This window comes from Equus przewalskii, chromosome 15 (genome assembly GCF_037783145.1).
Source record: "Equus przewalskii isolate Varuska chromosome 15, EquPr2, whole genome shotgun sequence".
Taxonomy (NCBI): Eukaryota; Metazoa; Chordata; class Mammalia; order Perissodactyla; family Equidae; genus Equus; species Equus przewalskii.
This window is the reverse complement of record NC_091845.1, coordinates 13,543,232-13,615,320: the sequence shown is the minus strand read 5'-3', so window position 1 is coordinate 13,615,320 and position 72,089 is coordinate 13,543,232. Positions and strand designations below refer to the sequence as shown.

At 40.4% G+C, this 72,089-nt stretch overlaps 1 protein-coding gene across 10 annotated transcripts; it reads left to right on the top strand.

Annotated features, from left to right (window-relative positions):
• The first annotated feature begins 29,716 nt into the window (after positions 1-29,716).
• LRRN1 (leucine rich repeat neuronal 1) lies at positions 29,717-68,287 on the top strand. 10 transcript variants are annotated; one of them, XM_008519037.2, is made up of 4 exons: positions 30,182-30,662; positions 33,745-33,830; positions 62,893-62,937; positions 65,042-68,287. In XM_008519037.2, the coding sequence occupies exon 4, from the start codon at positions 65,317-65,319 to the stop codon at positions 67,465-67,467; it is 2,151 nt and encodes a 716-aa protein (XP_008517259.2). In that variant the 5' UTR covers positions 30,182-30,662; positions 33,745-33,830; positions 62,893-62,937; positions 65,042-65,316; the 3' UTR covers positions 67,468-68,287. The 10 variants fall into 10 exon arrangements, 7 of the variants coding, with proteins under 7 accessions (XP_070432821.1, XP_008517264.2, XP_008517234.2 ...); XM_008519012.2 differs by lacking the exon at positions 62,893-62,937 and having other exon boundaries at positions 30,141-30,662; XR_011527390.1 differs by lacking the exons at positions 62,893-62,937; positions 65,042-68,287 and adding an exon at positions 55,874-55,989 and having other exon boundaries at positions 30,184-30,662.
• Positions 68,288-72,089: the final 3,802 nt, after the last annotated feature.

Below are 72,089 nucleotides of genomic sequence, written 5' to 3'. Positions count from 1 at the left end.
AATTTATATCTTTCCGAAGAAATTGCATGGCAAAAGCTCACTGTGGGGAGGTGAGAAAAGAGTAAGCAAAAGAGCCTCTGGGAGGCTGAAGGGAATGCCAAAAGGCTGATAACCTTGACTGAGAAAATCCTTTCAGAGTGAGTCATTTCCATATTCAAAGAGGATCACTTTTTATGCAGTTGCATTATGACACAGGGACAAAGCTTTTTCTCCTTATCCACACAGGGAAGATCATCCCCTAGATTAACATTAGAAGCATAAAAATATTTCTTCCCAGATTTCCCTCCAGTGCAAGCTCTTATGGCCTGTCTTAACCCTTCGATACTCACATCTCTGTAAATATTGATTCTTGGGAAATTTTGTAATACAGCTTGAATCCCAATCCTTATGGGGAGCAGCCAAGGCCAGAAAGGCCTCAGGAAACCCTGGAAAATTTTTTTCTCTCTCCTCCAAGGACAACCAAACCTCTCTGAAGCTTGAGTTTCCTCTGCATCGTTCAGAGTTGGGAAATCGGGACCTACTACCGCGAGATAGCACGTACACAGTCTGCCTAAATTTGATGAACATTTGAAAGGTTTTACAAAAAGCCAAAGCAATGCAATAGGACAGGGGTCTTTTTGCTTGTTTGTTCTGTAGGTTTTCTGGGTTTTTTGCCTATTGAGAGGGTGGAGGAGAAAGAAATGTTTTCAAGCACTATGATGTGTGATAATTAGAGCACTATTTCTGAAGTATATTTAATTACAAATTGTCTTAAGCTGTCAAAAGGACAAAGCTTGTAGATAGATGCATCCTGAATATGAAACATTATGGTATTAATCATGTATTAAATCATTTTTTTAAAACAAAAACCCCACTACTTCTAGAGTATGTAAAAAAAAGTGTCCACAGCTTTTCATATATACTTTGTGAAGGAAAGGGGTTTTTGCAAAATTTTAAACATCACTGAGTTCAAGGGAATAAGATCATCTGTCCAAAGCCTTGTGAGGGTCTAGGTTTCATTCATTCATCCCACAAGTATTTTTGGGGGCCCAGTTGGGCCACCCTTCTAGGTTCTGAGGATGCAGCAGTGAATGAAACAAAGTCTCTCTTCTCTTAGGGCAGATCTATTACGGGGAAACATTATAAACAGAGAGCAAATAAAAGTGCAATAAAATGTCAAGGAGGAATACAGTCTCTGAAGATGAATACAGCAGCCAAAGAGGGGGTAAGTGAAAGAAGGGCTTATGAAAACGGTCTGCCAATGTCTTATCTTCTGACGTCATCCCCCAGGAAGCGAATGGTGAAACTAAGAAACAGCTCTGGGTTAGGAGCCAGGACATATGGGCTGTAGTTACACCCTTCTCAGCAAGGGCTCATCTTTGTTAGAGACAGTTATATTCAAGATCTCAGGCAAGTCTGGAAAAATGAGAAGGCCTGAGAAATTAAGAAACAAGAAAGAACTCCCTTGACACTGTTTGTTGAAGGCCAGGTCTGTTGCTTTATTGGGAGGCAGGAAAGAACATGGGCCATGAAGCAGAAAAGCCTAGTTCAATCTCTTCCTAGCTGTGTGACCTCTGGCAAGTTGCTTCATCACTGTAAGCCAGTATCCTCATCCATCATATAGAGTTATATACCTACCTCAGAAGGTTTCCGTGAGAATTAAACGGGAATCGGGCATGCAAAATTAGCTCAATGCTTGGCTCATGGTAACCACTCAATAAATGGGATACCGTGTTATTACAGTAGATAACAAATAACACAATGACTAACACCTTCAAAACAGAGCCAACAAGCCTTTTTTATTTTCTCAAGATGTCCCTTTTTTCCAGGTGAAATAAACTGATCATTGTAAATTGCTTTCTTTAGGCTGGTAAATGGTACCTGTCATGTTATAGATTGGTCCACTAAATATTTTCATTTTTAAAATAATAGAATCCATTTGCAGCTATTCAGATAAGCAGAAGGGGAAAGAATCACTGAAAACTAATGCTAGTCATTTAGATACTGGGTCTGAATCATTTACAGCTGCAGGGGCTGGATTTCCCTAGGTTTGGACTCACATGCAGACATCAGCCATGAAGAGAGGAGCTCTGGTACTAAGTGAGTGTGTTTACATGTGTGAGACTGACTGCATCCAAAATACAAATATAAAAATAAATGGTAACTCTGACTCTTTTGTGGATTATTATTACCCAGAGCTTTCTGCTAAAGCTGACAAAGATATTTGTGTTGACTTGAAATATATTTCTGTCATTTATATACCCTGCTCAGAAACAAAAAAGAAGGAAATAGAGAAACATTTTTAAAACTTTTCAAGAAAACAGCGTGCAGCAAACAGAAGATTAGCCATTTGGCAACAGAAGGCAGACAGAGGAAAGCTTACGGCAGGAATGTAGACAGAATATGACAGAGAGACATGGTGTATTGGGATAGATGGAGTTCCCAAGCAGTATCTCTTACTTTTGATCCCTGAAGCGACAGGTGTTCCTGGAAATAGGATCCCATGTTTGGCTCAGGCCATGTCCTCTGTCAAAAGGGGGACAAAGGATTGGAAAAATCACCACCACATTGACAATTCCCATTAACCTCTCGCATGGAATGACATGCTATTATCTACCAGCAACTGCTGCCTGGTCTGCAACCCACCTCTTATCTTCGTTTGCAGGCTGCGGAATTACCCCAGCCTCTGAAAATGCACCAAGAGCAAATATTGCTGCAACCTGAACTTCTTTGGTGATTAAGACCTCCCTGAGGCCCAGAGAGGAGGGTTGCAGATAAATGTTTATCTTGATGAGCACACATCACACTGTCTGAGCTTTTTTATCCAGGCCAGTAATTGTTCTTTGTTCCAAAAATTCACAGGGATTGAATATCAGTCAAACTAAGAGAGGCAGGGAAAGGAGAGTAGCAGTAAGAAGAGGGTTGTTGTCACATGCCCATGGCCATCCTGCTGTCTCAGTCAGCAAGGCGAGCATTTGGGACAGAAGTGACATCCTTCTTTCACCTGTAAGAAGCCTCTAAAGAAGGAATGGCCAGAGCAGGACATTGCCCAATCACTCACCTAGGACAGACACCCCAAATCAGTGAGGCCTCTTTCACTTGGTCGTACATAAAGAGTCAATCTCAACCCAGTAGTCCAGCAATCACTTCCAACCGATCCAAATGGGCACACGAGAAGAAATGTGCTTCATATGTTTTAGATAAGGACACAGTATAATTACCACGCGCACTTTTCCCTATGGGGGATGAAATCCTAAAACAACCTTAAGCTTAGGAATCTTAAACACCATTCCTGGCTAGATATTGACTCACGTGACATCATTTTAGAAACCACGTGGTCTATAAAGGAAAATGTTATTACAAAGTAGCAGATGTGAAGCCTTGAAATGTCAAGTGGATTTAGAGAAAAACTGTACTCTTAAATGGCAACAGGTGGCCTTTACTTTTCGTACTCATTTTAAGAGAGAAGATGACAAAAGAGAATACATTTTCTCGTCAAGATGATGATGGATAATCAGGCAAGAGGTGAAAATATAATGCTACAAGTCAAAACATGTGAAAAGCTTAAAAAAATTTGTTTTCCATGATCCTGAGTGGTTTTCAATCCTTTTGCGGGAGGAGGGTGCACGAGCGTGCATTGTGTCATTTCAACTGTGATTTCTCCTTTCAGGTAGAAAAAAATGGGTTTCGCAGAGAAGGCTCAACTTGTATTTCACGAGCAAAGCAAACGGAGATGGTAGAGAATGAATGACAATGAAAATACTGCATGTGTCTTCTCTACAGTCTAATCCAACTCTCTGACGAAAGTTGCGTTTATCCACATTTCACTAGATTCACAAGTGGTCTCCTACTTGGCAGAAAATCAAGCCTTGCATTCAGCAAGGGGCTCATTGTGAAGCCAAGTCATTTGGTTTTGTGCACAAGTCATTGTCCTGCAGCTCTTTATTGGCTGTGTTTTCAATTACTCAAATCTAGCCATTTTGCATAAGCAATTTTCTCAGTACACGATATGATGAACTAATGTCTTGTGCTACCAAAATAGAGAACTTCAAGGTGGAGAAACTCTACGGAGGCACTGAACCCATCTTCCTGCCCAAGTGGTAGTCTTGCTTGGCAGGTATTTTCTAGTGCTTTGTTTAGTCTTGTTTTAAATATATCAAGCAAGGAGGCTTCCACCCCCTAAGACCTCTCATTGCTCAAGAGGTTTCCTTTCTTACCTTTAAATGTACACTGGACTATGTTCATCCCATTATTTCCTTTTACTGCTTCTCACCAGCACTCATTTTGTCCCCATCAAAAGTAGGTACAGAGAGATAGAGAAAAAGAGGGACAGAGAATTGATTGTCAGAAGGTTTTGAAAGGAAAAACAGAGTTGAAGAAATAGCTCTTAATTCTGCCAAAGAATGAAAAATACATGAAGTGCTTTATAATCATCAGCTAGTTGATCTCCTGCAGCAGCAGGTGAATTTCCTACCCTGTGCCCCAAATTTTTAATGCCTTTTTCTGCTTTCTTTACTTCCAGATGTAAAGTCTCACCCCACTACATTTTCCAGGTGTTGATTCCCGCAACTGACTTAACCCAAGACAAAAGAGTCACAGAAATTCTGAAAGAATTTCAAAATTATATCCATATGACAATTGTGAATAATTTTTTTCTGCCAAAAATTCCTAAAGGAATATTTTTATCTTCGGTTATTCATTTTAATGACTTTCAACAATTTTTTATTTTATTGTATAATTAAATTCTACACAGTTAATAATCAAAATGACTTCACAAATTAGGTAAAGCAACATTTACGTTTTGATATTTGTTGCATTCTTGCCATGTTTAATTAATGACATTTCAATGAAAATAAATAAATGAATCTTAAATGATAAAATTACAGGGGCTGGCTCTGTGGCCAAGAGGTTAGGTTCATACGCTCTGCTTCATCAGCCCAGGGTTTCACCAGTTCAGATCCTGGGTGCAGACATGGCACCGCTCATCAGGCCATGTTGAGGTGGCATCCCACATGCCACAACCAGAGGGACCCACAACTAAAATATGCAGCTATGTATTGGGGAACTTTGGGGAGAAAAAGCAAAAGAAAAAAAGATTGGCAACAGTTGTTAACTCAGGTGCCAATCTTTAAAAAAAAAAAGATAAAATTACAGATCAGAGTCATATGATATGATGATTTCTAAGCTCCAGAGAGACCACTCAAAATTCTAAGATCTTTTTCTTTAATTTTGCAACAATCTGAATTCAAGAGCAAAGAGGGATGAAAGGACTGACTATCAGAGAGGCCATTTCTTACGGAGAATTTATAATAGCCAAGGCCCCTCCTTTATAAATTATACCTTTGGAAAGACTCAGAATTTTTCATATGTCTCCTTTCCATTTCATGTCCTGTTTCTATCCTGTGTTCCTTTTAAGAATATGTGTATGTGTTTATTGGAGAATACAAAAACACTAAGAATAATAACAAATGACATCTAATGGGAATTTACTCCAATCCAACTACTAGTTTAAGCTCTGTATGTGATAATGCATTTCACTCGATTATTACGCCCATTTTATGAATAAAGAAATTGAGGTACAAAAAATTAAGTAACTTCTCCAATCTCATCCAGCCATGACGGTGGATCCAGAGTCTAAATTCCTAACCACCACATTTCACTGTATTCCTCAAAAGAGCAAGCTAAATTGAAGTCATCTATTATTCCCTTGTTTTTTCCTTTCAGTCTATTCAACATGAAGAAGCAAACACTTGGTAGCAATTATCTGAGTTGTTTGCCTTCAAATGCTGCTGAGGCCAGAAGATAATTCTAAATTGCTCTGCCTAGCTCTACAAGTCCCTACACGTTGAATGTTATTTCACTCCAACTAAAATGTTATACCACCTCAAAATGGTGTGCTTGGAAATAATTGGCACTATCTTGTCCATTTCTGAAACCTAAGTAGAAGTTAGAACTCCTGATTAAGAGTCAAGACAGTATTCCAAAGAATGGTGGGGAGACATCTTGCATCTTGCATTGGAGAGAATTAAAACACCAACAAAATAAAACAAGAATAAAAAGCATTTCTGACATCAACCCTTCACCTTCTCTACTCTCCCTTTTGTTTCGGCTTCATCCAAGAAACCTGTCCCTAACAGTCTGATTCCACAGATCTCTCCTTCTCACAATCTCTGCAGAGTTGATGCGCCATCCTTGCTTTCGCTGTCATCCTATGAAATTTGTGTAGTTACTGAATGGTTCCATGCATGTGCTCTCCCTACAAACTCCCCTGAGGGTTTCTTCTATATGTTTAATGGATTGCTTATGATCATGATATTCTAGAACAAGAAGGAACTCATGGAAAGCATCTGGTAGATCCCATTATTTGCAGAGGAATGAACTAACGCTAAGGCGGCTAGATAGCACATCATAGGTCACATAGCTAGTTAAGGAGCAGATTAACCACCAGTATCTAGATGTTTTTATCCCTGGTCCTGAACTCTTAACCTGAAATCAAGTCTTTCAGCTGAAGAGAAGCCCCATAGAAAAGAAAAGATACAGAAATACCTGGCTGCTTCCATATGTCCATATCTACACATTCAAGAAAATTATATATTAGAAGGTCTGAAAATGAAAAGACCATCAGCAATATTTGAGAATTTAAATAAACAGGAGACTAGCCAAAGATTTGAGTCAGATATATAGGATGACAAATTTCACCCAAGATTAGACTGCAGAAACCCAGGGACAGTATATATATGACATCAAACCCATGCGAACTACAAAAATCAGTGATCAAAAAATGATACACAGGCATTTAGAAACAAATTTCCTCTCCCCTGGGTGCCATTGTGAATTTACTAAGAACAAGTCATCCTAAAATAATCTCATTCTTTTCTTGACAATCTCATTCCTGATAATAATTAAAGCTACCATTTACGGAGAGTTGCTATATATAATGCTGTGTTCTAATTGCTTTAGTAAGCGAGGCACCCTCGATTCACAGCATCCTTACCACCATGATGAGGGGTAGAAAACCACTGTCTTAGAGGAAGTGGCAGACACTGTTTGAACTCAGGTACCTCTGACGCCGAAGATTTCTCCTTTGACCCTGCCATACTCACAGATAGCCTGATGGGAACCAATAAGCTGCTGGATCAGGGGAAGGGCTTAGATACAGTTTGTATCCACTTTAGCAAAGCACTTCACACAGTCTTCCATAATCACCTGTTGGGTTAGCAATCCACCCACAAGGATTAGCAATTATTTGAACCATTCCCAACGAGTGCTGCTTAATAGAGCAATATTGAATTGGAGAGAAGTCTCTAGCATAGTGCCACGAAGCTGTTGGAGGTCCAATTCTCTTGAATATTTTAATCAATACATCAGGTTGAGATGTAGAATGTGTGTCTGCAAAAAAAGTTTTAGAACACACACACAACTCTGGGAAAGACAACAGTAATTTTCAAAGCCGTCTCCACAGACACACTGGGCTGAAACCAATCAAGAAATTTCACAGGCATTAAAGCAGATTCCTATAGTTAAGCTTCAAACAAACAACAGCAAAAAACCAACTACACAAATGTAAGATGAGAGAGGCCGAGCTTGAGACCCCTCCTTTTAAAAACATTAATGACTTTTATCTCTTCACTGTCTAAGCTCCCTTTTCACAAGAGAGTACAAGGGGTGCTGTCATGGACGGAACGTTTGTGTGCTCCCAACCTTCATGGGTTGAAATTTTAACCTCCCAATGTGATAGTATTAAGAGGTGGGGCCTGTGGGAGGTGATTAGGCCATGAGGGTAGAGCATCATGAATGGGATTAGTGCTCTTAAAAAAGAGATCCCAGGGGCCAGCCCGGTAGCCTAGTGGTTAAGTTCCTACACTCCACTTTGGCGGCCTTGGGTTCTCAGGTTCAGATCCTAGGTGCAGACTTAGCATCACTCATCAAGCCACGCTGTGGTGGCATCCCATATAAAATAGAGGAAGATCGGCACAGATGTTAGCTCAGTGACAATCTTCCTCCCTGTCCCCCCCCGCCCCCAAAAAAGAGATCCAGAGAGCTCTCTCGCTCCTTTCCACCATGTGAGGACACAGCAAGAAGATGGCTATCTATAAAGCGGGAAGCAGGCCCTCAACTGACACTGGATGTGCCAGGACCCTGATATTGGACTTCCCAGCCTCTAGAACTGTCAGAAATGTTTATCGTTTAAGCCACCCAGTCACTGGTATTTTTTATAGCAGCCCAAGCTGACTAATAAGACAGATGGCATACTGGGAGATGAGCTGGAGTCAGGGGTGGGTAAGGCTAGATCATGGGCTGGAGAGCTGTCCTGAAAGGAAAAAATTGGGGATTGGGCCATGAAGAGTCCTAGTGGAATATCACACAAAAGGGGCAGGAAGAACAGAGGAAAAGAGATGCAGGGCAACGGGATGTGACAGGAACAAGAGGTCTTAGGGCAGTGCTAGAGAATTCGCAACTGTGAGAAGTAGGCACAACTCCTGAGGTCCTAGACCGGACATGTGGCGTTTATAGGCCATGACCTGCCAGAGATAATATGTAGACAGATGAGTGTGGCTGTGTTCCAATAAAACTCTATTAGGACACTGAAATACGAATTTTATATAATTTTCACATGTCACAAAATATCATTCTTCTTTCATTTTTTTTCCCCTAACCATCTAAAAAATGAAAAAACATTCTTAGCTCACAAGTAGCACAAACACAGGCTGGGGCTTTAGTCTGTCAACTCCAGTGGTAGACTATAGCTGAATGAATGAATGAAAATGACTTATTAGGTGTTTTAGGGAACAGAGAAAGATAACACCGGGACCAATGGAAGCTGGACTTGAAGAAGAGAAAATAATTCTATGATAATCCAGCTACTATAGGAAAATTCTGGGGGAAAATGCTAATTTGTGTAAAATACTAAAAAAAAAAAAAATCACAACTGTGCAGTAGAAACCTAGGCCAAAAATTCACCCGTGGAAATGTGGAGCTGCTTCCTTCAAAAGAAAGGAATTCCATCATTCCGCAGCTTAAGACATTCCTTGAAGCTGAAGTCAGGAGAGACACATGAGAGTTGAACATGTGCAAAGGACAGAGGACAGCAGCTCCTCTAGGACAGGACTGAATTCCTATGACATTACTTCAGACTGGCAACACAACACTTTCTTCTCCAGAAGAAAGCCTTTTTAGAAATAAACACAAATTAAATTCTCTTCCAGAACACTTTGAATTACCATAAGGTTAGTTTCTACCCCAACTCATTTGACTATTTTAATTTCATTCTCCTTGTACTTAGAAGTTGAATGAAACTTAGCAGCAGAAATGGCAGCTGTTCCCTTGCTGAAAGAGAAATATGAGAGCAAAGCTAATGGGCTTCCTTATTAGATGTGTGCTTTACACAGAAAAATGTGCTCCCAAGTTTTAATACCACGGAATTGCTTAGACTTAAAGATTTTCCCATGAATCATGTACTGCAATTAAACACTTGAATGCTATTTTCAACAAATATTGCTTTTATGTCAAATATTATGTTCATAAATATGGTGGGTAGTTTACTAGTTTCTAAATGAACAATGTTAATACAAATTCTAGGGTAAGAGTGACAGTCTGGTTGTATATTACACTGCAGAGTTTGCCATCATCCTTTTTACTTTAAAAAATAATGAATCTGGTCTCATTTGTAGGTTCTTAAAAGCAAGCATTATGTGGCCACGTGACCACGTGAAACCACAGCTCATAAATAGTAAATGCAAACAGGATTTTCTTACCTTTCTGAACAAGAACGACTGAAAGCTTTCTGGTCCTCCAGGGACTCAAACTTCTTTACAAAAAGTTTGGAAGTTAAAGGGGAAAATGAAAAAAAAAGAAACAACCCCAGAAGCCTCTGAGGAGTGTGATAGATCAAGGATTTGTTTTTCCCTCTTTTCCCTGGAAGTCTACCAGTCATTCTACAGCTAAAATAGTTTTTAGGATGGAAAAATCCAGTGACTCTGGAAAACCTCCATTTGCTCATTTTTATGAGTATCACAAAAGTTCTCTTTTTTCTAGAGTAACTTTGAGAAGTCACGGTCATTCAGTTGAGCGTAACACATATCAATTTCTTAGGGCTGCCGTAACAAAGCACCACAAACTGGGTGGCTTAAAATCATTTAGAATGTATTTTCTCGCAGTTCTTGGGGCTAGAAGTTCAAAGTCAAGGCGTCAGCAGGGCCATGCTCCCTCTGAGACTCTGGGTTGCATCCTTTCTTGCCTCTTCCCAGCTTCTGGTGGTGGCCATCAAGCCTTGCTGTTCCTCAGGTTATGGCTGCATTACTCCAGTCTCTGCCACCGTCGTCTCGTGGCGCTCCTCTCTGTGTGTCTCTTTCTCCTCTTCTAATAAGGCATTGGTCATATTAGATTAGGGGCTCACCTTACTCTAGTATGACCTCATCTTCACTAATTACATCTGCAATGAGTCTATTTCCAAAAAGGTCATATTCTGAGGTTCTGGAGGTTAGGACTTCAATAAGTCTCTTTTGGGGACGCAATTCAACCATCACAGTACTTAAAGAAATCTGACTCCAAAAGATTTCAGGACATGTGAATGAAGAATACTGAACAGAGGCCTAGACCATATCAACAGACATTCGTGTTGAACTCCTTCCATGTAACACTAATCCTACCCACCTCTTCCTGAGCATCTTTTCCATCACAGGCACAGTGCAACATGTCCCTCACTCAACACTGTTAATTCTATGACTACACCACATGGTAGATGTTTCATCTCAGGTTTACAGATGAGGAAAATGAGGATCTAAGAGGTAGGTAGACCTGCCCAACGTCAACTCAAGAGAGCAAGAGAAGCAAGCAAGGTTCAAACCCAAGTTTGTCTGATAGGCAAAGCAGTGAGTAAACTTACAGAGCCACGTGGCTAAATAACAATAAAATAAATTGCTAATTGACAGTGAAGTGATCTCATTTGGAAAAGTTGTAAATGTTCAGAGAAATCAGTGTGTGGGCTGACCATTTTATGAGGCTTTCTTCTGAACCCTCTTACAGATTGAATTACATTGAGAATTACCAGTTCTTGAACACTTATTATCTGCCAGGCCTTGCAGCAGACACTGGAGATAGAAGATTGAATAAGACATAGTCTCTTCTTTCAAGGTGCTCATAGCCTAGTAGGTAAGAAAGACAAGTAAATGGACAATTAAAATTTGATGTGGTAAGATAATAATAGGTAAGATTTATGAGGACTTTATTCCATTCTTGGGTCTACTATAAGAGCTTTTCATGCATAAACTCATTAATCCTCACGTGAGCCCTGTGAGGAGGTACTACTTTAAATCTCTGTTTTACAGATGAGGAAACTGCAAAGCAAGGTTAGCTTACCTAGAGCAACATCGCTAGAGAGTGGCAGAGCCAGGTTTAAGCCCAAAATCTGGCTCCAGAATCCACACCCTTAACTTGCTAAATTCTACCGTCTTCCCAATAAAATATGAAAGAATGGAAGTAAGTATATTTGCTGCAGAAGCTCAAAGGAGAGGGGTAGGCCAAGGCTATAGATTAGGTAAGGAGTGCCTCACAGAGCAAACAATAGGTAAGCAAAAACATAGAAGAGAGGGAGTTTAACAGCAAATTCAAAGACTTGGGGCAAAATGTGTATAATAATCTTACCTAGCTCCTGAGATTGTTATATGTATTAAATATGACAAATTAGATAAAGCCCTTAGTTTACTGCTTAACAATTAGTAAGTACTCAGTACATTTGAGCTTCCTTCACCACCACTAACGTTATCCCTAGGCTGACCCCCAAGAGCTGTGCTGTCGGAGGGAGTTCAGGCATCAGGCAGGATGGAAGGAGGTTAATTTGATTAGGATTTCCCAAACCAGAATGGTTAACAAAAACACCTAGGAACTTTTTTTAAAAAAAATATACAGATTCTGGAGTCCCACAGCAAACTAATAAATAAGAACCTCTGAGGGGTGGAATACAAGAATGTTGCATTTTGGAAAAGTGGCCCAGGTATGAGATTTGGGAACCACTGAACTCCATGACCTTTATCTTTGCTTGACATTCTAGGAGTCCAGCCTAACATCTGATCTGGTATCTAGGAAGTAGGAAAGACTGATACAAGTGGAAAAGAGAGAGGAAAGAACATTACAGTTCTTCTCAACAACAACACAGGTGAAGTAAGCAAGATTCTGGCATGGGATTATTTCGATGCTGCTCAAAACAAAATCACTAAATCTTCTTTCAAAAAAATCACACAAGATATCATACGGTCATATTCACCCAATGCTAAATTTCACTCCAGGCCTGATACTCAGTCCACCTGTGAACCTGACTTCACCTCTCACCACATACTTGAATCTCTCATCATCTTTGATTCTCATACTGTCCCTGAACCTCAAACTATTCTTCAGTCTTGTTCACAGTGAGGGTGCAAGAGGGGTTCATGGATAAAGCATGTCTAGGTCTCTCTTAGTAATTACATAAAGTATTTTTACTGTGACAGAGCAAAAGTGATTTAAGTATTACTATTCCTAGCCTTACCTTCCTCAGTTCTCTAATGAGAATTCTGTCTTTGACAGCTTGGTTCCTGGGATTTTGTGATGGAGAATCTGGGCAATGCAACAACTAGAGAGAGGCAGTGTCAAAAAAATTCATGATTTGCTTATGCAAGAAGAGAAACAAGTAGTGGAAGGAAAAGGGATAAGGTATTGAAAACAATACCTTAAGCTTGCTTAAACTATAAAAGGAAGAAAGTTGAAGTATTGACAGTGAAGAGAAAGAGAAAATTTTAAGATCAGCTACTGGTCTGAGAGATATCATGTTTCAGAGAACTAGGAAAAGACAATTTTAATAAAAATTAATAGGAGTTTCAGATTGATTCTGCCTTGATATTATTCAAGAGATTCTGGTAAATATTCAAATCGCCTAAATTACTTTTGATTGCTGGATTGAAATTTTCTTCTAAGGCAACATTGACAAGGACTGGACTATGTAGAGTACCAGGTTTTATTTGGGTTACATGCATTTCGATATAGCCATTTTGATGAGATCAGATCTAAATGGCTTGCCTAAAAGTTCCAGAAGCCTAGTCACCTAGATGAGTGCTTTACTCAAGGCTCGATCTACATCTTCCTAACGTAAGAGCACAGATCCAACTATCACATCTCCATAAGGAAGACAGTAATTTCTACTTGGTTACATCTGTTAACTTGACTAAAGACACATTTGTTGACTGTATTCCTCTTCAGTTTTAAATTTAATGGAAACCTGGGTTTGTGCCATCTCTTTGTCTCAGGTATTAATCAACTCCCCAGTTTAAATGTATTTGATAAAAATATCTGGACTCAAATTAACTATATTCCGGGTAAAAGGAGTTTTTCTGAGACCTAAACAGGCTGTGTGGATATTTCATAGCTGATAACGGAGTTGTTATGAGAATAAGACAGAGCTGGGTTCAAATACTGGCTCTTAAAGTTAATACACAGCAAGATTTCAAGCAAGCTGCTAATTACCCTCAGCCTCCGCTCTTGCAAAGAAAAGCAGCAGAACAATATCTACCTCATGAGATTGTTGGGATGAATAATGGGTTGATATTTGTAAAGTGCTTAGTGCTCAGAAAACACATACACACAAAAGAACTTTGGAAAACATACTTTGCATAAACATCAATAAAAAGGCACAAAAACTTCAACTCCCCGTTAGAAAAAAACTACAAATGTTGAAAATGTGATAGACTTGTCAAAAGTACATTACGTCACTCACAAATAATTGTGAAACATAGCTTACTCTTCTATTTATTACGTAAAAAAATGCAAAAGTCACAATTTTATTTTTGAGGAAGATTAGCCCTAAGCTAACATCCACTGCCAATCCTCCTCTTTTTGCTGAGGAAGACTGGCCCTGAGCTAACATCCATGCCTATCTTCCTCTACTTTATATGTAGGACGCCGGCCACAGCATGGCTTGATAAGCCGTGTGTAGGTCCACGCCCAGGACCCAAACTGGCAAACCCTGGGGTGGCCAAAGCAGAAGACGTGAACTTAACTGCTATGTCACTGGGCTGGCCCCCCAATTTTTTTCATTAAGAAAATAAAAATGAAAATGCAAAGTCCAACAGCTGATAATGCTTCAATTGCTCATTTTGTTGCCAAGTAGAAAATGTGTTCCTTGTTCCTGCAGCCCCTCGCAAAGCATATGAATCATGCTCTACCTATGCTCGTGTGGGACGGCCTGGCTAATAAGGAGACTGCCCAACCCAGGTGAACCATGGGTAACATAGTTAAATGCAGTCTCTGTGTGGGCCACAGGTTCTGCCTGAATTCTAGCTTTCCCCTTATAGAAAAGGTAAATCTGAACAAATTTACCAGCTGAATTTTCACTTCCCGTAACTAGTAAGCAATCATCCTCCATTGAAAATGGCAATCATTACTCCATTTATTTTACTTAAAAAAAAAAAAAGCAACTGAAGCATACATCATCTACCTTCTCTGTTCCACCCTGATGAATAAAGTGGTAATCATTATCAGATTCGGTATTGCAAATTTATTGTGATAAATTAATAACCGAGGAGAAAATGGCCCACTGCCTCTCTTGTTAACCGGGCTAGTTCATGGACCTGGTTTAGTCAGGGCACGTCTATCTCTGGAAAGAGATGGGCGGCAGATAAAGAGGTGGATTTGCTTGTAGCCCATAAGGAACAGAGGTTCCATCCAGGCAATTCCAGAAGTTACTCAAGAGCCACCAAACCAGTAATCGAACTCACGCATTCCTTTTGCCCAGACACAGAGAAGGCAAGCTCCTTTGTAATGGATATGATGCCCCAGACATAAGTTCAAAGCATCAACAGGGAATTTGGCCTGAGGTCACTATAAATCCATACTGAGAAACCTCCAGAGAAATAGCTTTAGTCATCCTCAAATTAGCAAGTGGAGTCCAGGAGAATAAAAATTCCTTACCTGTCCCAATGGAAGTATGAAATGCTTCCAGGTCACAGGCAGCTAAATATGCTAAAATTTTCCACTGTGAGTGGAGAACCAACTGCCTCCATCAAAATCACATGAAATACACATTTGTCCCTCATTTATCTTCACCTACTGGTTGCACTAAACAGAGTCATTCTTATTACAGAGTTCTGGCATTCTATACCGATTGGTTATTTACCTGAAGTTTCAAGTAAAAGAACCTGTCTAAATATTGGCAAATATACCTGGATTGGGTGAACCCTAGTGATTAGAGCACAATTTAGAAACTGGAAGCCCAGGAACAGGATGGGCCCAAAGACATGGAAGATTTCTATAGAGTTCTAAACACTTGAATTAGCTACCATCTTGGCAATATTTTTAAATGAAATATTTCACATAAAATTCTGTATCTCTGCAAAGAAGATATACAGATGGCCAAAAGGCACATGAAAAGATGTTCAACATCACTAATCATTAGGGAAATGCAAATCAAAACTACACTAGGATACCACCTTATACCCGTAAAAATGGCTATAATCGCCAAGACAAAAAATAAGAAGTGCTGGAGGGGATGTGGAGAAAAGGAAAACCTCATACGCTGCTGGTGGGAATGCAAACAAGCACAACCACTATGGAAAACAGAATGGAGAGTCCTCAAAAAACTGCAAATAGAAATACCATATGACCCAGCTATCCCACTACTGGGTATCTACCCAAACAACTTGAAATCAACAATGCAAGGTAACATCTGTACCCGTATATTCATTGCAGCACTATTCACAATAGCCAAGACATGGAAACAACCCAAATGCCCATCATAGATGATTGGATAAAGAAGATGTGGTATATATACACAATGGAATACTACTCAGCCAGAAAACAGACAAAATTGTCCCATTCACAACAACATGGATGGACTTAAAGGGTATGATGTTAAGCAAAATTAGCCAGACAGAGAAAGACAAACACCAGGTGATTTCACTCATATGTGGAAGATAATCATACACATGAATAAAGACAACAGTTCAGTGGTTACCAGGCAAAGGGGTGGGCATCGGGGGTCAAGGGGGGCACTTATTTGCTGACAGACAAGTAATAATGTACAACTGAAAGCTCACAATGTTTTAAACTATTATGAACTCAATAAAAATTTAAAAATTAAAAAAAATTTTTTTAAAGTAAATTCCTTAAAAAAAAAATTCTGGATCTCTAATTTCTCTTGGCAAAACTAGATCCACATTCTCACAAGACGACAATCTAATAGTACTGAATAGCAGCTGCCCACTTTACACACGACCTATTCTTGCCAATTCGTCACAGTCCCACCCAGGCCATTTTACTCACTTATCAGCCAGCCTCCTGTAGACATCCTGGTTTGTGATGGCTGTATGAAAGATTCTGGCAGTCCCATGAGCCAAACCAGAAAATCAGCCTTCCCTTCACAGAACTCTCATTTAATATGGTTTATATCTGTCTTAGTGCACTACTTATTATATTTGTATCTTTCACCGCCCAGTGTCTTTCACAGAATAGGTGTCATACATTTTAGTTGAATAAATCAATAATTTAATTTGAAGACAGCTGCTTACATTCTGCTAAAACTTCTCCTCCCTTGTTTCAAACACAATACTTCTTTTAATACAGCCTGAGGTCACATTAGCTTACATTAGCTCACATTATAATCATTCAGCTGGACCCTCCCCCTGTTTCCTACCCTAAAAATAAAACACTAAGAATGACCTCTTATAATCCGTGGGCACAAACTCAGGAACATCCTTCAAGCATCAGAAAGGAATGGTTCTAGCTATGCGATTTTAGTATCCCTCCAGCCTCGTTTAAGGGATGATCCCAATGACCTGGTGATGAGCCATCTCTCGGAATCTGCAGTGCCTTAAGCCATAAGAGCATCTGGACCAGCTGATTAAATCATCAGGAGAAGAGACCTAATGTGAAGACTAACGTAGCCATCACACAACAACATATGTCAAGATGCTGGATGAACATTTGGCATAAAATCCGTGGCAGAAACTGCCTGATGTGAAAGAGATGGAGAGAGGTTGGAAAAAGAGATAAGGGGAATTATTACAGGAAGAGACAAGTTAGCTACCAATGGTGACATTTTATCTCCTGACTGGTACTTTTAAAGAAAGCTTTTTAGGGTTGCCTAAATTAGCAGATCCGCTAACCTATTACATTACCAGGAAATTAGAAATTACAAATACATTTATCTCCGGTTGGCTAACGTGGGGTTGTATGTGCAGGCTTGTTGCTGCTCATAAACTCCAGGAGCCACACTGCTAGCTTTGACATTTCAGCTGTGCTTTCTCAGGCTCACGGGCACAGAAGGATTTCTGTCTACTTAACACGGCAAGGTATCCATCTGTCCTGTCTCTGCCACCTTCCCCTGCGATTAAATTTGCAAGTGGCGAGGAAATCACACAGATAAAAGGATTAAAATGCAATAATTTAAGTAAGGGCGAGCCTTCAAAAGGATATGATCTGAGCTGTCTCCTTCTCTCTCTATAAAAATAACATTCATAGTAGTAGACTCGCAGTTTAAAATGCAGATAAAAAAATAAATGAAATACTCATTGCATATTTTATCCCCAGGGCAATACAAACCAACCGGATCACTCTGTCTTCCCAAAACTTGACCATGCTAAGCTCTATAAGCTTTTAGGAGATACCCAACATATTAAAAAAAAATCACACTTGCACTTGCGGAGTTTACAGTTTTGCTAGTAACTTGGAACTCACCCAATGAAAACACTTAAAGAGTATTATCGGGCAATACACGAAGATGACGGAAGGCTAAGGCAGACAAGCATAGGTACATGAAATTTCTTATTTTTAAGCCGGTGGAGAATGTTTTCTTATTTGAAAATAGAAAATTAAAAAATTATTACACTCCCTTGCTGTGCCAGGCACTCTTACACGTATTATGTCACTGCACCTGTTCAAACAGGCAGCGGCGATGTGTCCCGGCTTCTCTAGGTGAGGCAACTGAGGTTCAGAGAGGTAATTAATTTGTCAAGGCTCATCACAGTAGCAAGAGCCAGGGCCAGGGGCTCAGCTGCTCTCTTCCATCCTGCTCCAGACCTCTTTGCACCACATCACGACTCCATCCCGGCGCAGTTTCTCATTTTAAATGAAGGGAATTAAACACATCAATGCTAGAGAGGCTGTCCAAAAGGGGATGTGAAACATGTTACTATGACCAATTCACCCCAGTCTAGCCACAACCTTCCTGGTTTTAGCACCAAAATACCACACCCAGGGAAATCATTAGGTCTCAGTTTAAAAAAGGAAAATTTGATGCACCAGGCAACCCGTCAGTTGTAGGTAAACTGGAAGGGTTGGTCACCCTACCTGTGGCTTTCCCACATATATAGGGACAGAGTCAATTCTAATGTCTGCCTCTCTAACATCATTTCCCCGTGTCCCCACCACAGCCCGCATCTGATCCTAGAGGACCTAGCTAAAGCTCAGAAAACTCAGAGCCGAAAACAGCCCCTAGAACATGGTAGAAACTCAACAAATATTTGCTAGATTAGTGTCCATGTTTGTCCAGTCTCCCAGTTCATAGGCCATAGTGCTTTGCAAGTAGTCAATGCTCATTGATATTTAGTGAATCAAATATAGATGAAATTGGTCCATGATAAATGGGAAGAGTGATCTTAAAGAGTTAAAGACAACTCCAAGGAAGCGGAGTGATCCATCTCCATGACCCGGTGATGGCAGAGGCCTTGTGGCTTGATTGCACATTTATGAAGATCACATCTCTCTCCTCTAGAAGACCAACTGGTGGAGCCACATTTCCTCTCCCGGGCAGCAGCCTCCCCAAATCACGGTTCAGCTGCCAACATCAATTGGCTTCCAAAGGACCAAAGGCCAGGGTAGGTGCCCCAATGACTGTACTGGACAACATTCCTTATGTCCCAGGCAATGTGCTAATAATTTAACACACATTATCCCATTTAAAATTTACAAGAACGTGAGGCCATGGTTATCATAATTACCATTTTATGGATAAGTTACCTAAAGCTTCTAAAGGGACTGAATCTAGAGCCCAAGCTCTTAGGCACAATGACATAGTACATCCCAAGGTGTCACACAGTTGATGGACATTCTATGCCTAATAATATGGTACCTCACTGATTTCTGATGTCTTTGGGGCACCTTGATGATAACTAGAATAGTTATTTTCTGGAAATTGAGAGGTGTTAGCAAAAGATTATGTAAACCCATCTCTGTATAATTTAAGGTAGCTCTTTCTTTTGCTTTTTGGAGCTTGGAGTTTGTAGATCTGAACTTGTGCCAAATGCTGTAAGCAGTTTTCCTATAACTGCATCTGCAAGTACTCACAACTTAAAAACACTTCCCTTGGAAGGCCCAAAATACACCCTTCTGAAAAGAAATCCCATATAACATCTTTGTCAAATGTTCCCTTTTTCCCCCTTCCTTTCCCTTTCCTTTCCTTTTGTGTTAACTGGATCTTCTTGTACTAATATACCTAATTGAGCGAATCAACCAAAATGTAAATGTAGATGAAGCCATACTCCTTGGGTACAATATTCTTAACTACTGATAATTACACAGAATATATTGGAATTAGCCAAGCCCTACAGGAAAATACTTCTTTAGACACCCCAACTTTAATTTAACCTTGGAAATGCGTAAAATCAAGGAATTTTAGCACTAGAGAGAACCTTAGAAATAATCTAGTTTGGTGGTTTTCTAACTTTGGTCTGCAGGGCCCTTGGGAGCCTGTTTAGCATGTGACCAGCCAACAGTGTCCCATCATCTTTAAGAAATGGTGATGGTGAGGGTCGAGTAGGGGCTCCTGCTCTGGCCATCTTCAATGAGTGCTGATGGCAGATATTGTGAGTTGGCCCATCCAGCACCCAGTCCAACCCCTTTCTAGCTGGCTTCCCGTTCTGCACAGGGCCTGGGTTCGGTCAAGCAATACATAGGTACTTAGGAACTACGTGAAAAGGCAGCCACAGACTGGGGGCTCAGATCTTCTGGCAAGGACAAGGGCAGCATCATTATGGAGAGCTGTGTAGAGTTTCTGGATTCCAGTCCATAGGGTGGTAGGTATCAAGTGACGGGCAACAGTGACAATGGTGCTTCCACAAGAATAGGTGTGTAGTGGTGGAGTATGTTCTCTAGCTGCTTTGTTCCTGGCTGGGCAACATCCATGCTCAAATCCCCAGCTCTTCCAGAGACCCTATAGACCAACTAGTACCTTTTAGTAAATCTTTTCCTACCTAAACTACCTAGAGTAGATTTGGTTGTTGAAACCTAGAACCCTGACAAATTTGCTTTTATGTCTTGATGTAGTGTGTCCTTATAATTTAATTTAACCAAGGAATTCTGGAGGGAAGAGAATGTGAAAATCACACATTCTATGGGCTGCCTCACTTTACACATAGCGAACTCGGGGTTCAGAGAAATGAAACTATTAGTGCTAAAGCTTCATCTAGAATCCAGTTCTCACTGTAGGCTCACCAAGTGATGTTCCAGGAATGACCAACACTGGTCCTGGGCAAACCTCAGCCCACATGATTGCTCAGCCCTTAAGAATAAACTAGGTGGCCCATGGCTGGCCTTCCCTGCACACCTGTCAAAAAGCTCCAGTGTTTCAAGTCAAAATTTCATTGCCTATCACATTTCAAAACTTGTCAAATCCCCTGCTGTTGACTTTCAAATCTTATTATTTTGTGAATGTCACTGTTATTCTAATAAAATGCGAGTGGTGTTCCTCGTCCTCCTCCTTTCTGCAGGAATTAAGGTATTTGGGAACAGTTTCTGGGACACTTCTTAAATCTGTTTTGTTTTTTTTTATTTTTAAGTTTTTTTCCCAACAGGCACATCTATGTCAATCTGATCAAAATGGTGCAACCTTTCAGATCATGTTATTCGAGCACAGATAGGATCAGTGCCCATAGATTATATCATAGCTAGGAGGGTGAGTTCTGGTATCTGGGGCAAGTTATTGACCCCCGTTAGGATCTCAGTTCTCTCATCTGAAAAACCAAGAGTGAGAATCATACCCATTTATCTCATGGGATTTTTGTAAGAATTAGAGGGAATTCATGCAAAAATTGCACAATGTCTAGTATGTAATACATGCTTAATAAGAGTGAGCTGCTATATTTTATTATTATTATAACAAAATCTTAACTATGATGGGGAAAATTCCACAGAAAATTGCTTCCTGCCTTCCAATCCCAGACTCCCTTCAGGCTTCAAGAGAAACTGTCCTACATGGCATTTAGTCACTTGTCCCAAAGTCTTCTAGTACCACGTTTTCTGCCCAGGAATGAGAACGAAGAGAGCAGGAACAGTCGGCCGGTGCACTCTTCATTAGACACCATCCACGTCACACAGACGGTCACGATCTGTGGGAACCTCATTCTGGAAACTCATCTCTCAGAGAGGCTTCCACTATCCTGGCATCATGAAAAAATAGTCCACATATTCCAAAGTTTGCAAAATGCTTCCTTGATTTGATTAAATCAAAGTCTGATTTGATTCAGAAAACAATCCTATGAGAAGACAGGCTGGACATATGTCTTTACTCTGACTTTTCAAAGGACGCATTAAAGGTGATGGCACGTTGAGAGGTATAGGACTAGTCAATGGCACACTTGTGTCTTCTGACTTTGGTTCAGGTCTCTAGAGATCTGTATGCATGCAATGCATGACTAATATATTTGAATAGCCAATTTTGAATCAATTTATAAATCAGAGGTTGCACATCCAAAACCACACAGGTGGGTAACATAAGTGTGTGACTCAAGCTTGGTGTAAGGCAATAGGCAGGATGGTGACTGAGATCATCTAAAAATTCCTACCTCACTAAAGGTATTCACCTTCCAGAGTTTTCAATGTGCGAGCCAACTGGTACTCTCACCCTGCTGGTGGGAATGAAAAATGCTACCACCACTTAGAAAGACAGTGTGGCAGTTTCTTAAACAGCCAAATTTACACCTACATATGATCCAGTCATTTCATGCTTGGATATTTACCCAAGAGAAATGAAAGCATATATCCAGACAAAGACTTGAACACAAATATCCAAAGCAGTGTTAAATGTGATAGGCAAAAGCTGGAAACAAATGTCTATCAACAGGCAAATGAATAAACGCATTGTGGTATATCCACACAATGGAGTTCTATTCAGCAACAAAAACAAACTATTAATACAAACAACAACATGGAAAAAATCTCAAAATAATTATGCTGCGTGAAAGAAATTCTAAAAAATACAAATTAATCTATAACGACAGAAGGCAGGTAAGTTTACTGAGTGTAGGGATGGGCAGCAAGGAAGAGGCATGGCAGGTAGGAAGGAATCGAATACGAAGAGGCACAAAGAACCCTTTGAGGGTGATGGATCTGTTCATTGTCTTGACTGTGGTGGTGGTTTCAGGGTGTATACAAAGGTCAAAATTGTATAATTTAAACATGCGCAGTTTCTCATATGGCAACTGTATCAGTTTGCTAGGGCTGCTCTAATAACTACTGCAAACTGAGTGACTTAAACAACAGAAATTTATTTTCTCATAGTTTTGAAAACTAGAAGTTGGAAATCAAGGTGTCGGCAGGGTCGGTTCCTTCTGAGGCTGTGAGGGAGAATCTGCTCCAGGCCTCTCCACTAGCTTCTGGGGCTTTGCTGGCAAACTTTGTTTGGTTTGTTCCTTGGTTTGTGGAAGCTTCACCCTGATCTCTGCCTTTGTTTTCACATGGCATTCTCCCTGTGTGTGTGTCTGTGTCCAGATTTTCCCTTTCTATAAAGACATCAGTCAGATTGAATCAGGGGCCCACCCCACTCCAGTACGACTCATCTTAACTAATTATATCTACATTGACGCTATTTCCAAACAAGGTCACATTCTGAGGTACTGGGGGTTAGGACTCCACATCTGGGAGGGACACAATTCACCTCATGCCAGGAATTACACCTAAATAAAACTGTTTAGAAAAAGAACACAAAACTACCAAACTAGTTAAACCCAAATTCAACCATCAATTTTACGTAATAGTTGAACTTTTTCCCTTCCTTTTTCGAAAACGAAGTCACCTCTCGAAGTGTGAATATGGTACTGATGCCCGGTCTCTCTCTCCCTTTTGTTTTTTTGCATGCTTAGACTACTCCATGTTATGAGGTAACTCAGTTCTCTCACCCTTTTTTTCTCCTCCCATCACCTGTAACTCATGAAATTTCTGTGGACCCTTCTTTTTTAGAATGTGCTGGCCTTCATCTGGTGAGAAGACATCCTTTATACATCAAAACCACCCTATTTTTCTCTCATTGGTTCCAAATACTTTCAGTGGTACTGCTTGGCATGGACGTGATCATAAACACAAACATAGCCACTGGCATTAGATTCACCTGTCTGCATTCAATTATAAGAAGATCACTCAGATGATTCAGAATGTGCTTATGTTAATCTTTCAGATTATTGGAATTAGAAAAATAAATTTCTTATAGCAACCTAGTAGACTCTTGAGAGTATATCCACAAACTTCTTGGAGGCCTGAGGATCCCAGTTAAAGTTACACTAATATCAGGGAAAGATCCCTCATGTAAAAATCAGGAGAACTAGATTTTAGACTTAGCACTCCTATTAACCAGTGGGATGACCTTAGGTAAGGGTTTGAATCCACCCAATTTTCCCAGATGCTCTGAAATACATGGAAGTGTCAGTGTTCTTGCGACTTGACTTTGCTCATCTGTGAAATGAAGAGGTTGAGCCAGATTATCTCTAAGGTTCTTTTCAGCCCTCAAATCAAAAAGTACTCGCTGAATTGGATTGCAGTACAGCCTTGCTTCTAGCCACTAGCGTAAGCCACCATTATATATCACATCTCTCTCTGCAGCTTTTCTTTTTCCAAAGTTACAAAACTCAAAAACTAAGTCCCTTTTCTGAAAGACAGGGTGTTGCAGTGCCAGGTTTGGGCAGGGATAGACTCAAGGGTACAATGGGAATCAAATTTAAGGGGATAAGGATTACAACAGATGACTAGTCTAGTAGACAAGTACTTAGTTATCCATGAAAATGGAATACCGGCAATGTTTCACTCAGAAGAGACTGCTAACACTCAGAAAGTGTGAGCGTCTCTACTATAAAAATAAAATGAAGTGTAGCAAAATGCAGACAGACTTGACAAAGGAAGGTGTTCGACAAAACGGAGGGAAATTCTGTGAGTCCATGGTTTCTGCAGAATGTGTATAAACCAGCTGTGTCTACTTGACCTGCCAGACTTTCCTTTATAGCCTGGTAGGCCCCCAGGCCTATGTGGATATGAAATTTATGATAATAGGGGCACTGAATTCCATTGCAGTAGTCTCTAAGCATTTTCTTACGAGGAATGATTGTGAACTTCCTAAAAGTTTTATGGTTACTCAAAGAAAAAGGATGTTACTGAAAGGAAAAGGAGTATAAGCTGCTGACGGGGCAGCTGACGGTCTTCCTCTTCCAGCCTGAGGTCTCTGGGAACTTCAAGAAGGCAATGTGGTGATGGTTATCAGGCTAGTAATCATCCAAGAACAGTTTTAAGAGGAACTGAGAATTGGAAAGCCTGCCTAGCAGCTGTTTCATATATATTTTGTTTGCTCTAATGACAGCCTCTTAGTTGCTGTGTGACCCTGATCCAGTCATTTCCTCCCTCCTACCTCATCAGACTTGTTATGAGGACTAAGTAAGATGAGAACCAAGAGTAGGAGACATTGCTGTATTTCTAATGTATATTGCTTTACTTTTCAGATTGATTGCTAAATGTTGCAAAATTTCTCCCTCTACCTTTTAGGCACACACCTGGTCTACACTCCCCAGCTTCCCTTGCTGTTAACTGTAGCTACGTGTCTGAGTTCGTGGCAAAGGAATGTAGGGGGAGGCACATAAGGCATTTCTCAGTCGGGTCCATAAAATTTTCCCACGGGGTCCTTTCTTCACTCTCTCTTTCCCATCCTCTGTGTAAATGGAAGGACGTCTGCAGAAATAGGGAAGAACCAAAAGAGGGAAGCAGCCTGGGCTCTGAATGACCAGGTGGAGTCTATCCAGCCAGGAACACACTCTGTTACACTAGTGTGAAATAAACGTGTCTTATTTAAGGCACTGGGGTTCTCTGGTTTCTTTGTTCCAGCAGCTAGCATTATATTAACTAGTGTGTTACCACTTAGCGAATGCTTGCTACATGCTGGGCACATAGACATCTCTTTAATCCTCATGAACCCTATGATATAGATACTATTATAAACACAGAGAGTTTAAGTAACTGTTCAAATTCACACAGCTGTGTTGAGCTGGAATATAAAGCTCATGGCATAAATCAAGAACCATAACTCTTAACCATTATACTATACTTCCTCTCTCCATATAGGAAACATTACTAACCGTAGGATCTGACACAGAGTAAGTACCCGATTTATGGTAACTATTATTATACAGGCAAGAGGGAAATCAGAATGGAGAGCAAATAAAAGAAACTTGATTTTAAAACTCTCTTATCAACTAAAATCTTTACAATATAAAAGCAAAAAACCTAAATAACTGTTTATTTTTTAGTAAAGTCTGACTGTGTAAAGGTAAGTAGTAATAAAAAAAAAGTAGAAAAAGTTGAATATGTTAAATTGGTAATCCAAACTGTAGTTTATGTATCTATAGTTCAATAACCAAAATGGGCATTTCTAATAAGTATGTTTATTATAATATATGCTATAGCAAATAATTGTAAAGCCCTTAGATCTCACCAACAGAAGACTGGTGGAATTATACAGGCATTAAGCATTATAGTTTCAAAAATTGTTTAATGATACAAAGAAAATGCTCATGATATAATGTGTTCCAGCCACATAAAGACATTCATTTATTAATTGATTCAATTCATCCACTCAAAAAATGTTTACTGAGTACCTATTACATGCTAGGGGCTGGGCTTCGAGCTGGCCATCTGGTCTTCTCCTTCAAACGGTATATAGTCTCATTTTTTTAGTGCTGGCTTTGTCAATAGACTAGCAGAGTCCTTTTCTAGGGCTTGGTTTCCTTATCTATAAAATAAAGAGTTTGTATTAGATTATTGTCAAGGGCTCAGCAGCAATTAAGTTCTACAAGCAGAAGCAGGATTCTCAACCCAGTCACACACAAAGACATTTTCTGGTGTATCTGCAAGGGTATAACTCAACTAAAATTGCAACAGTACCATAAACTTACTCACGTGAATTCCATCTAGAATAACAAACCATCTTGGTTTGCCTGGGACTGAAGGGTTTCCTGAGATGTGAGACTTTTAGAACTAAAACTCAGAGAGCCCCAGATAAACTGAGATGGTTGGTCACCTTAGTTCCATGTCAAATGATTAGACTTAAACGATAAAATTAATTTTAATCATATAAACCTCAACGAATACCTTTTTTGTGTTGAAATGATTTTGTATGCAGTACAAAACTGGAAGAACAGGAACTATGTATATGTAGCAAACCCTCCCAATTGTCCAAAATTTTTAAAGAAAACGCATTTGGCGGGAAACTTGACAACGGTCACAGCAGTCACACAATTATGAGTTGCGCAGTCACCATCAGCTTGGTGGTGGTTGTTTTAAAACTATAATATTAATTCAAAGACTGAAAGGACACTGACTACCAGCACTGTATTAATACTTCAGTTAGACAGAGACATATTTTCAACTTTCAAAAACTGTGGTTTTAAATGGCATCTTATAATTTTGTTCTCAAAATACAGATGTTCTTTTAAAGATTATCCTAATACGATCACCCTTTAAAGTTTCATTGCTCTTTCCTTCCCTCATTTACCACATAGATCAGTACAATTAGGCTAATACCAATTATAATGTTTCTTCAAACCGAAGCTAAGGAACCTCAAGGGGATGGTGGGGCAATCCAGAGGGATTTGTGGTGCCTCAACACAGCCAGCTCCAGAGGCAAGGACTCCTCCTTACATTGACAGTAAGACCTGGCCCTCTTGGGAATGCTTGGGCTCTTTTATCCATTTCCATTCTCTTCCAAAGCCTCCAAGGTCTTCTACAATGACTTAAATGAATAAATATTAAGACAAAGTCTTTTTATGCTCATAAATTCAGGACCCCAGGACTGGGTGAGCTCACTAAGAGTAATTCAGGTAGACGTAAAGATTCTAAGAAAGAAACAACTGAGTTGAGTTTAGTTATGCTGGTCCACTGGGAGTTTCCTCTTTTTTTTTTTTTTTTTTTGTTTTGCAGGTGGAGATTCTCCCTAAGCTAACATCAGTTGCCAATCTTCCTCCTTTTTTTTTCTTCCTTTTTCCCTTACAAAGCCCCAGTACATAGTTGTGTACAGTTCTTTTTTTTTTCTTTTTTAAGGCTTGGCACCTGGGCTAACAACTGTTGCTAATCTTTTTTTTTTTTTTTTCTGCTTTATCTCCCCAAACCCCCACTGTACACAGTTGTATATCCTAGTTGCATGTCCTTCTAGTTGTGGGATGTGGGATGCCGTCTCAATGTGGCCTGACAAGTGGTGCCATGTCCGCGCCCGGGATTTGAACCCTGGGCCGCCGCAGCGGAGTGCGCGAACTTAACCACTCAGCCACAGAGCTGGCCCCCAGTTTTAAATTTTTCTATGTGAGCCACCACCACAACATGGCTACTGACAGACAAGTGGTGTGGTTCCAAGCCAGGAACCGAACCCGGGCTGCAGAAGCAAGCATGCCGAACTTTAACTGCTAGGCCATCAGGGCTGGCTCAGGAGTTTCCTCTTCCTTCATCCCAATGACAAGGGGCTTTTAAGTGTCAGTTGGTAAAATAATCCTGAAACCCTTTCACAGAGTTACAAAACAGCAGTTCCTAAAATTTGGATGAATTAACCATTTAGGGAATTCATTAATTTTCCACCAACTACCAAATTTCAGACTCCTTTGTAAACGCTACGCCCACATTTGTCCTTTTCTCTCCCACACCAATCTTTCCTACACACACCCCCCCCAAGTCCTCTCCCCATCTCTGACATATACATTTCTTCCTAATGATAATATCCTTCTGTTTAGAGCCAAATAAATGCTGTGATCAAGTAGAAATGGGCAGAGCTTCCTTTCTCATTCTTGCCTTGGGGAAGAGGGAAATTAGTTTAAATAAATGATTTGCTGATCTAAAAAGAAATAAATTAAACAGTGGGGAGATGGTCTGTTGCTCTCATTGGACCTGCTGGTGTCTTTAAGATATCCTGGCACTTGTGTCAATTCTTTCAAATAATCATTCTGCCTGTCTGACCTGATGTCTTGCTTAATCTTCACTACCTGGCCAGTAATGCATAGTGCTTACATTTGTTGTATGCTTCTATGTACCAAGAACTGCTACATGCTTACTCTTACTTAGCCAGCATGACCTTTTGGGATGGGTACTGTTATTAACCCCACTTTATAGCCAAGGAAAGTAAGACTTAAAGAAGGAAAGTGACTTGCCCAGAGAGACATAGCTCATCAATCGCAGCGCTGAGATTTAAAGCAGTGTTGGCCTGGTTTCAAAGCTTATACACTCAGGCTTGACTTGGTTTCTTCTTAGCTGGGCTTCATACCAGCCTCATGAAGTCTCTTCCAAAACTTGGAGGCTGTTAAAGATCTTGCCTCCCAGAAAGAGTAACTCCCCACCAGTACTAATGGCTACAACTGGCCCCCAAGATCTACCTCCGTAAAGCTCCACTCTGCAGGGTACAGCATCATCACCCTTTCACTCTCAGAGAGACAGTCCAGAAAACCCAAAGGAGACTCCTAAGAAACTGTGTTCTCTCTTTCCCCGATCATTCAAATTCTATATTTCCACCAGAGGCTCACCTTTTTTCAGACAAACTCCAAGCTACACATAATCAGCATGAGAAAGGGTGAAAGAGGCAAAAGTACGACTTTTGGGAAAGGTTCTAGACTCGACTTGCTTTGAAAGTTCTTCAACCTTATTCATTTATAGGCACCCCCCCACCTTTTGAACACTAGTTGCAATGAGTCTTTTTGTATAGCTGTCCTTTTACTCTTCATTCTACCTTCTACTCTGAATCCTAATATCTTCATTCTCTAGAACCTTCTAAGGCAAGTAAGTAGATCACCTACTGCTATCTACGTGACAGTGTCAGGATAGTTACCAAGTAGGAGCATCAAACATTTATCAGACATCTATGAAATACACCAAGAAGTGCTATACAGATCAGATAAAAAGATAAAAGATTATTGTTATTAAATTCAGACTATGTCTTCAAGGAATTCAAACGATGATTCTGTAATATTATGTCCTTCCAAATTCCCCAGAAGCTCTCAGCTTGGACATCATGAGGAAATGTCACTACGTTTTCTTGCTCAAAGTCGTTCAGTACTGAGGGGTTAATAATGCCCTAGCTTAAAGCAGATGCTCCAGCACAGGTACCAGGGTCTTCTCCTGAGCCTGGCTCTAAGCCCGCCACTCGGAAGCTGAGGCTCAGATTCATGTGCAGTTTCCAAAGACCCCTTTTCACCCCTTGCTCTGACACCTCCCACTTCGGACTACATTCTCAATCCTCCACTTATTTGAACACAACTTTCACACCTAACAAATCAGAAAGCTGTAATTGCAAAGTTTCAGAAACGTTTTCAGAAAGCCTTCCTAAATTGGAAGTGGCTTCGCCATTCATTTAAGCGTCTGAATACCACTTCCCGCGGCGAGGGCGCGGACCAGTTCCCCAGCCACGCGTGTACGCACACCCAGGCGTGCACATACAGCCCAAGGGATCGCCAGGCATTTCAAGACGAAAGGTCAGATTCCATACTGAAACTTGGCGCTCTCTCGGGTTGAATTTTGTCTGCTTCTCAAGCCCTGAGCCCAAGTTCCACACTGCGGAGAGATCTGGCCCCATTGTGCCCAGCTGACCTCCCAGCACCGGCATTGTTTTTTCGGTATGTCTTTTGCTAAGAAACGGCAGTGTGCTTTGCCTCCCTAACCCAGCCGCAGCCTGTCGTCCCCCAGACAAAAAGCGGCGGCCCGCTGCTCCCTGCAGCGGCCGCGGCGACGGCGCAGGACGGCGGGGCCACCCGAGACCCGCGGCGCTGCGCCTTTGTTGGGCGGGCTACAGATGGTGCCCCAGCACGGGGCTGAGCCGGGGGCGGCGTGGGGGGCGGGAGGCCGGGAGGGGAGGCCGGGAAGGGGGTCGGGCGGGAGGGGAGGAGACCGCAGAGCAGCCAATCGGCGCGCAGCCCATCAGCTGACCGCTTTTGCTTACACCAGGTGCACGCCGGCTGCGGGGAGCACAAAGCCGGGCAGACCGAGGGCGCCGGCAGCGAGCCGGGGAGCTAGGCGAGGCCCGCGCGCCCGCGCCTGCAGCGCCCTTCGGGCGAGGAGAGGAGCCGGCGGCGTCAGCCCGGGCGGTGGCATCCGCGCGGTGGCATCCCTAGGCGCCCCAAGCGCCTTCCTCGGGACCTGGCTGCTCGCTGTCCTTCCCCCTGCACCCCACTTCTCCTACCCTCTTGCCCAGCCCTGCCTGCCTCTGCCCGGCCCCCGAGAGCCGGATTGAGCCCAGGCCCGCCCAGCAGCTGTTGCTCGTGTGTCGCTGCCTTGCCTCCTGTCTTGGTGCTCTGCCGGGGGCCCCCAAAGAGCCAGTGAGCGCTGCGGGTTCGGAGGGAGGCGCCGCTCAGCCGGTGCTCCTCCTCCTCCTCTTCCTCCTGCTGCCGCCACTGGTGCCCAGTCCGTGCGCACCCCGACACCCCCGCCAGCCGGGCCTCGGGGTAAGTGCTCTCGCCCAGCCGGGAGGCGGCGGGAGATGTGGGCGGCAGCAAGGGGAAGTCGAGGCAAACTTGGTGGCGCGGCGGACCGAGAGGGTCTGGGGAATCGCAGGATAAGATCGCGGGCCTTAAGAGGACGAGGGGGCGCGGCTCACGGAGCTGGGGAAAATGACGAAGTCGGAGAAACGGGAATCTAGTAACACCCCCCTCCCCGCCCAAATGACGGGTAGGGGAGAGCGATAGTTCGGAAGGAAGGCCAGACAGAAATGGGCAAAAGGCAGTGACAGGAGGCGAGCCCACTGGATTTCAGGGAACGACGCAGGGGTGGGTGATGCCCGGGAATCCGGAGGAAGGAGGGCTGCTGGGATGTGAACTGGGGAAGGCAGCTCGGGCCAGAGAAGAGCGCGGAAAGGGGACCCGAGGAGTTGGAAAGACGACCAAGAAAAGGTAAAGGAAGGTGGCAGCTTGTGGGAAGAGAAAAGAGGAAGGACGTCTTGGCGGTGGCCTTGTCGGCGAAGAAGGGGGCAAGGGGCGTAATTCACAAAGCACCGAGTGTGTTGAGGTCAGAGCATTCTGAAGAATCTGCTCAACTGTTGGGCGGTCTAAGTGGGGAAAAGACCTCACCCTACACATTTTGAGCCCAGAAGAGGTGGCAGCCTCAGGAGGCTTGCCAGAGATGGTAAAATGTCAGGGAAGCCTCGGTCAGCTCCAGGAACGCAGCCGGTGCTGGGTTCCCCGCGCGGTCGGGGTCGGTAGCGAGGAAAGTTTGCCAGCGAGTGTCTTTTGTGCCGCGTGCAGAGGGGTGTGGGCAGCCGCCGACTCGGCGCTTCCCAGGGCCCAGCCGCGACCGCCTCCCGCGGAGGGAGTCTCTGCTGGCTGGCTGGGGTGAGGTGGAAAGATCCAGCAGCGGGAGGGGTGCCGCGCACTCGGGACAGATGGGAAAACCCGTCCCGGGACGCTGGCGAGGGAGTCGGCGTGGATACGCGGACTGGGAGATTGGGCGGTTGTACCTGCTTTGCGAGAGGGGGTCCTTGCCTGCTGGGTTCACCACTGTAGCCCCAGCGCCAAGAAGAGTGCCTGGTACTGGGTGAGTGAATGCCCGAGGTGCGAATGGTTTTGAGGCATCTGAACCCCACAGGCAAAGGCCAAGAGTCCAGGAAAATGGACCCTTCTCTCAATCTCATGCCACCATTAGCATTCTCATTCTCAGATCTAGATAATAAAGGAAAAGTGAGATTCTGTGTGAGAACAGATATTGCTGACTTGGGCTTTTGCTTGTAGGATTTTCTAAAAGACAATATGTTGTTTTCTTTTGCAATTTGCTGTGCCACGACGGTCTAAATAATTAATATTACTTGAATATGCTTATTACTTCATTTTTCCGAGGTAGGACTAGAGGAGTGGAAAGTTCAGGAAGGTACTTTGATCACTGTTAAGTCTGGAGTAAAAGTGGTGTTGTTGGCTCCCGGGCCATGTGTGTCCCGAAGTCTCTGATTTGCATGCAAATGTGAGCGAATCCTGGCAGATGTCTGGCCTCATCCATTCACATGAAGGAATTTGAAAAGACAAGGAGTCTTTAGTTAACAATAGACCTTAAGAAAATGGAATAAAGGCACAGTGTGAGTTTTTCTGTTTGGAAATTCCATGTCTTGCTGATACCTTTATTCAAGAGCCAAATTCTCTGAGTGCTATTGTATAGAAAGCTCCAAGTACTGCTTGCTCTTTACCTGGCTGTGTGTTTTTGTGCAACACTGATGCTGGACGTTCTGAGCTAGTGAGGAAAATGTTTATCTGAAGCAGACAGTAACTTTAATCCACTTCTGGTCATTGAAGTGATTTCTGGAATTGACCCCTCAACTTTTAGAGTTTCTTTTCTGCTTCCTTTAGTAATTCCACCTCCTGCTCACATTTGCTCTCCACCCTCAGAGATGTACAATGTAGGAGAAGATAGTTGTAGTTGACCGACATGAAGATCTCACTCGAATGTTCACTGTCCAGTCAAAATTATTTTAGTTGTTAAGGCACCAAACTTGTAGAAGTGGAGGTGATGAAATCGTCATGTTCTCAGTCACCTGAGGGGTTTTCGGGTCTCAGGACAGAACAATGAATGGGGACGCCGTCATGCAATAGACTCCAAAACAGGGAAATTTCAGCCTTGTCTAACATTAGCTTTAGACAACAGCACTGCTCACCTCCTGGCGCTGTGCGACGACTGAACAAAAGGCGGGTGGTGTGGCCGCACGTGAGCCCTGGGATTATACCTACTGACAAGCCAGCCCAGTGGCCTCTTCTTTTGTCAGCCTCAGACACTGCTCAAGGGAAAAAGAACCTATTCACTGAGCAGCATTTGCCCCTATATTCTATATATTCACTGAAAGGGGCATTAAAATACAACCGAAAAAAGAAAAAGACAACATTGTTTTGAGAACTCAGTTTTGGGGGAGGAGGGATGGGCAACAGATGTTAGTCTGCTATTTTACTTGTTTCCTTAAGTTATTTTTGCTGGTTCAGTGACTTTTACACATAAGGCAGTATTTTCCCAGGAGCGGAAAAATGAATTGAGTCAAATTTAAGTAAGAGAATTTTATAGCCAAGATTACATTTTCTGTCTTAGAGCTATCTAGAAATCAGAAAGTAACAAATCATTATAATAAACTCTTCTGTGACTTAACCCTGGGATTCTGTCTTCATTATGGACCTGAGGGCTAACTATAAAATACAGTTGACATTTCTAAACTAGGCTATAAACCATTTTATTGTCAAGTTATCATCTAGGTTTTTTTTAAATAAACCTGGTAACTTTAAAATGGCCAAAGCCTCACCTTTGTGAGAACTTCTCTTTGGCTACTGTCCTGCCTGTGTGAAATCTTTATTCTGCAAGTCTAATGAAAGGGAAGATTAGAGTTCATTCGTTGGTAAATAAAAGTAATAAAGCACTTAGCAAAGGATCACTGTGCTAAATAAAATCTTAGACCAGATCCAGCTGCAGACTCCGCTTCTGAATAACACAGGTAGCTCTGGGTAGTGTCTGGAATGCCCCAAAAAGCAAGGGAAAACTCAACCATTGATCTCTCTCTGGTTTTAGACCCTGCTAAGGCTAGCTTCTTGACCTGAACTGCTGGAACAAGTACCACATATTCTAAAGCAGTGACACTCATGGGAACAAACTCGGTAGGTACTGAAGAAAGGCTGCCTCTACAGAGTTGTATTGTTACTTCCCAAGTCAGTTGGGTATGACTATAAATAATCAGAATGGTGGGCTTTTTATGCCACCATAAATAAGCCATAAGCCATAAATAAAATATGGTAAATTATAGGACCTAGATGGCATTTTTTACTAGACTTTCTGAACGCTTTCTTACAATTTATTTTTGTTATAAAATAATAGTTCTTTGAATGATTTCCTTGAGCACTAATGTAAGGTTGCTCAAATATTGTATTTAATTTTTCAAAATTATTATGCTGAGCATTTATTTTCGGCTAAGCCAATCTGGAGATACAGCAGATTCCATTTTAGAATCATATTTTGGTTTCTGGGAGCAATGGAATTATCTTTAACTCATGAATAGAGCTTTGATTAATATTTTATTCAAGATGAAATTATAATTATATAGATGAAGTCAGGAAAACATGTATTCTCTCTTGTTTTGGCTCAAAGTGCAGAATAGAGACAAAAGTTAAACCCTATCTGTAAAAAAAAAAGGGAACCATTCACTTTTATAAGTCTTCTTAAATGAATTTTGTTTTATAAGTTTTCTTGTTTTCGCATATTACCATTCCCTACTTTATGGATATGTTACAGAGTGTAGCCTCTGAGTCTTGAAACATAGGCAAGTGCTTAATAAATGGTTTGTTGACATTGCAACTACAATACGTGATAAAATAATATAGAATATATTTACAGACTTTATGGCCACCCTATAGAACTGTGAAGCATATTACTCAATAATTAGAACATATACCTTTTTATGTTACAATAATTTTTTTTAGAGAAACAATATGCAGGCTTACATATTGTTATATTTTTTACTTTTTGACTATTTTTTCAAAAGGTCTAGAAAGGAAGGATGTTATTAGCAAGTTTATCAGTTATTTGATTGGTAAGCAAGCTATTTTCTAGTCATGGCAAGGTGATCTTGGATCAGTTTCTTAACCCCACTAACCCTCAGTTTCCTCATTTATAACATGACAGGTTGGGCAAATAGGGCTGGAAGGACTGACTGCCACAGTCAGTGAGAGTGCTAAAAGATTTGTAGAGGCTGTGCCTCCACTAGCACAACTAACAAACATTGAACTTGGATGGAGTCATTATACTTAATACACTGAGAATCATCCCTGAGATGCAAAGAAACGAGGTTTAAACTTGCAGTGATACACACTGAAGGTCCGTCAACTCTGACTTGGGAGGACCCTCCAAAGATGCTGTTGTATTTACTTTTGACATTTAATTTTGAAAGCTGTGGAGTGAAAACTGCTTTTACGGTGGCTTATTGCCTTCCATTTACACTCTTTATCGCACAGGGGTTGGAATGTTATTTGAAAGCTCTGATTAATATAAATGAGTCGCAATTTTCTGACCCCAGCCGTCCTAGCTCACATCTATTATCCCACTGGCGGACATGTGGACTCCACAGCTGTCCCCTCATTTGTGTATGAAACAGACACACTGGTGGCATTTTTTGGTTACCATAGTTACATTAACAATATACATGTGGCACGACATCCTTCCACATGAAAGGCTTTTGTGGCAGATATTTTGTAGACCTGGGACTAAAGGACAACTACTTAAAGTTTGGGGAATACGTAAATTAATCTGCCGTGTTTCATGGAGCCACCATTTCAATTATGGGAGGAGAGCCATCCTAGAGTGGTATCCAGCAAAAGCAATTGCAAGTCTCTGGCTAACAAAGATTTCTAAGGGAGGCATTTCCAACAATGTCTAACCTCTACAGGAGGGTGTCTATTAAATATTCATTTCAAAATATTTGCTCCTCCTGTTTATGACTGCCTTTTGTGAGATAATGTATTAGCATAGTCATTTTCAATTCATACAGGAAAACTGGACAGCATCAGTATAAGCATCCATCTCAGTAAGACCGAGGAGACAAAAAATCAGTTTGCACTATTAAGCAGTAAGCACAAAGAGAGAATCTTCATTTAGGAAAACTAAAAAAGCTTTACCAAGAAAGAAAGGTTGCTTAATTGGTTTCATGCCTATAATTTTCCCCTCTAGAAAAAATGTTAGCATGGCAATAAAGAATATCATTAACCTGCATTGTTATTTCACAATAGTAATAAGTCTTAATTTGCATCCATAATAATCACTGTAATCAAGTATTGTACAGGGAGTCAGGAAGGCGCAGGCTCATTTCCCAGCTCTGACATTAATGACTCAATGTGACATTCTAGATGTCCTGCAACCCTCCTGGTGCTTTGTGTCCCTATCTGAGTTGTGTTTTCAAGGATCCAGGAGTGCTGGTAGATGTTTCTAGCATTACTGCTGTAAAGAATTTGATTTCTGCCCCAAAGGCCATGATTAAATGGAGAGCTGAAGGTCTAGGGGACACGGCCACCGTGCTCTTTTTGGCGAGGTGATTCTTCTGCTTCCTAATCCCACAGCTGAGAATTTTTTTTTTTTTACTATAATTGCTTCTTGACCTTTTGGCTAAGATCAAGTGTAGAAATTATTTTTATCATTTTAAACATTTCTCCCTCTAATATGACAATTCCCCACCACCACACCTGGTCCTTCTTGAGGGAAAGAATTTTGCCTGGGATACAGGAAGCTGCTAATGATCGTGGAACACTTGTCCACCCATAGAGATACATTGAGTGCCAGCTGTGTGCCAGGCATTATAGGACGTACTGAAAACAAAAGAAATTAGCTTGATTTTTCTGCAGCTTATACATTGAATCCATCATAAGCATTTTGTTTCCATCAGTCATGTATTCTACAAATGTTTCTTGAGTGCGTGGTATGAAAAAGGCACTCTGCTAGATCTAGCATGGAGGTTTTCAACCAGGGGTGATTTTTGCCTGACAAGGGGGCTTTTGGCAATGTTTGGAGACATTTTTTGTCAGTTATCATCACAACTGAGGACAGGGGTTGCTACTGGCAGCTAGTGGGTAGAAGCCAGGGATGATGCTAAACATCCTAAAATGCACAGGACAGTGCCCAGAACAGAGAATTATCTGGTCCACATTGTCAATACTGCCAAGGTTGAGAAACCCTCCTCTAGCAGACATTGGCTCTGCCTTCACTGAGTTTAGTAAGGGTTACAGAAAGGAGACTGACAAGTGCAGTGAAGTGTGCTGTGATGGCGAAAGTGTGAGCTACAGAAGTGCAGAAGGAGTCTTCATTCAGATTTTGGCTGCCAGGAAAGGTTTTAAGAAACATACTGGTTAATACACAGAACAGGCTATCACCTGGAACACAAGTGTTCAGCAGGAAACAATTTTGAGGGTTTTATTTTCCTTTTTCTCCCAAAGTCCCCCGGTACATAGTTGTGTATTTTTAGTTGTGGATCCTTCAAGCTGTGGCATGTGGGACGCCGCCTCAGCATGGACTGATGAGTGGCACCATGTCTGCGCCCAGGATCCGAACCGGCGAAACCTCAGGCCGCCGAAGCAGAGCGCGTGAACTTAGCCACTCGGCCACGGGGCCAGCTCCTGCAGGAAACAATTTTAGATCTAATCTCATTGAACACAAGTGAGTTGGTTGGTTGGTTGAGAGAGGGTAGACTCCTTAAGTTTGTCGAGAACTCCAAGGTGAAAATGGACTTGTTAATTTTTTGTAGGACTCAGTCAGTATTCGGAGTATTGTGAGTAGGCAGGAGACTGGAAACAGAATGAAAGTCAGTAGTAAGAAACATAGGACTGTGCAAGCGGCAGAAAGAGAAGATGGGGCTGAATTGCCAAAGCCTCATGTTTTAAAACTTCAAATTTTGCAGAGTCCTTAGTTGACCTGTAACGTTCTGAGACACCAAGGATTATTCCTTCTCCCTTTTTTCAATAACTAAGGGATCAGAGCCATGGAGAGGTTCAGTGTGACCTTGGACAAGTCTCTTAATACAGCGAAGGTTTAGCTGTAAAACTAGAGGGGTTGCAAAGCTTCTCTTCCTGGAGCAAGTTGAATTTGTCGAAGGTCAGGTGTCCAGGGAAAGACCAAAGCTGGGGTAAGCCCCAAGGCTCCCTGCCTCTCTCAGACCCAGTGCCTTTCCCACTCACACAGAGCCTGCTTCCTGGGCCGTGGAGTCAGAACAGTGACTCAGCATTCTAGCTCTTGGCTTAACAAAGAGAGCGAGGACCTAGGATGCGTCAATTAAAATGTATCATGCAAGAAAACTTAACTTGGGTTTCCCAGTCACCTAAGGACTAATCAGACTTTCTCTCTAGTATCTTATCTTAAGCTGACTTTGGAAGCTTAAAAAAATGCTTGTGACAAGCTGGAAGATCGCTGCTAGGTAAGAAAATGAGACAACCCAGAACATGTGGAAAGATTAAGGATGTTCTGCCTAGAAAAGAGATGCAATAGTGGCATGGTTTTCTAGTTTTGTTTGATTTTTGCTTTTTATTTTGGCAGAGGTATTTTAACTTTTCTCCCGGAGAGTGCTGGCCAGGGTATACATACACACACATGCACACACACATATATACAATAGAGGAAACATTAGATTCCATACTTAGAAGGTTATGTTTTGGTTTTAATAATAAAACTTGCATATCAAAATGTGTTTTGGAGAGAGCCGTCTCTGCAAGTCTTAAAGATGTAAGGACCTCTCACTTCTCTGGCATGGTGTAATGCTTTCCTATGAGCAGGAGCACTGAGAAGCTGCATGATTGCTCAAGGTTCTTTTCGTCTTCATGATTCTGTGATTTCCAAGATCATGAGCAAGAGTTATGTAGGACTTCAGCCATGTCCTCAGAGTTTCCAGGACACTAATGGAATCTATATTAACTCATCCGACCATGATAGAACCACTGAAGACGCTGGGGTGGCAATTAACTGGATCTCTCCACTTGTTCTCCCAGCTGATTATGGTTCTGTGCACTGAGGACTACATGTAAGGTTTAAACACTGCCCCCCCACCCCCCCCCCCCCCCGCCCCCAAAGGACCAGTTAGCTTTGCTGTGTCCTGTGGGAAGAGCCTATCTCTGGAATCCCAGCCAACCTCCTCACATACTCACAAAATCATCATTTCTCACCTGGGAGGCCAGGTGAAAAACTTGAGTCTTTTCAAAGCTATCTGAAGGAAAGACACCAAGTATGTGGGCAAATGCTGGTGGGATGTTTTTCTCTTCATGCATGAAGGATAGCACTGTCAAAATGGAACCTAGTGAAGAAGTTTCCAAATGGCTTCACCCTAAGGCTTGAACAATGGAGTGAGAGATTTACTCCAAGTAAATGAGAGGCTTTAGTAATTAGGAGGAAAATATTACATAGGTCTCCCAAATTGTATCCCCAGAGTCCACCATATTACCTAATATAGAGTGTAGTAGAAATAGGAGAAAGACAATGACATCCAACATCATCGTGCCTTTCCAATGTGTGCCAGAATCCCATACCCCTAATATGTATTAACTCATTTAATCCTTGTAACTACTCTACAATGTATGTACCCACTTTATAGCTCAGGAAACGAAGGCACAAAGCAATTAGGTAACTTGCCCAAGGTCATACAACTAGTGTGTACTCAGTAACTATTTGTGAAATGAATGAATAATGAATGAAAGAATATACGTCTGTTTCAGAGGAGAGAGTCCTTTATTCAAATTCTCAGTTTATAGCAGTCCTGCTTTCTAGGCAGGGCATTTTCATGAACTGGCTCTGTGGCTGGGTGACAGATGAAGTCTCAGAGCTGGTAAGTGGCAGAGCAGGGATGTGAACTTGCCTCTGTCTGACTCAGATCCGCACCGTTAAAGCACTGGGTTATGTTTTTTCTTCAACTGCAGCTATAAAACAGAAAAGACTAGACTAGCTCTCACAGGTCCTCTGCCTCTAAAAATTCTATAGTTCCATTATTAAAGTAAGGTTTATGTAAAATGAAACATGGTGTATTTTTTACTTTAAGTTTTGAAATCTAGCTTGGTATTTTTATTTAACCAATTATCATTGAATTATCCTTTAAAATTATATTGTAATTATTAACAGAACATTTTTATCTCGTATTTAAGGTAATTTTAAATGGATTAAAATGCATACTTAAAGACTGCACTCTCCTAACCATTACCATCACACTGCATATTAAGTTATATCATCGTCTAAATTTAGAAGGTTTCTAAAAATTGAAAAGCATCTTTCTGTTACACAGAAAAAAAGACAGAAATAAAATGATTAATTTTGAAAAAAGTTAGTCTTTGATATTTGCATAGATAAGTAGATTACTGAATCTTATGAGAAGTATGGAATGATTTTTACAAGAGCTTAAAACTTCTAGCAATATGAAAAACTACTCAAGATTTGCTCCCACAGATTGTTTTGCTTTAAGGGATCCTTCTGACATGCAAGAGATGCATCAGAACAACGTGAATCACTGCCATGGTGTTACAGGATGTGCAGCCCAAGGCAGGGTAGAGAGAGTGGATAACTAGACGGGTCTTAGAGTTGGGAAGCATTAGTTCCAAAAGTGCATCTTAGCTCTGTGGTCTGAAGTGATTGCAGTGAGCCTCAGATTGTCATCTATAAAATGGGGAAAATGATAGAACCCGCCTTATAGAATCATTGGACTTCTTCAGTGAGATCATGCGTATAAAGCCCTGTGCACAGTTTCTGCACCGAGGTAAATACTTGGTAAATAGTAGCAATGAGTAGAAGTTGTATTATTCTGTCGAAATCTGACACTTCCGATTGCTATGGTGTCTGCATTCCAAGGATGCTCATTCAGAGGCAAGTAGAGGGATTTTAAGAGCCAAGATTCAGACCAGATGTTTGTGAAGTCAGTAGTTCACGTGGTTGGCACCTTTTGTGGTAGACCCCAAAAGAGGTTTGTATCTGTCCAGATGTGCAAGAAATCTTGAGTCAGCTGATGTGCTTTGAAAGAACTGGCGAACAGATGAGTACATTAGAGACTTTTTTGTTTGTTTCTAGATTCTTTTCTCTCTCTGAAAATATTATAATGTTGCTAAGTTGTAATTCATAGAATCATATTTTCCAACCAGAGAGAACAGGTTTGGTTCAGAGCTACCATTCCCCAAAAAGGAACTGAATTCAAGACATTGTCAGAACTTACAGACCAAAAAGCTTCAACTCTCTGGGATCCACTGTTATATAAGAAAATTGCTGAAGCAAGTAAAACTCTTAGAACAATGGCTAGCATCTTGTAGGTGCTCAATAAATCATGCTGCTACCATTGTTATCATTGATTCTTAGTATCAGCATCTTCATAACATCATCATCTTGCTTCTTGACCAAACTGCAAGGCTCCTGGTTGGGACCAGATCAGAACCCAATATAGTGTAAGCAAGAGTCCTCCTGGGAGCAGGATCAGTCACAAAGTCATCAGGCCAGCCAAACTGTGTGACCCGTAAGGAGACCCCTGGTAGATTGACACAGGGACAGGTTGCTGTGACTTATCCTCTCCCCTGTTACAGCTGGCAGATTTTTATATACATGTGAAGGGGAGAGTTGAAAATACTATTAATTAAGTACCTCGTTTTCTTTGAATTCTTGAGGAGCTAGATAGAATAATTCTTTACAGAGAACTTTATTTTCATCATTTTGTTTAATCCTCCTAATCAGAGCTTCCCAACTGGTAGGTGGCTGCATTTACAGGTAATTGGAGATGTCAATACTCTTAGCTCTTGGGGACAGCCAGTACCACTCAGCTAGTCACGTCTGGCTATCCCCGTGAGCCAATAAATAGCATTTTCCAAGTGTGCTGAGAGGAGTGCGTAGCAATTCTGCAAGGTAAGTATTACCCCACTTTAAAGATGAGGAAAAACCTGAGACAAGGAATTCAGCCACTATCTTACAGCTAGTAAGTGTGTAGCATCAGGTACTCTTAACTCTGGTTTTCCCCCAGGCTGAGTTAGTCACACTGTCCTTTATTCTCCCATATCTCCTTGTCCTCACTTCCAGTATGGCACATGTTATCTGAATTTAGAATTATTTATTTGCATTGCTCTGACACCATCACCACCACCAACTGCCCCTTGAGGGAAAAGTCTATAACTTACTCAGCCTTGGGCTCCTGGCACCTAGAAGAGCACTTGGCACGTGGAAAATACACTTAGCAAACATTCAGTGAATGCTTGAAGAAAGGAATTTCCATATCATATGTCTGTTTCATTTTGCCATACAACTTCCTCTTAACAATTTTTGCAAAATTATTTCCTATATAGTGTGTTTGGTGGTCTACTGGTTAAGATTTGATGCTCTCACCGCTGTGGCCTGGATTTGTTTCCTGGTCAGGGAACCACACCACCCATCTGTCCGGTGTCATACTGTGGTGGCTGCATGTTGCTGAGACTGAAAGCTATGCCACTGGTATTTCAAATACCAGCAGGGTCACCCATGGTGGAGAGGTTTCAGCAGAGCTTCCAGGCTAAGTCTAGGAGAAGGACCTGGCCACCCACCAAAAAAACTGGCCATGAAACCCTATGAGTAGCATGGAGCATTGTCTGATACAGCGCACCAGAAGGTGAGAGGACAGGGCAAAAAGAGCAGGCAGAGTTCCTCTTCGCTGTACACAAGGGTCTCTAGGAGTTGAGGAATCAACTCAATAGCACTAACAACAAGTATAGTTTGTTAGAATTGAGTAGATCATAAACCTGTATTATAGCAGAGATGTTAGTGCATTACTATTTTAGAGAGGTTATTATAGAAAGTTGAACTCATTTGGGGTGGTTTTGTGATATTAATTCCAAGGAAGTGTTACTAATCAAAATTATTCATTAAATGCATGTAGAATATCAAGTGCTATTAGAGGGGTGATGTGGAGGATGAAAAAAATGTACATGGTATTGCTTCCATCCCAGATGAGCTTCGGGACTCACTGGGGACATAGAATGAATAGAGACAAGTCAGAAAATAATTGAGTGATCATCTGTGGAAATTTCACAACAAAACAGAAAAAAATGGACTCAGACGAGACGGGTCTGTGTTTGCATCTCAAGTCTATCACGTACCAGCTCTGTGATCTTGGTTAAAAGACTCAATTTATTTGAGCCCCAAGCTCTCTCATCTGTAGAATGGAGGGATGATATGAACCCACAGCGTTGCTATGAGGGTATGGGGGAAGCACTTGAGACAGTGCTTAGAACATGACAGTCATGCACTTTAGTCATTTGGCAAATACTGGCCGCACCACTTCTGTGCAGATATTTTTGTCTTAGGTGAGGATACAGTAATGAGCAAAACAGATGAAATGTGGTCCCTTCCCTTGTGGAGCTTGCCATCTGATGGGAGATGAGCGTTAATCCAATTATCACACAAGTGAACGTGAAACTCTGGCTGTAGTAAGTCTAGTGAGCAAGAAGAACATGACGCCAGAAGAGAATATTACATGGAGGCTTCTAAGAGAAGACCTCCCTGAAGAAATGACTTTTAAACCAAAGTCTCAAGGGTAAGTAAGAGTTACCCAGGCACAGGGGGTTCCCGGGTAGAGCTTTGCAAGTCAAGACCCAGAAGCTGGAAGGAGCTTGATGGATTTGAGGAACAGAGAGAAGACCAGTGTGGCTTAGAATAGAGCAAAAGGGGGAACATTAACCCCAGACCTTCCTTTACCCCTTCTCCAAAGTATACTTGGAGGTCAGAGAAGACAGAACTAGTATGAAGTTCCACAAAGGGAGAGTTTGTGTTATTATACAGAAGGAATGGGATGTGTCAAATCTAGTCGTGGAAGGGGCAAGACCACAGAAGGCTCAAATTCCTGGAGAAACAAATCGCATGAGCAAGGGTTCAGGGGTCTCGGCTGGTTGAGTGGCATGCCAGTGCCTGGCATATTTGGACTGGCACATGTCAAGCTCCAAAAGCTGAAGGACACACTAGGGAGAAAGTCTTCTTCATTTCTGTGTGGTCTTGCACACGTTGTTTAACTTCTCTGACTCTTGGTTGTGAAACAAAATAAAAATATGTAACATCACAGCATTGTGAGAATGGAAAGATATATAGTTGGTGTCTGGGAAGTTAGTTTACTTTCTTTTATTTCCTGCATTCCATTGCCTTTTTTCCCCCTGTAATACATTTTCCTTTTATTGTGGATGAACTCCTGAGTAAGACACTGGCTTATTGACAACACATCACCTGTGTTGCCCACAGACGTAAATTTTTTAATACTAGTTTGAGGATAGCTCAAAAAATCCCTCTCGCTTGGCATGCAAATGCTTGATGTGTAGAATATCATTCTTGTTCACTATCTCCATTATGTAAATTGCACTTAGCCACATCTGGCTGGTGTTAACATGAAAGAGGTGACTGGTGTTGAGTTTGTAAGATCCTCCAAGAGATTTAGATGGTGAGTAATTTGATTAGGGTGCTAATGACCATAAAACCTAGTTGTTATTGATTTGGCCTCCATGGACAGATCTACTTTTCTGCCTTATCTCAATTATTATGGTTCATAATACAGAGATCATTTCAACACTGAGTTAGCATGCTGCCCCTGTAATAATTTGTTGTAGCTCCATCTTTGTATTGACATATAACTAAATTCAGACACTATTACCAAATAGTGATCAAAGGAGGTGGTAGAGTTAGAGTCACTTATTTTTCAGCAAGACGCAGCATTACCCTTCATAGTTGTACTATGCTTTATGGTACATCTCTGGCTCCCCTGCACCCTTTCATTACTAACTTGCTTCTCTCTCTGTGCCTCTTAAGATCTTAAGTCCTCTATTAGACCTTTATGAAAAAAACATTTCTCTCTAGCCGTAATCTCACTCCCAAACTCCAGTCCTGTATTTCCAATTGCCTGCTGGATATTTTCACTCTAAAAATCACCACATCACTGAAGGGTCAATAGGGGGCAGTGGTTTTCAGCACCCAGAATGACCTGTGGCTGTACAAGAGGATGCGTAGCCTTCTGCAGAGGAACAAAACCACTACAAATTGGCCCAGAAGGGAGGGAACCAGAGGGAGAAGTACTCCAGCTTTTCTCTTCCCACCTGTAATCACTTAAATGGAAATTCATCCCACTTCCGAAATGAACTCTTGCTCTTGTATGACCCTATCTTGTTTTGGGTTCCACTATCATCGTAGTCATCAGACTCAATGTCTTGGCATTATTTTTAACTCTTCCCTTTCTCCACATCTAGTCGTCTGTAGTATTTAATAGATACTTCTCTAGTTGTGGTTCTCTAATATCTCTTAAATATGGCCCTTGTCTGTTCCTATACCACAGCCCCAATTCCAGTTCTCATTACCCCTTATTTAGCTTTTTGTAGGTGTTTCTTAATGGGGTTCTCCATATCCATTATGTTCCCACGCTAGTCTCTCTTACACACAGCTGGTGGGTTAATCTTTCTGAACTATAGAAATTATCCCATAGTTGCCTAAACTAAGGACAGGGAAAGACATTTATTAGTCTCTGTGCCTATGTAATTATGCTGGATATTTCCATGCTACCCTTCTCCACTTTATTGTACTCTGGGAATTAGACTTGTATGGACTGTATCAATGGGTCTTTTGCCATCTGGTTTCTTGTTGGGTTCTGCTTCCTACATTAGCTAGCTCAGAGGGCCTTGACCATCCTTTGTGAGTTTACCTTAACCTTGTTCATGCCTTATAAATGGTCCCTTTTTAAAACTTTATTTACTTCCTTTTGAGTGTACCATCTGTTTTCTACTAGATCTCTGACATGGATAATAAACTGAGAGAAGGCTCATAGCAGGCCTCGTCCTACCTCTGTCTTGATTTCCATTGCTATCTTGGCAGCCCTTACATCCCATTCAAAATGAAACAGTTCCTACTCCGTGTACTTATTCCAGTTCTGCTGCTTTGGTGTCTTTACACCAATGATGTGCTGGTTAATGTTTAACAGCCAGCTCTCCAAAAAGCTAATCTCTGATTTGTAGTGTGTGCCAATTTCTGTGGTGTAAATACACTCACCATGACCAATTTTAAGTTACTAACATGATGTCTGTGAACTTGGATTTGGAAAAAAATGCTCACAATTCACTCAAGACACCACTGCCTTGCAACAACTTTCCCTCTACCTAGGATGCCCCCCCGCTGCACTTCCCGCCCCCAACCCCCGGTGCCCAGTGCCTTACTCAGAATTGCTGCTCAGTAAACTACTCTAACTCATTTCTGTTACTCCTGTGGGCATTTGGAATGGTACCGAATTGCTAGCCACATGATGATGGTAATACTTACTAACTTAGAATTTTCTTGAGTGCTGACATGACCGCTAGTTAGATTTTTAAGACTTAAAAGCCCTCAAGCGAAAATAAGCTACCTGTCCACATTTTATGCCAAGTTGCCAGAGCCTACTACTTAAAGTTACTTAATTCTCCAAGAAAATCATTCTCATCCGCTGGTCTTGTTTTCAAATTGTGCCTTTATTATCCTCGTTCAAATATGATTTGAAGACATAAACCACCATGAAAATATATTTCCTCACTATTATAACCATTTGAACATTCCACAGTTTGACTTGTGACCCCTTAAACCTAAAACTCTACAGAAAACTTTTAATGTGCACGTTGGTCCTAGATATGTAAGATTGCGCTGCAATTTACTCTAAAAGATACTTTATTAGGAAAGAACGTTTTTATTTAGTCAACCTTACTAAGAGATAACTTTAATTTTGCTTCATTAAAAAAATGATTCCGGGGGCCAGCCTGGTAGCTCAGCAGTTAAGTGTGCACGTTCCGCTTTGGCGCCTGGGATTCGCTGGTTTAGATCCCCAGTGCCAATGTGGCACCGCTTGGCAAGCTATGCTGTGGTAGGCATCCAACATATAAAATAGAGGAAGATGGGCACGGATGTTAGCTCAGGGCCAGTCTTCCTCAGCAAAAAGAGGAGGATTGGCAGCCGATATTAACTCAGGGCTGATCTTCCTCAAATAAAAAGAAGATTCCTATATTTAAAGTTCAAAAAGTAACTACAATTTCTATTAGGGCAGTAGGAGGTAAAGTAGTGAAGATGATTTTATAATAGCATTGGATTATTTTGTATTTTAATGGTTAATGACAATATGGATATTCAACTAAAACTGTTCTTTTACTTTTAATTTAATAAAACACATGAATTGAAGAGAGACCGTGGAATGTACTATGATTTATAATGCCTGCTGGCATTTTAATATTCTTAGCTGTTCCTTTGCACCGTTTGATTACACAAAGCCTAAACTGTGTAATTAAGGACCATCCCACTAATGTGCTCTGGTGGATTTATGGCATCCAGGTCATTGACGATCTGAGCGCTTTGAGTATTGGACCATTAGTTTGAAATGCATACTAACATCAGGGAACACATTGGCATCAAGGAGAATCTATAATAAGAAACTTTCCAATTCAAGGAAACAGCTTTCACCTGATTTTAATTTACCAAAACAATTTAAAAACCTGATTACCAGAAATCCTAATTAACTAGAATTTTTTTCCTCTGCAGTCCACTTTTAGAAGCAAAGGGAACATTGGAAGAAAATAAGCTAATAACCAAGACTGTAGATTAAAAACAAAAAGATTTCCAATATGAGTTCTCTATCAGGGCTTTGAAGAAAAATATCTTTAAAAAAATCAAAACCTTTACCCTTATTAAAGGCAGGAAAGTGGATATTAAAGATTGAAACTAAAAGCTTTCTAGGTAACCTTCAGCTACCCAGAACATTAAATTTGCAAATTCCCAGAGCCTAATCTTCTGGTCAACCAAGGTTTTATTCTGCAAGTTGGTTTTCTTCTGTGTACCTCAGAGCATGCTGCCATGCACTCGCAGTATTTACTGGAGGTCCAATAAGACAATTGAGGCAGGCGGTATCACAGAAAGGACCCTGACTTCAGAAGGCAATAAATTTGGGTTTGCTCTCAGCTCTTTTGCCAATTAGCTGTGGGAATTCTGACAGGTCACAATCTCTGGGCCCTAAGGTCACTTGTAAAATGAGAATAGTCAGATCTACCTTCATGGGTGCAACAAGAACCTAGGTAAAGCACTCTCCACGGTGCTCTCCCTTCTGTTCTGTACCCTGCGCCCCACCCCTGTCCTTTGGCCATTGTGAGATCTTCCTTAGAAAGCCCCTGCAGCCCCCGAGCTTTCAGAGGGAAGGTCTGAACAGGCAGCACACTATTCATTCTCTCCCAATGAGGAAGAAAACCGAGTTCTTTAAGTCCTTATCAGAACAGTTATATAAAAATAGTTTAGAAAAAGAACTTGAAACCAGGTTTATTTTAAGAGTTCGGGGACAGATGGCTTTATTTTGCTTCTATGAGAAAGATGGCATTCTGTAGATATACAATGTGCTTGAGGTCTATCGAGTCGAAGGGCAAACACTGTCATTCACCCGAACACTGCTGTCTTTAACCTTCTGTAGCGGAAACTTCTATGCTAAAGATATGTACATTTCCATATATTAGTCTCCAAATTTTAAAGGAAGATTTTAATGTGGAAGTGATATGTTCTTGACATTTTCTCAGTCTAAAGTTTAAACAGCACTTAGTCTTCTAATTGGCAAATTCTAAGCAGACTCCTTAGAGAAATATCACCAGATCAGAGCTAAAAGTAGAGGCTCCTGTCTTAAGGACATTGGATGTTTTATTTTTTTAAGTAAAAATTTTGTTAAAATGTCAGATAGTTAATAAAGATTACTACTAGACTAAAAATATAACAAAAGACATTATAACAGAACTCTCTTTGAGGAGAGAAAAATGCAATAAATATTCTGAAATAGTTGGGAAAATGTTTGCCATTTTCTTGATGAGAAGTTATTTTCACTATTACAGACTAAATTTTACTTTGTCCTGGGAGCAAAAGCAAATCTGATACAGTAATGGAATTGCTTGGCTTGGTGAGCATCCAAAAATCTACAGTATTGGTATTAGTAGCCAACATATTGGCACTTCCAGTGTCAACCATGATGAATCTATTTTCTCATTGGTCTATCTGCAGTTTTGAATGTATAATCAAGAGCCATTGTAGCAACTGCCTCCTTCTGCAACATTTATTAACGTGGCAATGGTGAAGTCTCTGTCTACAGTGAAAATACTACACAATATACTGTGAAGTACTTAAAAAGAAGTCATGAAACTGAGCCTTCTAGGCATATTAAGGCTGCCAAACTCAAGATTTCACATTTATTTAACATTTAATCATGTCGGTAATTACAAAGCAATTATTTCATATAGACATATTACGGGAGTAGAATTAAAATAATTTGTAAAAAGACTAAAATTAATTGATTTCATGGTAGTTTTTATATCACTGCACTTTCTGGTACTAAAAAGGAGCAATAAAAATAGCCCAGTCGTTGGTTCATGTTTTGTTATGTCTAGCCTTCTGTCAGTTTCTCGCTTCGATAATGTTAAATTGCTACTTTATGATTCCAGCTTTGCAAATAGCTCATTTCTTACAAAGAAGGGAAAAAAAAACACACTTTCTTGATCCTACAAGTGATTTAAACAGAAAAAAATTTTTCCTGGTCCTATTTTCTTTGCCTATCACAGAATCTCACGTTTAAAAGGAATTGGAAAGACCAAAGGTTCAAGAATTCTTCAAGCTGTATCTGGCATGTGACTTTCAAAATATTGGAGGAAAAGTAATTTTGACCTAGAGCTGAGGTAGTTCATGAATAAGTATTAGTCTTGCTTGCCAGGTCCTAGAAGAAGAAGCTGCAAAATTCATCAAATTTACCACAGCTTTTAAAATTAAGGAATGGGTATTTCCCTACCCATAATATTTATAGGCAACTGTAGCAAACAACCTCCTTTCATAATCAGTTCTTATGTGTAATAGGTATGCAGTGGGGAGGAGGAAGGTGAGAAGAGTCAACGCCGTAAGTATTTAACAAAATAAGCATTCATATAAAAATAATTAGGAGAGTAGTTCGTGCATCTACAGCACTGTATTCGTTTTCTAGGACTGCTGTAACAAAGTACCAAAAACTGGGGGGCTTAAACAACAGAAATTTATTGTTTCACGTTTCTGGAGGCTACAAATCTGAAATCAAGGTATCAAGATATCAGCAGGGTCAGGCTGCTCTGAAACCTGCAGAGGAATCCTTCATTGCATCTTCCTAGCATCTGGGGGTTTGCTGGCAAACTTTGGCGTTCCTTGGCTTGCAACTGTATATCCCTCCAGTCTCTTACTTCATGGACACATGGCATTCTCCCTGTGTGTTCCTGTCTTCACAAGGCCATCTTCTCTGTATGTCTCTGTCTTCGCATCATCTTCCCTCTTATAAGGACACCAGTCATATTGGATTAGGGCCCACCATACTCCAACATGACCTCATCTTAACTAATTACATCTGCAATGACCCTATTTCCAAAAAGTTACATTCTGAGGTCCTGGAGATTGGGATTTCAACAGATCTTTTTGGGGGAGGACACAGTTCAACCCATAGCAAGCACTTTGTTCCGGATCATCAGACGCATGGTGAGTATCCTAGGAATTTTACATATCTTAACTCGTTTGAGCCTTTTAACAACCCCATGAAGAAAGGATGCGGACACTGCTCTCAAAGGAAGACCTGGAAACTAGAAAAGTGATGTGCATGCATGCTGAGCTGGATTTTTAATTCAGTCTGTTGCCTCCGAACCCTGAGTTTATTTTCATATTCAGAAGAGCTGCCTTCTTGGGTGTCACGTTTTCCCATCCCCTTTTCTTCTAGTGAGAAATATACAGATGATTTCCTGAGTTCTCAAAAACAATTTTCACCTTTCCAACAATAATATCAATTTGCCTTGCTAGTTTTTACAATTATTTTTATCTCGTATCTTCTGCAGTTATCTTGCCCAAGGATATGATCCAGAAATGACAAATGTTTTTTTTTTTATGGGAGGAAACTAAAGTGCCTCAAATACAAAACAAATAGGTACATTACCTCCTAAAAAGGGCTATTCATTCAGCAACCATGTTCGAGTGTCCACTCTGTGCTCAGCACTCGACTGGGTACTGTGTAGCAAACTTGCCATCAAAAGTTCTTAATTTCTAAAACGTTTCAGACAATCAGCTTTTCCTTTAGGGAAGATGGTAAGAGTCATGACATTTGGTACAGGGTTAAACACTTGTTTAGGTTATTTTCTATGTAAAATGTTCTTTGCTAACTAATGCTTTCAAAGACAGTAGTGAGGAGAATAATGGTGCGCAGTGATACTTGGTTTGAACACAAGAGCTCTATTTGGATGAAAACTTTTGTTTGCCTCATCCTGAGATTCCGGACAAAAGAATTATTTGTTTATGAATTTCTGTCTGGGGTCAAATTATGAGCCTTTTTAAGAGTGCATTGGCTTTCTTGTGTTTGCTTTTTGTACTCCATTGTCTATACACCTGTTTCAGGTGGCCTTTGTTCTGTGGTGCAGCAGGCCCCAAAGGTGGAAGACCATCTAAAATGTATCTTGTGACACACCTTGGTTGCTTCAGCCAACATTCACTGAACACTCGTAGGCCAGGCACTGTGTTAGGAACAGTGTCTACCGAGATCAGTAAAACATAACCTTGGACCTCAATTATATGTTGGCTTGGAGTTTAGGCCACCTCTGAGAACACTAGGATGAGTGGGTAGAGGAAGGAAGCAGAGTGGCTTAGAGCAAAGCCAAGTCAAGCCACGTCTTTTCAGTTACCAGGCCCAGGCCAACGTGCCTGCCAGACTCTGCACCTGTGAGCGGTGGTAGGACAGAGCTGAGCCACGATGGCCTAAGGCAGGAGTATTTAAATTTGGTCTGCATTAGAGCCCTCAGTGGAGCTGTTTAAAAAAATATATATGTGTATATTCGCAGACCTATGTCATCAAAATTCCCATAAGGCATGAGAATCTGCATTCTTAATAAAGCTCCCCAGGTTAATGCACAGCTAGGTTTGGGATCTAGGACTGTGCTGCCCAATATGGTAGCTGTTGGCCACATCTGGCTACTTCAATGGAATTGAAATAAATTGAAATAAAATAAAATTTTAAATTCCATTTCTCATTTATGCCAGCCACCTTTCAAGTGCTCAGTAGCTACCCTCTCGGGCAGTTGCCAGCACAGAACATTTCTGTCATCACAGAGAATGGCACTGGACAGTGCTGATGGAGCGATCACAGGTGGCAGCTCTCATCTCTCCTTCCCAGGGATGCACATATCTCCCCACTCATTCCTCTCTTTTAACATATATCTTTTACAGAGTTACTCGTGTATTTGTCTTATTCCCTCCCCAAAGGATTATAAGCTCTTTAAGGGCTTGGTCTGGTCTTTCTGACCCTGTGACACAGTAAATACTCAATGAGTATTTGTTTAATTAAATTAATCTGGTTAAGTTAGGCACCAGTTTATTGGACCTCTTTTGCATTTAGACTGAAACCAGATTTCATCAGGATCTGGAGAAAGAGATAAGTCAGAGAGCAAGTTTTTCCTAAATTACAAGCATTAGGATGGATGGGGAGCAGACATGTGCTAATTTGCAAGGTTTTAAAAAAAAAAAAAGATACAGCTTTTAAAAGCACAGGGTTTGTATCAGTCCAAGTGTAGAAGAGACCCAGCAGAACTGTGAATATTTGCAAGCTTAATATTGTTGTCATATTCAGGCACCTGAAAAGCACATTTTAATTGATTCAATCAGTTATTTTATTTGTTTATTGAGTGCCCACTATGTAGATGCCAGGCCAGTGCCTGGCCTTGGATGACTCATTGTGAACAAGACAGAAACGGGGTCCCTGCCCCAGGAGACTCAGTCTAGTCCTGGCAGATTACAACATTGGCAAGGACTCGCCCTGCCCAGACAGGTTGGGATAGCAGAGTAGTATGGTTTGGGCTCCAGCCTCAGATGCCTGAATTCACATAGAACCTCCTCGTTCTCCTGGCTTTAAAGACCTTGGGCAGGATGTTTCATTTTCTTGAGGCTCCATTTTGTCATCCATAAAAATAGGAAAAATAATGGTTCCCACCTCATAGGGTCGTGAGCATGAAATGAAATAATTTACGTAAAGTGCTTAGTGCAGTGCGTGTGGCATAGTAAGAGCGAACTGCTATTAGTAAGTACGAACTACTATTATTCTTATGACTACTACTCAGTCAAAACGACCCTGCAGCGAACATTAGATGTAAAACATGAAAAATGTCTATAAGTCTAGAACATACTTCACTATTTGCAAGAAAGTTTCCTGTCTTTCTTGGGCTAACAATTTAATTCTCTTTCCTTATTGTTTATGTCTTTGCATCTAGAGTAACTAAGATTGATATATAAATGTGTTGGTAAATGCCCATCTCTTGTTTTATTTTTTGTTTCTTTGCTTGGGATTTAACTCCTTAGGATTTAGCTCCTTTGGAACACTTGTTTCCAAAACAATTAGGAATGGAAATACTGTGGGTGTCATTCTACCTCTCAGGGTAGAGAGGTATGCACTTCTTAACATAGGGCTTGCAAAGGAGAATCCTTTCAAGAGGCTTACCATTAAATTACAAAATTGAAATCCCAAGTAACTAGCATGCAAAGATTTAATTAGCATTGTCTCGTTAAAATAAATGTGTGACTTTTTTCTTACTTCCAAAAATGACATAGCTTTGAAAGTACATTGTAGAAATGAGCTGAGAAAGAGAGGGCATTGAACTTTGAAGGCAGTCATGTGATACTTGGGGAGTTTGCAGGTTGAGCCTTTTCTGAGTCCTGAGCCCATTGTTTGGTCTGAGGGAAAACGATACCTGCTTATATACCTATATATCATATTAAAACAAAATAAAATGAAAATCTTGGGACCTACCAGATTCTCCCATAAGATTGAATGCAAACCAAACTGCAGAAATATTCGTGTGCCTTTGCTTTAAAACCTTTCTAGCATTCTAGAAATCTGGCTTTACCCAAGGAATAGAGGATGGCTCAGTGGTACCCAAGCTATTTGGCAAAGAGAGAAACCATCCCTAGATCTTCACTGTGATTTGTGGAGCTCCAGTCGTTTGGGAAGAATCTCGATTGCCTTCAAGAGCTGTAAATGCTCCCAGCTAGCTCCCTCCCCATCTATACTTCTGATACTTCATTGACAGTCCCATTCATCAGAGTCCAAGTCGGGGTTCTTTGGGATGATCATGTAGCGTGTGGGAGGTGGTGTTTAGGGCATTGGCTTTGGAGCCAGGCTGTCTCAGTTTGAATCCTGCTCTATCACTTTCTAGCTGTATGTTTGGGGCAAATTACTTGCTATCTCTAGGCATTGGTTTCCTCAGTGTGAAAGAGATGATCATACTGCTTACCTCCCGGGGATGTTGGGAGGAAAAAATAAATCACCAAATAAGGGTTGAATTTTAAAAAAAGGAAAGAAAGAAAAGAAATCTATTCCAGATAATTTTCAGGAAGTGCATTAATTTCCTTATTGGGAGAGTAAATATTAACTTAGGTTTTCAGCACCCAACTTTTAATTTTCTGCGTTGAGAACTTCAAAGAAAATTTATGATGGTTGAGATTCTACTATGTACCAGGAATTGCTTAAGGCAGGTTCCTTCATGACCTGAGAGACAATCTTGAGGAACCCACATGATGTAGATACATAGCTATCATCTTCTAACAGATGAGGAAACCATGGCCCAGAGAGGTGGACTAATTTGTCCAAGGTGCCATAGGTAGTGCCAGGATATGGGCTTAGCTCTCTCTGCCTCTTAAGACTGTACTTTTCTTTTTTTTAAAAAAAAATACTGAACACAGTTTCTCTTAAAAAGCCAGAATCAAGCATTTTGCCCCAATCATAAGAAGTACTGCTTACATGAATGCCTTTAAGAGTACAATCCCAGAGAAGAGGCACCAAATACCTAAAATCCTGGAGCGGTGGAGTCATAAGATATCTTCTAGATTTAGCCCAACGTCATCACTCACAGGCAGGGAAGATGGCCAGCATGATGTGAGTTGGAGGCAAACCCAGAACTTAGGACTCGAACCCCCTAACTCTTGGTCCAGTGCTCCAGTGTGTGTACCACACCGCTTCTCAAACTACCTGCAAACCAGTAGGATTCAGAGCTAGATAGCATTAGGGCATGGCCCTATGGCCTTGACCATTGTCTCACTTCAGATCTTGGACAAGTGATAACTTCTTCAAGAAAAGTAGAAATGATCATACTTTATACCATATACATGTAAGTCACTCACTACAGTGGTTGATACACAATAAGTCTTTTATTAAAGTAAGCCTATTAGTAAAGTTTGCTATATTCATAATATTATTATATTATTCATGAGACCTCGCCTATCTTGAATGTCCACTTCCAACTCCTACTCATTATTCAAATCCATTTTACACTTATTATATTTGAATTTCTGTGCCCTTATAGAGTTTGCAAAATACTTCATCACATTAGGAGAAATTTAATTTGTGCATTTTACAAATTAAACTTGCAATTTGGCCGTGCTTATGTAGAATAGATCAGCCATGATGATCAATTCACTGCCATGTTTAAAAAAAAAAAAATCAGTGAACATTGTTTAGCTGACCTGACTTAATTTTTTGGAATAAGTTGGCCATCAGCATGATTGATGGAGCTCTCCACTCTATCCCTGATCTGCCTAAGCAAAGGTCAAGATGGAGGTTATTAAAGAAAACAAGCCACTGCACTCTCCCTAAATTATTAGGATGATGTTTCCCTCTACTTCCAATAAATGGTACCTGATTAATGGACTACTGGAGGCCAACATCCTTCAAAGAGCTTTAGACCCTGCCTAAGTGATCAAAAGTACAAATTTTAACTACACCTAGACTAACCGTAGACTAAGGGAAGCAGTGCCGGGTTCTGTAGAATAAAGGATTGTGCGTTTGGAGAGTGGGAATGGAGTCAAGCTTGGCCTCCAATGTGTGGCCTCACCTCACTAAGGTGTCATCCTCTATAAAATGAGAGGTTTTGTTCGATGTGCCAGGTGATCTCTAAGGCCTTATCCAACACAGTGTGTATTTCTCATATCTCACAAGGAGGCAAGCTTGCTTGCCTTTGATCAGTTGAAGCCAAATCAGAGTCTAAAGTAGATGTTATTCCCCAGGGCTTTTTCCAGAAACACCTTTCCCGACTCCGCCACCCCACCTACTTGGATTTGGATTCATGCCAGCTGGCTCTGTTTGGACTTTTGGCTTTTCAATTTTCTGTCTGTCTGTCTTTCTTTCTTTCTTTTTCAGTTGTCCTTTGTAATTCTTCAGTCCATCCAGTCCAGCCCTGCCCTGTTTACCATGCCTGGCCAACCCTCCTGCAAGGGCTAATATGCTGTCCATGCCCAGCTCCTCTTAGGAGGTGAATGAATTGTGACCCCAGCTTTTATGCTCAGCTTGGAGACCAGCTGTGTCTTTGGGCTTTTCCTGGAGATGGTAGCCGAGACTGCTCCTGCGGTGAGATGGATTTGCCCGGGCCCCAAAGAGGAAGGAAACTGAGGGCGAATCAAAAGATCACTTGTGTCCACCCTCTTCTGTGCACACTAGTGCACTTATTCCGCCCAAGCATACCCGAGAATTTTTGAGACTTTATTAACTAATAATAACAAATACAAGATGAAAAAGGAGAAGAAGAAAAGAAAATTAGGGAGAAGACAATCAAATTTTTCTCCGGGAGCCAGGCAAACCAACACAGAAATTTCAAGTGGTCAGATTAGGAAATGTTGAATTAGGGATCAAGGCATTTGGGTTTTATTTTGTTCCTCTGCCAATTAACTGGGTCATCTTGGATCACCTAGCAGATCTCCAAGGTTCTGCCTGCCTTTAAAAGTAGGTCTTCCGACAGAAAGGAGTGTAAAATGAATTTTTGTAAATGTAATGCTTTCTTAAAAAGCACTAAAGAAGTTTTCTTCAGAGCAAAGATTCACAGTGTCCTACACTGAGTTTGTAATTATAGGTTTTCACATCTGGAGTATTTGCCAATAATATTTCAAAATTTATACCTAATCATCTAGTTATCAAATACTCCCATTAGCTCAGCATTATAGGTGATATTATTATACTTATTTAGAGGTTGCACACTGGCCATAAATGGCCTTAGAAAGCAGAAGGGTTTGGTTTGGCCTGCACAGTTAAAAACATTTTCGGATGCCTTTTGGAGGGCATGCAACACTCCAGCTGTTTACATGACTAGGTTAGACTCAGCTGCCTTCACCTACCTAGCCCCTGGAGGCATTGGAGTTTGAGGTCCTTGGCAAAATTAAATTCCTTGCTTTCATGAAAATTAAATAACAAAAAAGGGGAAAAAAAGGAAAGAAGGGAGAGAGACAGAAAAGGGAGATAAGAAGAAGAAGGAAGAAGGATTACCTCTGAAAATGGCTACAAGTATGGTTTTTCATGACACCAGGAGAATGGGTTGATAAGATGACTCCCTGAGGTTCCTTTGGGCCTGGGAAGCTGTGACTACGTTTTCCCTCAACCTACTTACTCTAAGATAAATAAAATAGGACTCGAATTTACTAGACTTGCTCAAGGTCACCTTGGAAGTTTGTGATGAAGCCAAAATTAAGACTCCCTTTCCTGGCGTCCTCGTTCTGTTGCTCGACCCACTCAGGCGGGCTGCTGAACTGCTGGTTGATGAATAACATGGGCTCTCAGGAGCAGTTGCTTATGCAAAAGAGCCTCAGCAAGCTCCATTATGTCCTTGCAAGGGGATACACTTTATTGTTTCCTTAATGCGTTACGGAGACTGTTATAGCTCTTCCTCCCATACGCACCCTCCATCTGCGATCACTAACACACACTACAGGGTGTTTCGCTTTGGATAATGTGTGAACAAGGAACATAATTTTGGAAAATGGTTGGAGAAAGAAATCTAAGAGTCAGAAAGGGTCAGGGGCCAGACAAAAGTCCAAGAAACTAATGCCTTTAAAAATAGTCAATGCAGATTCAGCCTTCAGAATGCATTTGCAAGACCTTTTTTCCTTCCCCAGAGAAATAAAATATACCCTCCATAAAGACTTTGCTGTAATCTCTCTCTCTGGCTCTACCTGCACTAGCCGTCTACACATTGTTAGAAGGCCTCTGGCCAGCCCCTTTTTAGAACTTGTAGTTGTTAATACCGCAAAAGGCACCCTCTGCTGATTTCAACTGCCCACTCTTTCCTTTCATCCTCAACACCCATAAAAAGACTCAGATCCAATATGAGACATCCAACCTGTAAATAATAATGGCAAACATCTACTGGGCACTTGCTATGTGCCAGGCCCTCTGCCAAAAGCTTTACATTTAACATCTCTGTCGAATTTTCTCACCACCCTTCTAAAATAGGATTTGTCCTCTGCATTTTCTAAAAGAAGGAAACAGACTCAGAAAAAAAGCTTTGATAATTCGTCCAAGGTCACAGAACTGAATTTGAAACCAGGTCTGTTTCTCCTGAAGCCACAGTCTTAGCTCTATGCTAAACTCTTGTTTCAGAAAGCTTGTAGCCTTTGTGAGTCACAATCAGCCACTTGTACCTGCAGCAGAAGTCAGGGTGGCCTCAAGGCACAAGGGGATTCCCTCTGGGAGGTCGATCCTTAGAGTGGCTACATGTTGTTGCCCCCAACCCCACCCCACTCCCTCCCATGAGAGTGGCTAGAGGGAGAATTTTTATTGAGACAATGTATTTTTTTTAACCAAAAGACAAGCTTACTTGAATGAAAATCTCATCTCCCCATTATTCAAGCCGTTCACAAAGGAAGATAAGAAAATTTGAATGCTGTATTAGCCCTGGATCTATGTGGGGGACCAACAGAGCTAAAAGAATGATTTTTCTAAACATGTACATGGTGTGAATTTGGTCACCAAAGAAAGTACACATAAAAGCGCATGTCCTAAGAAGGCATTTTTCTTCATATTTTGGTAATCAATTTTAATTCTTCACGGCTGTGACTACATGTCTGAGATGATGTTAATCTCCAGGTTGGAGGTCTGTATTTCATAATTTGCTTGCCTGCGTAGGATTTTAATTTAGCCCCAGTGTAATATTTGGTCTCTGGACTTCTAACACTTAATTCCAATAATACTGGTTGAAAATATAATGGAAATGGTAAACAATAATAATACTGACTTTTTCTAAACACCTGTCATGCCCAAGGATCTTAAAGAGAGTTGCTTATTCACTCCCTCCCAATAGCCTGCAGAGGGAGCATGAAATTTAATGGCAAACTTGATGAGGTTCCAGAGATTCAAATAAGTTATTTGAGGGCTCACTCTGTGCTGGACTCTTTCCCAGGTTCTGGGCTGAATACCTTCATATAGATTATTTCACTTATTTATCACAATTTTCATATATGAAGTATGCATACTTAGCCTTAATTTTAGCTATGGAAACGGAGACATAATTTACATAGTTTGTATAAGGCAACAAATCTAATAAGTGAAAAAGTCAGAATCTGAATATGGATCACTTGATCTCTCAGGACAGAATTCTTTCTATGAGCTGAGAGCTATCTGGTTTTTAGCATAAATAGAATTCACATAACCATCATATTTTGGTGGTTCCTTATTTCTTTCGCCCAACTCCTTAAGAACTTAGCGCATAGGGATCCTAGCCCGAAGTCCTACCGAATATTGTGATTTTCTTAAACTAACATCCCATCTGACATAATTCCATGGGAAAATGGGGGTCAATGCCAATTCACTGATGGTGATGACCATGCATTCCATTTCCTTTGGAATTTTATATTCAGATCAGAGTGTCCCAAACGCTTTCCACTTCTTATTGGAAAAAGAAGCACCAAATGTAATTATATAATTGTTTGTGGAGCCCTTTGAAATGCGTCCCTTGCCAATGTGGGGCCTTTGAAGTCATGGTTTGTTATTTAAGAGATTGTTTCTTTAAATTGCCAGGCTTGTTTGTGGAACATCATTCTGGTAATTAGCAGGAGATTTTCTTCTCACACTTGACCTACTTAGTTCAGTCAGCACTAGAACGGAGCAATTTCGCTTTTTAAAAATCTATGCCAGTCATTTTTTATTTGTTGCAGAATTTAAGATAATTAATTTGTATGTGTGTGATAAAAGTTGGCCTGAATTATAATGGATTTACTTTTTTATTATCATATAAAAACAGTAAATTTTCCACCTTCCATTTTTTAATTTTGCAGTTCAGTGTGATAAATATATTGACATTGTTGGGCAACAGATCTCTCAAACTTTTTCATCTTGTGAAATTGACACTATACCCATTAAACACTAATACTTCCTCTCCCCTTCCCACAACCCTTGGCAACCACCGTTCTACTTTCCGTTTCTATGATTTTGACTATTTTAGATACTTCATATGAGTAGAATCATACAATATTTGTCCCTTTGTGACTGGGTTATTTCATCTAGTATAATGTCCTTAAAGTTCATCTATATTGTAGTTGTGATATGATTTCCTTTTTTAAGGCTACATAACATTCCATCTTATGTATATGCCATATTTTCTTTCTCTGTTTACCTATCAATGGACATATGGGTTGCTTCTATTTCTTGACTATTGTGAATCATGCCGCAGTAAGCATTGGTGTGCAAATGTCTCTTCAAGATCCTGCTCTGAATTCTTTTGGATATATACCCAGAAGTGGGATTGCTGGATCTTATGTTAATTCTATTTTTAACTTTTTGAGGAACCTCCATACTGTTTTCCATAAGGGATTCACCCTTTTACATTCCCACCAATAGTGCACAAGAGTTCGAGTTTCTCCACATCCTCACCAACACTTATTTCCTGTTTTTTTTGATGGTGGCCATCCTTAAGTGTGTGAGGTGATATTTCATGGTTTTGATTTGTATGTCTCTTGGGGTTAGGGATGTTGAGCATCTTTTCATATACTTATTGGTCATTTGTATCTCTTCTGTGGAGAATTGTCTATTCCAATCCTTTGCCTATTTTTAAATTAGGTTATTTGTTTTTTTGTTGAGTTGTAGTTGTTGCTGTAGAGTTGTAGGCGTTCCTTATATAATCTGGACATTAACCCCTTAGCAGATTTTGATTTGCAAATATTTTCTCCCATTTTGTAGATTGTCTTTTCACTCTGTTGATTGTTTCCTTTGAGATGCAGCAGTTTTTAAGTTTGGTTTAGTCCCATTGGTCTATTTTTGCTTTTGTTGTCTGTGCTTTTGGTGTCATATCCAAGAAATCATGCCAAATCCAATATTCTGAAGCTTTTCCCCTATATTTTCTTATAAGAATTTTCTAGTTTTAAGTCTTGCATTTAGGTCTTTAACCATTTTGAGTTAATTTTTGCATATGGTGTAGGGTAAGGGTCAAACTTCATTCTTTCATCTGTGGATATCCAACACCATTTGTTGAAGAGACTATGCTTTCCTCATTGTGTAGTCTTGGCACTTTTGTCAAAGATCATTTGATCATATACAGAAGAGTTTACTTCTGGGGTCTCTCTTCCATTGGTCTATATGTCTGTCTTAATGCCAGTACCACACCATCTTGATTATTGCTGCGTTGTTGTATGTTTTGAAGTCATGAAGTGTGAGTCCTCCAACTTAGTTCTTTTCCAAGATTGTTTCGTTTTGGCTATTTTGGGTCCCTTGAGAGTCCATATGAATTTTAAGATTTTTTTTCTCTATTTCTGCAAAAATTGCCATGAGATTTTAATAGTAATTGCATTGAATCTGTAGATCACTTTGGGTAGTATGGACATTTTAACAATGTTAAGTCTTCCGATCCACAAACATAGGATGTCTTTCCATTTATTTGTATCTTTTATTTCTTTTAGCAATGTTTTGTCATTTTCAATGTACGTGTTTTTCACCTCCTTGTTAAGTTAATTCCTAAGTATTTTATTCTTTTTGATGCTATTGTAAGTCAGATTATTTTCTAAATTTTGTTTTAGGATTGGTCACTTTTAGTGTATAGAAACAACTGATTTTTATGTGTTTATTTTGTGTCTTACAACTTTGCTGAAATCTTTTATTAGTTTTAACAGTTTGGGGTTTTATATGGCATCTTTAGTGTTTCCTACATATGAGATTATATCATCTGCAAATGGACAGTATTACTTCTTCCTTTCCAATTGGATGCTTTTTATTTCTTTTTCTTGTCTAATTGCTCTGGCTGGGACTTCCAGTACTAAGTTGAATAGAAGTGGCAAGAGTGATCATGCTTGCCCTGTTCCTGATCGTAAAGGAAAAGCTTATACTCTTTCACCATTGAATATGATTTTAGCAGTAGGCTTTTCATATATGGCTTTTATTATGTTGAGGCAGTTTCCTTTATTCCTAATTTCCGTTTATTCCTAGTTTTATCATGAAGGGGTGTTGAATTTTGTCAAATGCATTTTCTGCACCAACTGAGATGATCATGTGGGTTTTGTCATTCATTCTGTTAGTATGATGTATTACACTGATGGATTTTCATATATTGAACCATGCTTGCATTCTTAGTATAAACCCAACTTAGTCATGGTGTATAATCCTTTTAATGCACTGTTGAGTTCAGTTTGCTAGTATTTCGTTGAGGATTTTTGCGTCAATATTCATCAGGGCTATTGGTCCGTAGTTTTCTTCTCTTGTGAAAATGGATTTACTTTTAAACACTGTTAGTTAAGAGCTCCTGAGACATTACTTATGTTTTAAATGTATAAAATGGCTTAAGAACTCTATGAAGCTTTGTTCTATATATAATGTCGTGTTCAAAAATTAGGCAGGGGAAATAAACTAAAGAGAATTTAGAATTGTATACAAATAGAAACATTTTAAGCACCTCCTTTCGTGTTAAGGAAATTTCATTCTCTGCTCCCAAAGGAGCCAAATGCAGGTTTGGAAGAGGAAAATATCTTTCCTCTGTGTTTGATATGATATCTGACATTCTGAGCTTGTGTGGTTTGTTTGTTTGTTTGTTTGTTTGTTTACAGAGGTATTTGTATCAAAGAGAAATTTGATTATTGAAATACAGTTATCTCAAATCAGATAATTTAAACTAAAATGGAGGCATGACTCATGAAACTATTCAAAGTGTAGGCCCATAAAAGATATTTTTCAATGGTAACAGATTGTTCTAGGAGGCTGACACAACTTTAATGCATATTTTACTTCTTGCTATGTTTCTTTAAATTCAGTCAAAACATAAAAATTAGTTGAAATTCCATCCCAGCATTATGAAAAGTAGATTTATTCTTTTGGTTTTCTGTTTTGAATTATGAATAAGGAATAATTCAAATTCCTTTGTGGCAGGAATTTCCTTAACTGAACATTTATTGTGGTCTTTGCACCTGCTTTAGGATTACTCTACGTGGAAACAAAAAGCATGGAATAAATTTGTGGAGGTAATAATTTGTGAAAAATGTTATTCTCTGAGGCGTGTTTTCCTTTTATGGAATTTCCTGATAAAAGTCAGAATCAGGTAGTTTTATAATATTGAAAAGTTTTGCACATACATGATACATGGCAAAGTAACCAGATTAGGGAGGATCCCAATGTGGTTCCTCCCCGTAGAGTATAGCAGTTACCCAGCATTATGCAATACATTCACTTCCTTCTCCTCCCTCCAACTTGCCAGGTCTGGATTGGATGATTTTTTTAAATTCCATCTTGTTAAACCAGTATCTAGGCTTGCATATTTTGTAAACCAACAACCACAAAAAAAATCTAGAACTTTTCTTTCCTTCTACCAAAATATGACAAATATAGAACTTTTAAGACTGGCTATTTGTATTGTTATACTTCTTCATCAATCACTAGGATAACTATTTTTCAAAGTAAAAAGATAATAGCAGCTCATAGGAATTGAGAGCTTGCTATGTGTTGAGTGCTAAGCTTCAGGCACATTACGTGCTCTATTTTATTGAATCGACAGTAATCTTCTGAGGATAAAGAAAACACTAGTCTCTTAAATTCCTTTAATACTCAAAGCTGAAGTTCATTACAGAAAGACAAGTGTAACGAAAAAGACCACTCTATTTTTAATACCTTAGCAAGTGACTGGACTAGTCTTGGGAAAGCAAGACAGATTCTGGATCCATGATGGCTTTTACACCTGAGTGGAATCTGGAAAACTAGAACCATTAACTACTAATACTATCTTTACAAGCAGGTGAGCAATACATATTTGACCTTAGAAGACCTTATTAAAACCAGTAGATGATGGCTAAATAAAATCAAATGTCCCAGCTTTGCTTCTTTGACTTGTCCTCCAACAAGCACTATTTAGCTAAAACTGAAATCGATATGAGATATAATAAGGTGATAATAAATATAATTAACTTCTACAAGCTTTAATATCTTCCAGGCACTACACTAAGAGCCTTACATAGATTCCTTTAATTCTCTTTAATCTTATGAGACAGAGGTACTTTTATGACAGACCCTATATTATAGTTGAAGAAGCTGAGGCTTCAAGAGGTTAAATAACATATCCAATATCTCCATGGTCTATAGCTACTAAGTGGTCGGTGACATTCCCATGAGACTGATGAAATTATACATATGAGATATATATCTGAGTATAAATATGTTTGTGTTTGGGGTGGGGGGGTTGTTTCATCTTTTTTGATGAGGAAGATTGTCACTGAGCTAACATCTGTGCCAATCTTCCTCTATTTTGTATGTGGGACACCACCATAGTGTGGCTTGATAAGCAATGTGTAGGTCCATGCCCAGAATCTGGACCAGTGAACCCTGGGCCGCTGAAGCAGAGTGTGCGAACTTAACCACTACAGCACCGAGCCAACCCCAATATGTTTGTGTTTTTAATGAAGATCAGTGGTATAACAGAGTAGAGTCCTTTTACTATTTTATTTGGTTAAGATCAGATGTGGCTATTAGAATATAAGAAAAAGTGATATTTTCCTTTTGTAGTTGTGTTAAATTAACTTTTTGCATAAGGATAATTGAGCTAGAAAAGCATTGGCTGAATATGTCCACAGAATGTACGATTTGGAAAAGGCAGACTTGCTGAAAACAAATGAGGTGTTAATTAAAATATAAATAAATAAATATGACCATAAAAATAACCAAAGCTGCCTTTCATGTTTTGCTTTTGACATTTGATTTTTTTGAACCATAAATATAATGTAGTTTCTAATGTAGTTTAGATACTAAGTATGTACTAATAGTGAGGTTTCACCTTTGTTTTTAAAGAAATGGCATCTGTGGGTTTTTCTGAGTATTCCTATTAAGTGTGTGTATGTGTTTGATGATTTTACCCAATAATACAAGCAGTCCCAATTTAATTGTAAAAGTGGTAACCAGTTTTAGGGCAGTAAGTGGAATCTAGTAAAAGTGCCCTGCAATTTAAAAGCTTTTTTAGTTATTTTGAACATTCTGTTATTAGATTTGTAAGTGATTATGCCTTTTTAGTAGACAAAAGAAAGGCTTTAATGTCGAAAGTATGTGGAATAAACGTACTGTCTGTCCTAATCTGATTTTCAGGCACATCTCCAGACTTTGATTTGGCTGAAGTAACTTATACCACAGAGCCGTGGGCATGCCTGGAATTGAGAGGCACAGATGAAAGACTCCAAATTGCCTTTTGAAAACTCCAGAAGACTATCCCTTCGGACTCTGGAATTCTACACATCTCAACAGAGACTTCGCTTGAATGTTTACATTTTCTGCTTGCTGGGCTACATACATAGCACTATTTAGTGTTCACCTTTTGTTAAAATTTACGAGTGTCAGGGGTCGAGCTTGCTCAGCAAGCCAGCATGGCTAGGATGTGCTTTGTTGTAGCAGCTTGCCAGTTGGTGCTGGGCTTGCTAATGACTTCATTAACTGGGTCTTCCCTACAAAACAGCGAGTGCCCACAACTTTGCGTGTGTGAAATTAGGCCCTGGTTCACCCCACAGTCAACATACAGAGAAGCCACCACCGTTGATTGCAATGATCTCCGCTTAACCAGGATTCCCAGCAACCTGTCCAGCGATACACAAGTGCTTCTCCTACAGAGCAATAACATCGCCAAGACCGTGGATGAGCTGCAGCAGCTTTTCAACTTGACTGAGCTAGATTTCTCCCAGAACAACTTTACAAATATTAAGGAGGTAGGGCTGGCCAACCTGACCCAGCTCACTACTCTACACTTGGAGGAAAATCAGATTACGGAAATGACTGATTACTGTCTGCAAGATCTCAGCAACCTTCAAGAACTCTACATCAACCATAACCAGATTAGCACTATTTCTGCTAATGCTTTTTCAGGCTTAAAAAATCTTTTAAGGCTCCACCTGAACTCTAACAAATTGAAAGTTATTGATAGCCGCTGGTTTGATTCAACACCCAACCTGGAAATTCTCATGATTGGGGAAAATCCTGTGATTGGAATTCTGGATATGAACTTCAAACCCCTCTCAAATTTGAGGAGCTTGGTTTTGGCAGGAATGTATCTCACCGATATTCCTGGCAATGCCCTGGTGGGCTTGGATAGCCTCGAGAGTCTGTCTTTTTATGATAACAAACTGATCAAAGTCCCTCAACTTGCTCTGCAAAAAGTTCCAAATTTGAAATTCTTAGACCTCAACAAAAACCCCATCCACAAAATCCAAGAAGGGGACTTCAAGAATATGCTTCGGTTAAAAGAACTGGGAATCAACAACATGGGGGAACTCGTCTCTGTGGACCGCTATGCCCTGGATAACTTGCCTGAACTCACAAAGCTAGAAGCCACCAATAACCCCAAATTATCCTACATCCACCGCTTGGCTTTTCGAAGTGTTCCTGCCCTGGAAAGCTTGATGTTGAACAACAATGCCTTGAATGCCGTTTACCAAAAGACGGTAGAATCCCTTCCCAATCTGCGTGAGATCAGCATCCACAGCAACCCCCTGAGATGTGATTGTGTCATCCACTGGATTAACTCCAACAAGACAAACATCCGCTTCATGGAGCCCTTATCCATGTTCTGTGCCATGCCGCCCGAATATAGAGGGCAGCAGGTAAAGGAAGTTTTAATCCAGGATTCAAGTGAACAGTGCCTCCCAATGATCTCTCACGACACATTCCCAAATCATTTAAACATGGATATTGGCACAACAGTTTTCCTAGACTGTCGGGCCATGGCTGAGCCAGAACCTGAAATTTACTGGGTCACTCCCCTTGGAAATAAGATAACTGTGGAAACCCTTTCAGACAAATACAAGCTAAGTAGTGAAGGTACCTTGGAAATATCGAACATGCAAATTGAAGACTCAGGAAGATACACCTGTGTTGCCCAGAATGTCGAAGGGGCAGACACTCGCGTGGTGACAATTAAGGTTAATGGAACCCTTCTAGATGGTACCCAGGTGCTGAAAATATATGTCAAACAGACAGAATCTCATTCCATTTTAGTGTCCTGGAAAGTTAATTCCAATGTCATGACGTCAAACTTGAAATGGTCATCTGCCACCATGAAGGTTGACAACCCCCACATAACATATACTGCCAGGGTCCCAGTAGATGTTCATGAGTACAACCTAACACATCTGCAACCTTCCACAGATTACGAAGTGTGTCTCACAGTGTCCAATATTCATCAGCAGACTCAAAAGTCATGTGTTAATGTCACAACCAAAAATGCTGCCTTCGCACTGGACATTTCTGATCAAGAAACCAGTACAGCCCTTGCTGCAGTAATGGGGTCCATGTTTGCCGTCATTAGCCTTGCGTCCATTGCTGTGTACATTGCCAAAAGATTTAAGAGAAAAAACTACCACCATTCATTAAAAAAGTATATGCAAAAGACCTCTTCGATCCCACTAAATGAGCTATACCCACCACTCATTAACCTCTGGGAAGGTGACAGCGAGAAAGACAAAGATGGTTCTGCAGACACCAAGCCAACCCAGGTTGACACATCCAGAAGCTATTACATGTGGTAACTCAGTGGATATTTTGCTTCTGGTAGTAAGGAGCACAAAGACGTTTTTGCTTTATTCTGCAAAAGTAACAAGTTGAAGACTTTTGTATTTTTGACTTTGCTAGTTTGTGGCAGAGTGGAGAGGACGGGTGGATATTTCAAATTTTTTTAGTATAGCGTATCGCAAGGGTTTGACACGACTGGCAGCATCTCTAGGCTTCCAGTTTGTGTTTGGTTTTTATTCTTATCATTATTATGATTATTATTATTATATTATTATTATTATTTTGTTTTAGTTGTTGTGCTAAACTCAATAATGCTGTTCTAACTACAATGCTCAATAAAATGATTAATGACAGGTTGGGGTTCCCCTGCGCTTTTACCAGTAGCATGACCCCTACTTCTGAAGCCATCACTAGAAAATACCGTGTCCTCCAAAAAGCTAACCGACAGTTGTGAAGCAGCATTGAACCTTTTGTAGCAATCTGGTCTACAGACTTTTAACTCAAGAAGCTAAGGCTAGACTTGTTACCTTGTTGAATGATGTTAGTTGACTGTACTGTAATGTTGTATCAACTGAATTGAAGGTTTGCCTTTGAACAATGACTTTTCTTTTTTTGTAATAGTTAAAGAGGCTTAGAACAAGCTAACAGGCAATAGAAATATGTATATCAGATTTTTTAATGTAACAACCTACATGTTAATTGTTACCTTATTCTTTTTATCTTTAGTAGACACTTTTAAAAGAAAAGACAATAATTTTGTTGTGTTTAACTCACCAACATGTGGTGTATAATGAAGACAGAACTACAATAAATTAGTTTTGTTCTGATTTTTTAGAACACTTGCAATAATGTATCATTTATACTTCTTGCTAGTTGCAGTGGTGATAGTTTTCACATCCCTAAAAACAACCACTAAAATAAATCAGCTACGGAATCTTGCTTTTTAAAATTAGGCCCTAAAAAGTTTTGAATTCTTTCTCTAAGGGAAGAAATATCTATTTTAATGAAGATCTTTTAATGAACAGGATTTCTGTATTTTAAATATTACTGACCAGAACTTAATGGAGGGAAAAGTTGATATGAAGAAAAAAGGTATATTACTGTATCCCATGCATAACTAAACAAGGCAAAATATAGATACATACATACACACATACATGGCATATGTCACATTCCTTTTCCGTAAGAGTTTTGTTAAAATCTAATATCTTTTTAGTAGTACCCATACTTCCCATCAAAGTCTAAATCATAGAGCTATGTAGTATTCCAAAATGTATTACATGTTGTTTTTTAACAGCTGTCTATATGCTTAGATCCATATTACTCCATATATCAGTGTAGAGATATCTGCTGAGACAAGTAAATGATTAATAGAAATCAGAACGACTTCTTTACAATTGGCATGTCTCATCCAAATAATATATATAGCCAGTTTTGCAGAATTAAGTGTTTCCCAGGAAATGGGTGTGTGAAATTTAAAACAGAAGGAGCTAGATTTAGGTAGGAGGCCAGTTCCACAAAGTGTGTGTGTGTGTGTGTGTGTGTGTGGTGGGGGTGGCTAAAGATACAGTTAAAAGAGAAAAGACCTATTTGAAAATGCGGATTGATAAAGCAGAAAAATAAAGAAAGGCTCTACCAGATGGCACCCACTGCCAGGGACATGGTGTCACACCAGAAACGATGAGATTGTAAAAAGGGACTGAGAGCAAGCAGGTTCCAGCTGAGCAAAAGCAAGGAAAAGGGAGCTGAAAGAAAGTGCAGGTGAGGCAGGTGGAAGAGTTTCTTTCTTTGTAAAATTCCTTGTTTCATGAATCACTTAGACAAAAAGATCATCACTTCCTTTCCCATTTCTAAGGGGAAAGAAAGAATTTCAAATGCTGAAGCTGTAGCAGAGAAACGACGATTATCTGAGCTGGAAGCATCTCTTCCCAAAGTCTTCATTTGTTGGCGAGAAAAACTTAGGCCCAGAAAGATCTGTAACTTGCCCAGGTCAGACCCTCCTTCACGCTGAGAACTCTGCACTCTTACCTGTTGCTCTGGATCCAGCAGCCTTCCACATTCCCACGCAGAGCTCATCTTTTACAGTTCTCAACAACCTCCGGTGCCCCTGCTTCAAAAATGCACTTGATCCTCAAGTTCCCATTTACTCAGGACCAATTTTAGCTCAAGGACAGACCAGGGGGTCAGGAAGGGTTCTGCATTGTTGGCATTGCCAAGTGCATGTGGGAAACACAGAATCGGAGGTACATGGGATGCAACCTGGGGGCCGCGATGGTTCCTGTCAGGGAATTCTTGTCTTCAAATATCTACAAAGAATGGTGGATCTTCTAACAACTCTCCTGCTAAATCTGCGAGCAGTGAAAGGGGAGTGACATTGCAGTATTAGGTCCAGAGCAGGGAGAAGGCACCGTTTATCCTAGAAAGCAATGATTTGAACCTGGCGCAAAATCGGCACTCAAACATAAATGAACGAAAACAACCATTTCTCTCTTCTGGATATATAGCAAGCACCAGTGAATCCAAGTGTTTTTGTGAACTACCTTTTGCCAGGCTAGTTTAGGGGGGGAAATCTCTTTTAATTTCCTCCTCCAATAAAATATTTGGGCTTAGTTTTCCTCTTCTGTGCTAATTGGGTTGGCTTTCAGTTGATAGAAAGCAAAATGGTATAGTACCTTTTCCCTAGCCAAGTATTTCCTCATTTGTACTTAATTTAATTCGATAAGTTAGATAGCCAGTGAAATTAGACATCAAACTAGGTCCTAGCTGATAATGGAGGTTATGTCACCTTTACCAGTGAAGTGACTATTACAGGTCACTTTCTAATTTCATATTTTCCCTTTTGCTTCCTGCTGTCCTCAGGGCATGTATCTCTAACCTGATTTTACAAAGGTATTTTTAGAGCAGTTTCTTAAAACAGGCATTTCCTAATTTGCCCATGTAATTAATGACAAATTGAACTGATGCCATGAATGTGAAAACAAATACAATGTTTGGTTATCAATTTTTCTAATTTGGCTGTGTGATTGGAAAAAAGGAATCATCTTCATGTACAAAAAAAAAAAAAACAATACCAAAGTCCTTTATTCTCTCTCCTGTGGTTTTCTACTTATTCATCGTTCAGTCCTTTATTTATTTGCTCAGGACACCACAATCAGTCCTTTGCTTGGTGTTCGCTTTCTGTCTCTGTATTCATTTTCCAAGGCATTTTCTTTTCTTCATTGCTGTTCTTACCACTTGGGAAAAAAAAAGTTCCTATCTCTAACACTTTACCAGGAAAACCATACTTTTTGCCTTTCTATTCACTGAAAAGAGGAATTTAACTCCTTCTGATGCATTCTAATTACAACTGAAAGTGCTTTCTTTACCTCAATTCTTCCACTCTCACCCTGCTTGCAAATAAATTTATTATTACTATTATTCATAAGGCATTAGGCAGAGGAAAAATATTTCTTTAAAGATGAGTTTTAGAATCACCAGCTGGAGCTCTAGAATGATTTTGAGCTAGAATCTTTGCAGAGTTGATCTCATCTGATGGGCATGATTTCTCCTCCCTGCCCTTCTGCCCCACATGTGCTGGTATCAGCCCCTGCTCTGTGTACTCTGTGTGGAGAACTTAGGGTACACGACAAGAATAAGGAGATGGCAAGGGAACTCATCATTTTGTACTTGCTGGTTCAACATTGCCCAACAGAGATAAAGAACTAAATGGGTTTCTTGTATTGTAGAACTCCTCAGAGATTTGACAGTACTAATATAAAGTATACAACATTTCCCACAGCCATTTGACCACTGGTGTATCTGAGTTCTATTCTGTACTATAGATCCTGAGGTATTGAGGATTTACTTTAATCCTGAAAACAGCCCAGGTAAATTGGGTATTATTCTTCCCAGTTTACAGATAAGAAAACCAAGTCCCATAGGAGTCATCATTTTCCTAACACAGTACAGCTCTGTAAGTGGGAGACGAGGATGGGGCCCTCCACTTCCAATTTCCTCTCCTTCCATCCAGGGCCCTTCTAAAGGGGAACAAGCAGCATCTGTCAAGGGCAGAGGCTGGAGGTCACAAGGCGCATGGGAAAGGCAGAGTAAGTACGTAAAGGAGAGCTCCTGGGAGATGACACTGAAGGCTTGCTTTATGTTTTCAAATGCATTTCTTTTTTCCCTCTTAAGAAGTCTGGGATCTGTGAGACACACATCAAAACTATGTTTACATTGGGCTAAATTTTAATTCTAACCTTCATTTCTCCCAATACTATCCTCTCTGTTACCCATTCAGAAAATTAAAAATTTTAGAGATTTGTGGAAGAGATTCCATGCTTATTCTTTCCTTTGCAGTCAACCACGGAAGGCTTATGTAAAATTAGTGACAAACTCAATGTTTAGCTCAAAACTTAAATGAGGAAATGTGAACTTCATATAATTGGGCTGTTGCAAGAGTGGTATTTGACACACCTGGAAACAAATGGCTTTTGTACAATTACCAAGTCTGTGGAGTTTGTGCAATATTTATACTCAGAAAACTTTGTTTCCCCGAAAAAATGTCCATCTGGAGGCCATAAGACATGAGAAGGGTCTTTTTTTTTTTTTTTTTTGATAAACGCAATAGCCCTCATGACATACCCCATTTTGTCATCTATTT

What these genes read in the sequence shown, in the direction of transcription:
- LRRN1 (XM_070576720.1), top strand. Translation starts at nt 65,317, where the DNA reads ATGGCTAGGATGTGCTTTGTTGTAGCAGCTTGCCAGTTGGTGCTGGGC.